Raw genomic sequence first — 72,089 nt, forward strand, 5'->3', positions numbered from 1 at the left:
AAGGAAGGATATGGTGTGAGAAAACATACTTTATGCTGTAGACGAAACGACAATAAGACTTTGTGCCCACTGTCCCTTGTGCCAAGTTACCGTTCAGTAACGCTGTAATTTTTGAACACCGTTCTCCTTTATTAAACTGTGGAAACTATGGTCCTGGCCGGCCCACAGCATCGGCTACATGCAGCCCACACGGGCGTAAAGTCCTCACAGCACAAGTCCACACCCCCAGCCAGGACCCACACTTACATGTAGTGCGCCAGTGTGTAGAAGGAGACGCCCCGTGCCATGCTACAGACCTCATGGACCTGGGCAGCCCATGCCAATCCTAATGGTCACCTCTACACCAAGCCCATCAGTCCATGTCTTGTAGCAGTCTGGTCTGACATGGTGTAGCCCCCAATACTGAGCGTAGAGCCTACGCGCTGGTGTGGCCACTGCCAGCCAGTGCTGGTGACGCATCTTTGGATACACTTTCTATTATTTTGCTGTCTACCCCCCGGGCATACGCTCACACCCATTATATAAAGGAACAAGCTGTTTACACAAGAAAGTGTACGGTGCCAACATCGGCTACAGGGGAGGAGTGGCGTACAAAAGATGGAGCAGCTGACAGCCCATTACACCGAATGCCAGGGGTTCTCAAAATCACAATACAGTCCATGAAAAGTGAGCCTTAAAGGGGAAATGTCATCAGGTTCAAGATTTACCCAGAAAGTAACCTGATGATTCGAGACTAACAATCAGCCGAAGGATAAGTGATCCCGGGGAACACTCCTCCTAATGGAAGCCCTCACCCGACCCCAGAAATTAGATAAGTGATAAATACGGATGATGTTTCATAGATTTCTGAAAACCCATGGCTGTCTCGTTACTGATGACTGTCTCCACAATTCCTTACTTCTTAATTATTGACCATCTCTTCTTCACTTTATCACTGACCATAGGATATGCTGTAATTGCGAGGCTCATACCTAAAAAGAAAAATGGGGCCCTGTGACGCCATTTTTTTGCAGCTAGACCCCGACCTCCAAAGCTTTCTATGAACCCTACAATGGAGAGGGCTACCTGTCTATTGACTTCTATGGGGGCAGCAGCTGGCAGGAATCAGTATTGGGGGGGAACAAATAACGCCACAGTACTAGACACAGCCCCAATTCTGTATCTGGTGTGTCGCTTTATGAGTGGAGCGAATCTGAGGTTGCCTTTTATTTTCAAGACACATTGCACTTTTTGAGGGTAAGTTTTGGTCAATAGGTTTTGAGTTGATTTTATAAAAAAAAAAATGAAATGTAGAAAATATGAAAAATTAGCAGCTAATAAAATTTGACATATTCTGGATAATCATAACCTCGCATTAGTAAATAAATTACTTTCACCATGTCTTTATGTAAGGATATTGTTTTTTTTACCTATTTTGATATTTTCGGAATGTTAGAAGAGTTTTAAGTTTAAAAAGTGACCATCAGGTTAATTGATATATCGATCATCGTTAACCCCCAAGATGGTTTGCACGTTAATGACCGGGCCAATTTTTACAATTCTGACCACTGTCCCTTTATGAGGTCATAACTCTGGAACGCTTCAACGGATCCAGGTGATTCTGAGAATGTTTTCTCGTGACGTATTGTACTTCACGTTTGCGGTAAAATGTCTTCTATATGACTTGCGTTTATTTCTGAAAAAAAAAAAGAAATTTGGAGAAAATTTGAAAAAATTTTGAAATTTTCAAACTTTGAATTCTTATGCCTTAAATCATAGAGATACGTCACATAAAATAGTTAATAAATTTCCCACATGTCAACTTTACATCAGCACTATTTTTTAAACGTTTTTTTTTTGTTAGGAAGTTATAGGGGTTAACAGTTGACCAGCGATTTCTCCTTTTTCCAACAAAATTTTCAAAACCATTTTTTTTAGTAACCACATCACATTTGAAGTCTGTTTGAGGGGTCTATATGACAGAAGATACCCAAAAGTGACACCGTTCTAAAAACTGCACCCCTCAAGGAACTAAAAAATACATTCAAAAAGTTATTTTACCCTTCAGGTGCTTCACAGGAATTTTTGGACCATGTAATAAAAATGAACAATTAACTTTTTTCACGAAACTTTTTACTCTAGATTCCAATTTTTTTTTTATTTTCACAAGGGTAAAAGAACAAAATGGATCCCAAACTTTGTTGTGAAATTTCTCCTGAGCATGCCGATACCTAATATATGTGGGAAAACCACTGTTTGGGCGCACGGCAGTGCTCGGAAGGGAAGGAGCGCTGTTTGACTTTTTGAATGCACATTTTGCTGGAACAATTAGCGGTTGCCATGCCGCCTTTGGAGAGCCCCTGATGTGCCTAAACATTGGAAACCCCCACAAGTGACACCATTTTTGAAACTAGACCCCACAAGGAATGTATTTAGATGTATGGTGAGCATCTTGAACCCCCAGGTACTTCACAAAAATTTATAACATTGAGCCAAAATAAAAAAAAATCTCATTTTTCCCACAAAAATTTTATTTTAGCCCCATATGTATTTTCATAAGGGTAATTTGTAGTGCAATTCTTCTGAGTACACCGATACCGCATCTGTAGGGGAATTACTACTTTTGAGGCTCATTGCAAAGCTCAGAAGGGAAGAGGCGCCATATTGGAGTTCAGGTTTTGCTGGAATAGTTTGAGGGTACCACGTCACATTGGCAGAGCAACCGAGGGGCCAGAACTACAGAAACCCCTATAGGTGAACTCATTTTCCAAACTACACTCCCCAATGAATTCATCTACGGGGGCAGTGATCATATTGACACCACATGTTCCTCACAGAATTTTATACCACTGAGCAGTGTAGAAAGAATAAATTACACTTTTACCACTAAAATGTTGTTTTAGCCCCAAGTTTTTAATTTTTCTAAGGGCCAATAGGACATTTTTTTTTACAACAAACTGAGTGTGCCAATACCCTACATATAACCTGGAAATATTTTTCAGGCACAGTGCAAAGCTCAGAAGGCAAGGAGACAGATTTTACTGTTATGGTTTGCAGGTGCCATAACCCACTGGGAGAGCCCCTGAGGTACCAGAACAGCAGAACCCCCCATAAATGACCCCATTTTACAAACTACACCTCTCAATGAAGTCATCTAGGGGGGCAGTGATCATATTGACACCACAGGTGTGCCACAGAATTTTATATCATCGGGCAATGAAGAAAAAATAACTACATTTTTACCACCAAGATTTTGTTTTAGCCCCAGATTTTACATTTTTATGCAAAAAGTGGGTAAATTTGGCACAAAAATTTGTCCCATAATCTCTCCTGAACGTGGCAATGCCCCATATGTGGCTGTACAGTACTGCTTAGCCATGCGGAGAGACTCGGGAGGAAAGGTGCGTTATTTGCCTATTGGAGCGCAGATTTCCTAGAATAGCTTGCGGACTCCTTATACAGAGCCCCTAAACACTAAAAGAGCAGAATCCCCCCTCATGTGACCATGTTTTGGAAATTATACCCCTTTGAGAATTTATCTACATGTGCAGTGCTGATTTTGACTCCATGGTGTTTTCCAGAAACAAGCAGCAGTGGATGTTGCCGAGTGAAAATTGCAAACTGCCGTTGTAGTGACCAGTACGCTGTAGTGACCAGTACTTTGTAGTGACCAGTACGTTGTAGTGACTGGTACGTTGTAGTGACTGGTACGTTGTAGTGACCAGTACGTTGTAGTGACCAGTACGCTGTAGTGACCAGTACGTTGTAGTGACCAGTACGCTGTAGTGACCAGTACGTTGTAGTGACTGGTACGTTGTAGTGACTGGTACGTTGTAGTGACCAGTACGTTGTAGTGACCAGTACGCTGTAGTGACCAGTACGTTGTAGTGACCAGTACATTGTAGTGACCAGTATATTATGCCCAGGCTCATGCTTCTGGAGACACACCTGTAAGTTGGGCGGGCTCTCATCGCTACAGAAATGCCAAACATGTGGGCGCTAAGTGCGGTTTCGGCACACTAGGGCTCAGAAGGTAGGGGGGGCATTTGGATTTGGGAGCACAGAATTTGATTAGTTTCTTTTTGGAGGCGAGGAGCCATTTTGCTTTTCCAGAACCTTTGTGCTACCAGTAACGTGGAAGCCCCTATATTTCCATTGACGGATGATGGCCCTGAGTGGGGACTTTTTTTTTGTGGATCACAGGTCCTATAGCGTCCACATCTGCCTCATTATAGAGACTCTTCAGTAAAGGGTTCCGTCTGATTCATGTATTTCAGAGATTTACATGGTGTAAGTGCTCAGCGCAGAGTGTAGGATAAATGTGCTCTGAGCCGTACTGTGATCTTTGGAAGGCAGAATGAACAAAACAGCAGCTGAAGAATTGGTTTTATCTTTCACGCCGTTCCTCGTAGGCGACTTTATTCTTTGGGTCGGTGCGATTACAGCTATACCAGATTTATATCGGGTTTTTATGATTGGCAGCCGTCACACACTGAAAGACGCTTTTTACTGCAAAAGATAGTTTTTGCATCACCTTATTCTGAGAGCTATAATTTTTCCATATTCTGGCCCACAGAGTCATGTGAGATCTTGTTTTTTGCGGGACGAGTTGACATTTTTATTGGTAACATTTCCAGGCACGTGACATTTTTGATCGCTTTCTATTCCAATTATTGGGAGACAGAATGAACAAAAAACAGCAATTCGTTTTTTTTTTTTGGGGGGGGGGGGGCATTTATGTCATTTCGCGTGTGGTAAAATTGATAAGGCATTTTCATTCTTTGGGTCTGTACGATTACAGCGATACCACATTTATATCATTTTTTTTTATACTTTGGCGCTTTTACACAATGAAAACTTTTATAGAAAAATAATTTTCTGAGAGCTATAACTTTTTCTATTTTTCTGCTGATGATGCTTTATGGTGGCTCATTTTTTTGTAGGACAAGATGATGTTTTCAGCGGTCCCACGTTTATTTATATACGTCTTTTTGATTGCGTTTTATTACACTTTTTGTTCGGAGGTATGATGATAAAGCGTTGGTTTTTGCCTTGTTTTGTTTTTTTATTTTTTTATGGTGCTCACTAAAAGTTAACTAGTAGGACAGTTTCATAGGTCGGGTCTTTGCGGATGCGACGATACCAAATATGTTTACTTTTATTGTTTATATTTTTTTTCTATACAACTAATTATTTACAATACATTTTGATTTTTTCATTAGAATTTTTTTTTTATTTTAAAAAAATATATTTGCAATTTTTTTTTATTTTTTAACTTTTTCCCACTATGGGACTATCATTTTTTGCAGGCTGATCGCTTGTACAGCATGGGGATGCAGCAGCATGCCTGTGCTATAGAAACTGTCAGCGCTGCACTGACAAGAGTAAGTTGCTGATCATGCTCTGAGCATAACCAAGCAATTTTCCTAGTTCTGGTGACCCAGATGAGGCGGTGATGGGACATCAGGTTACAATGGCTCCTCCTGGACTGATCATTCTCAATTCATGGCTAAAATCAGGATCCAGTGAAGACAGATTTTCCCATTACCGAGACAGAAGACAGTTGGTGCTCGTAATACTCTATGGAAGGAGCAATAGACGGACACAGACATTCCGCTGCAAGATGTCCTGAAACCACGGTTACCGTTCTCCATAGAACTTTATAAGCACCAACTGTCGCCTCCTGTGTCAGTAATGGGAATGGCGGTATTCACTAAAGACAGATTTTACCACAGAATTTTCCCGGAAGGAGACAGAGGCAGACTTCTTTGATAAGATATATGCCAACATTTCTTACGATCACGTGTACAATTGATTTATGAAACAATAAATAGAACGATGGTCACTTTATACAAGCTCCATACAGCGCAGTGTGAACAGTCCCTGAGGCGCCGCCGTCCGTCACTCTGGTTTTTCGTCATTTTCTGACGTCTCGACATAACCCACCGTGGACTTCACTGCTTTCACCATTTTTGTGGCTTTTTTTTTCCACACGTTTTTATGCATTTTTTTTTTCTTTAGAGAAGACAATGGTGAAAAGCAAAAAAAAAAACAAAATGCCTCAACTTCCCTCATTGTGTGAAATCAGGGCACTCCTATATACAGCAGGGATTAAGTGGGGGAAGGGAAGTGACAACTGGCACCACATAGCCAGCTCACAGGAGTGGTTGTCACGGTCCCCTCCTCCCCCACACCGGCGGTGGAGCAGCACTGCGCCCGCCCTCAGGTCAGCACTCGGCTCCAGTCTGCGCTGCCCCAGGCTTTCGGTCCGTCCACGTTGACAGTACGGGCACGTTGCCCTTACTTAACATGGCCGCCGGCCCCGATTTCCACTCGTATTGCACAACACAGAGTAGAACTGAGCTGGGGCGCTGCTATTGGTCGAAAAAGAAACGTGATTCCGGATGTCGCCAAATATGCACCAATAGCAGTGGCTTTAGAGAGGAGACCCGCAGCCACTGGACCACGCCCTCTACCACCAGTGCCCGCGCTGCCTGCTAGACGGACGGGCTCACTGACTGGCAGGAGGAGATGGCGCCCTCGGATGTGATGGGAGCAGCTGAGGAGCTGGCAGACCAGGTAACGACGCCCCGTAGTGATCCCCGCTCCGTCACCCCCGGGCCACTGCTGTGTTATTACCCTGCAGTCACAAGACCCTCCTTATAAGTGACATGGTACAGTCCAGGCTTTCCTACCCTGCAGCATCTGTTGGTATGTTCCGCTTGGAATATGGGATACTTGGAATAAACCATGTGATGCGGGGGGGAGTAATTAATTGGACAAGTCATTAACACTTAATCACCCAGCTGGTGAATGGCTCCTGTGAGGAAATGACCGGCAGTTACAGGCAGTGATGATGCTGATGTATCGCTCTGCAGCCATAATAAGCAGCCTGTGGCTTCCTGAGGGAAAGTTACTGGGCACTATGGGGCTTGTAGTCCTACATGGGCCATACACAGACAGTATCAATCTGACTGCACATTCATCCATTGTGACCCATGACGCATCCATTCACCACACTGTGGGGGCCAAGTCTGCCATGCAGGAGCTGAATCGCCATCATCTGCCATTCTTAAAGGGGTCCTCAGCTAGGACACCCCTTTAATTGTAATTCTCACCTTCCAGTCAGTGGATCCGCTTGTGTCCGCTATCAAGTTGCTCATAGGGTTAAAGGGGTTTCCAGGTTTTGGAAAAAACCTGTCTGATACTGAGTCCCCATCTGCAGCGCTGCAGACAGTCAGTGAGCGCTGCAGACAGTCAGTGAGCGCTGCAGACAGTCAGTGAGCGCAGCAGCTCTAAGTAATTTGTGCCGTCTACTCTATGCAGGCAGAGCTGCTGTGCACAGTGGTTGGCTGCAGCGCTGTCTACATAATGTCAGCACTGCAGATAATAACAAACGTCAGGGGCAGCGATGGAGACTCAGCGATGGACCCGGGGAGGGGGAGTAAACCGCAGGGCAAAAAGGAGGCACCTGGGGACAGGAATTTCACATGTGAAAGCCATTACCACTGCAGCCAATCACTGAGCTTAGCGTCTGGTGCTGTTTACATTAGCTGAGTGGCTGCAGCGGTGATGTGTGCTGTAGTCATGATGTCACCGCTGCAGCCGGTCAGCAGAGACTGGAGGAGGGTGACAAACACGTGATTTATATTATTGGCAACAAGACTGCTGCGGCCAAAAACCGCCATAATTCCCCTCTTATAAAGGCAGAGAATCCCCCCGGGTGTAAACAGGTTTGTGTATGACATCTAGTGATCTACAAATGGCGACATCTTTATTACATCGCTCTGTATGGGAAAAGGAATGTGGCGTCTTCCACACTGAGAAAAAGTATCCAGCTCACCGCATGCGTCCGAACAGCGAGGAAGCCGCGATCACTGCGGCACAGCGTCTTCTACAGCTGTACTACTGGACACGGGGGACATCTTTAGAAGAGTTTTCAGAAGTCTCATTATCATGAGAAGCAGGATTATAGTGACTGATAACTCCTCTACATACAGCTGGTAACGCAGGATCCACCATTCCCTATAGGTGATATCACAGCTCACCTCCTCCTCCTGTACAATGACTAACAACACCTCTATATACAGTAGATAACACAGGATCCACCATTCACAATAGGTGATATCACAGCTCACCTCCTCCTCCTGTACAATGACTGATAACACCTCTATATACAGTAGATATCACAGGATCCACCATTCACAATAGATGATATCACAGCTCACCTCCTCCTCCTGTACAATGACTGATAACACCTCTATATACAGTAGATCACACAGGATCCACCATTCACAATAGGTGATATCACAGCTCACCTCCTCCTCCTGTACAATGACTGATTACACCTCTATATACAGTAGATAACACAGGATCCACCATTCACAATAGGTGATGTCACAGCTCACCTCCTCCTCCTGTACAATGACTGATAACACCTCTATATACAGTAGATAACACAGGATCCACCATTCACAATAGATGATATCACAGCTCACCTCCTCCTCCTGTACAATGACTGATAACACCTCTATATACAGTAGATAACACAGGATCCACCATTCACAATAGATGATATCACAGATCACCTCCTCCTCCTGTACAATGACTGATAACTCCTCTATATACAGTAGATAACACAGGATCCACCATTCATAATAGGTGATATCACAGCTCACCTCCTCCTCCTGTACAATGACTGATAACACCTCTATATACAGTAGATAACACAGGATCCACCATTCACAATAGATGATATCACAGCTCACCTCCTCCTCCTGTACAATGACTGATAACACCTCTATATACAGTAGATCACACAGGATCCACCATTCACAATAGGTGATGTCACACCTCCTCCTCCTGTACAATGACTGATAGCTGCTCTATATACAGTAGATAACACAGGATCCACCATTCACAATAGGTGATGTCACAGCTCACCTCCTCCTCCTGTACAATGACTGATTACACGTATATACAGTAGATAACACAGGATCCACCATTCACAATAGGTGATATCACAGCTCACCTCCTCCTCCTCCTGTACAATGACTGATAACACCGCTATACACAGTAGATAACACAGGATCCACCATTCACAATAGGAGATGTCACAGCTCACCTCCTCCTCCTGTACAATGACTGATAACACCTATATACAGTAGATAACACAGGATCCACCATACACAATAGGTGATGTCACAGCTCACCTCCTCCTCCTGTACAATGACTGATAACACCTCTATATACAGTAGATAACACAGGATCCACCATTCACAATAGGTGATGTCACAGCTCACCTCCTCCTGTAGAATGACCTTTGCTTCTGATCTGACTATTGCCGCTAATGTACATGTACTATTTCCTGAAAGATCAGGAAAAATATAAAAACCCTCAGTGACCTGAAAATTACAAGATTTCCGAGTTTGATTTTTAATAAAACTTGTGATAAGGAAAATACATTGACCCAAGCTTTTATATATAAGTTTAACACAAAAAAAAATCTGATTTCAGAGAACGGGTCATTCTCTGGTAACCCGATGCCTTTCAGGAGTTAAATATATATTTTAAAAAAATCGTGGGTGAGGTCATTGATGACGGACGGGATTAGTCCCTCCTGATACACGGATACATGTCACTGCAGACTAGGGGTGGCGTGTGTCGTCCCTTCTATCAGATCAGTCCCACTCTGCCCCCACCCCTGGCACTTCTGTAGCCCCCTCGTCTGGTGCTGTGCCGGCCTTCTGTGGGGATGAAGCGATCACATGGGACGAGACATAAGAGCCACACAAGCGTCAGGATATGAATATACTGATTTCTGTGGACGTCCCTGCAACAATTCCACTTGTGTGAGCAGTCCCGAAGGGTGAATGCACACCACAGATTTCATGCAGGTTTTTCTTCCAGGAAATCTCATTTTTACATATGGATTTTGTCACAGGTCAATTAATATACAAATAATACTGATCCTATTATACCCCAGAGCTGCACTCACTATTCTGCTGGTGCAGTCACTGTGTACATACATTACATTACTGATCCTGAGTTACCTCCTGTATTATACCCCAGAGCTGCACTCACTATTCTGCTGGTGCAGTCACTGTGTACATACATTACATTACTGATCCTGAGTTATATCCTGTATTATACTCCAGAGCTGCACTCACTATTCTGCTGGTGCAGTCACTGTGTACATACATTACATTACTGATCCTGAGTTACCTCCTGTATTATACTCCAGAGCTGCACTCACTATTCTGCTGGTGCAGTCACTGTGTACATACATTACATTACTGATCCTGAGTTACCTCCTGTATTATACCCCAGAGCTGCACTCACTATTCTGCTGGTGCAGTCACTGTGTACATACATTACATTACTGATCCTGAGTTATATCCTGTATTATACTCCAGAGCTGCACTCACTATTCTGCTGGTGCAGTCACTGTGTGCATACATTACAGGTCTTGGCTGAGATCTGTGGTCGGGTCAGTCCTGCCTGTCCTCTTCTATTTATTTGCCTGGTGCTGCCATGTTTCCTGCAGATGAGGACGTGCCCAGGTATTTTGATATCCAGTAAATTCTGGTTACTCTTGATATTTGCTCATGGTGTCCGCGCTCCCGGGAGCGTCCTGTGTAATGTCAGTCTCAGGTGTAGATGTAAATCTCCTCTCTGCCTGAATGACTGATAACAGGGAACAATAGACTGCATCATGTTCAGTGCTCATGGCTGGGGTCTCTCTGCTGTACTCTTGTGTACTGGGGAACTACAGGGTGATGTGATCAGAACCCCCCCCCCCCGGAATTAGTTGCTGTTCCTGTAGGTAATATACGCTGCGCGGTTGGTATCGCTGTGCGCTGTGCGGTTGGGATTGCTGTGCGCTGCGCGGTTGGGATCGCTATTTGTGGTTGGGATTGCTGTGCGCTGCGCGGTTGGGATTGCTGTGCGCTGCGCGGTTGGGATTGCTGTGCGCTGCGTGGTTGGGATTGCTGTGCGCTGCACGGTTGGGATCGCTATTTGTGGTTGGGATTGCTGTGCGGTTGGGATTGCTGTGCGCTGCGCGGTTGGGATTGCTGTGCGCTGCGCGGTTGGGATTGCTGTGCGCTGCGCGGTTGGGATTGCTGTGCGCTGCGCGGTTGGGATTGCTGTGCGCTGCGCGGTTGGGATTGCTGTGCGCTGTGCGGTTGGGATTGCTGTGCGGTTGGGATTGCTGTGCGCTGCACGGTTGGGATTGCTGTGCGGTTGGGATTGCTGTGCGCTGTGCGGTTGGGATCGCTGCGCGGTTGGGATCGCTGTGCCGCTGAGCTGACACTCCACTTGTCTTCCTGCAGTTCCTGCGGCTCACGAAGCGCTATTTGCCGCACGTGGCTCATCTGTGTCTGATCAGCACCTTCATGGAGGACGGACTGCGCATGTGGCTGCAGTGGAACGAACAGCGCGACTACATCAGCATGTCCTGGGGCTGCGGGATGTTCCTGGCTACTGTGTTTGTTCTCATTAACATGCTGGGACAACTGGGTGAGACCCCGAGCCGGCTCGCTGTGCCCCCTGCACGCCCTCCTCTGGGGTGATAACGCTGTGTGTCTGTGTTTAGCTGGCTGCATCCTGGTGCTGATGAGGAAGCTGGTCCCGTACGCCTGCCTCGGCCTCTTCGTGATCATCGTTCTGCAGGTGAGCGGGCACCCATCATTGGTACCCATGTTATAGCAGCACGGACTGCAGTGTGTGTGATGCATCCATACGAGGGTGGACCCCCATTCTGTGGCATATCACGCTTCTGTTGCCCTATGGTAACATGGCATGATTGCCGCTGGGCATGTTGCAGGTCAGCGTGCCAGTGACTGCTCACGACCATGCGATGGCTCAGTCCCTCCCACTGCAGTAGAACTGTGCTAAGACATAAATAGTCTGTGACCGCGACCACAGTGACACCTAGTGGTGAAGAGGAGGGACTGCAGTCCCACACACCTGGCTGCCATGGAGACCCCTGAGATATGTGTCTGAGAGACGAGTTACGGTATATCCTGTGGGCGGCGGAGTGCGGGTGCGTCACTTACCTGGGGCAGAGATGGCACCAGGACGCACTATAGGAATAAGATGAGCCGGCGGGGGCAGAGCGATGGGGCAATGTCCACTGGGAAACTTCATGTCCTGGCATCATATGGACATATTTGCTCCCGACCTCACATTATACAGACTGTGCCCCCTTCACGGCAGGCATATTCCCTGGTGGCAGCGCCCTCTTCCAGCAGGATCATGCCCCCCCCCCCCCCCCCCCGCACTGTGGACATTGTGAGGACTGGTGGGAGGAACATGATGAAGAGATCGAGGTGTCTACTTGTCTCCTAATCTCTAGATCTTAATCTGATCGATCATCCGTAGGATGTGCTGTAGCATGGTGTCCTGCACATGGAGACTTTAAGGCGGACTTGTCACTTGCTCTAAATATGTGACTTCCCCCTTGGTATGAATGTCGCTGTTCTCCTGAATCCGGCGCTGTTTTTCTTGTCTTCTTGCGCCTCTCCGTTCCTGAGATATGGCCGTCTCTTTCTTGTATGTAAATCTAGTATTGTGTGCTAAGTGGGCGTGGTGTGACTGGAGAACGCCTACTTAGTAACAAGACTAGATTTACATGCAAGAAAAAGACGGCCATATCTCAGGAACGGAGAAGCGCAGGAACAAAAGAAAAATGGCGCCGGATTCAGGAGAACAGCGGCATTCACACCAAGGGGGAAATCATTTATAGCAAGTGACGGGTCATCTCTAGAGCATCTGCTACTACCAATGTCTTGACCACCAGACACTAGGGATTCGGTGTCATCCCTGTCTTCGGGGGTCAGAGAAGGGGACTCTCGCTGTATTAGGGGTGGTCTCCGTGTTCTGGCTGATCAGTGTGTGCACCCCCCAGTCCACGGCTTGTTACAGCTCAGTATGTCGGTGGATGTAAAGACCCGCAGCAGCTAGAAGGACATGGCTGTAAGGAGGAGACCTAGTAAGGAGGAGTCTAAGCAGGGGGAAGATTAGAAAGCTGCCGACTTATAGGGTGAATATTGGTCGGGGCCTTCTGAATGCCGTTTTCTTCTCTTTCAGACCGTTGTGTACAACATCCTGTGGGACGTGAAGTTCCTGATGAGGTCAGTACTCGGCTCCCGTCTGCAGCTCCTACATGTTGTAAATAGATGTGGCTTTGACATTTAAAGGGGATGTTCACTTGCATCCACCTACACTCCTACTACTGATGTATACTGCAAGCAGGATCGCCATCTAGTGCTGGAGCGTAGTTACTGCAGCGGCCCAAAGTGAACAACCCCTTTAAGTTCCCCTGTGTCCTTTCCACATAAGTTATAACATGTCAGCAGTCACCGGTCTGAGAGGAGCTTCATCGTGTCTCTTCTCACCCCCTTACCTTCCCACCAGGAACATGGCTCTGGGTGGAGGTCTCCTGCTGCTCCTGGCCGAGTCCCGTTCGGAAGGCAAGACCATGTTTGCCGGGGTGCCCAGCGTGGGGGACACGTCGCCCCGTCAGTACATGCAGCTGGGAGGCCGCGTGCTGCTCATCCTCATGTTCATGACACTGCTACGCTTCAATGCCAGCGCCTTTACTGTGAGTAATGGGGAGCGTGGGCAGAAGGGGTGCCCGACGTGGGGGGGCGCAGATACTTCACCTGCGGGTGGAGACTGGCGGTGTCTGGGCATCTGCTGGAGCAGTAGGTGCAGCTTATATAGTGGAGGTGGCCATTACTAGTGGCCGCATATAAGGCTGGAGGTGGTGAGGTGGGTCCTGCGTGTGCAATGTTGTGTATACTGGTTGCGGGTGCTGTATATTGGTGGTAGGTGATGGGCAGTGGTGGTGGAGGGACACTGATTACTGTATATACAGTGGGGGGAAAAGTATTTAGTCAGCCACCAATTGTGCAAGTTCTCCCTCTTAAAAAGATGAGGCCTGTAATTGACATCATAGATAGACCACAACTATGAGAGTCACAATGAGAAAACAAATCCAGAAAATCACCTTGTCTGATTTATACAGCAAATTATGGTGGAAAATAAGTATTTGGTCACTAACAAAAGTTCATCTCAATATTTTGTTATATCCTTTGTTGGCAATGACAGAGGTCAAACGTTTTCTGTAAGTCTTCACAAGGTTGGCGCACACTGTTGGTGGTATGTTGGCCCATTCCTCCATGCAGATCTCCTCTAGAGCAGTGATGTTTTGGGCCTGGGAAACACGGACTTTCACCTCCCTCTAAAGGTTTTCTATGGGAGTGGGATCTGGAGACTGGCTAGGCCACTCCTGGACCTTAATATGCTTCTTACGAAGCCACTCCTTCGTTGCCCTGGCGGTATGCTTAAGATCATTATCATGCTGAAAGACCATCCACTTTTCATCTTCAATGCCCTTGCTGATGGAAAGAGGTTTGCACTCAAAATCTCACGATACATGGCCCCATTCATTCTTTCATGTACACGGATCGGTCGTCCTGGTCCCTTTGCAGAGAACCAGCCCCAAAGCATGATGTTGCCACCCCCATGCTTCACAGTAGGTATGGTGTTCTTTGGATGCAACTCAGCATTCTGTCTCCTCCAAACATGACAAATTTTGTTTCTACCAAACAGTTCTGCTTTGGTTTCATCAGACCATATGACATTCTTCCAATAATGTTCAGGATAATCCAAATGCTCTCTAGCAAACTTCAGATGGGCCCGGACATGTACTGGCTTAAGCAGGGGGACACGTCTGGCACTGCAGGATCTGAGTCCCTGGTGGCGTAGTGTGTTACTGATGGTAGCCTTTGTTACGGTGGTCCCAGCTCTATGCAGGTCATTCTCTAGGTCCCCCCGCGTGGTTGTGGGATTTTTTGCTCACCGTTCTTGTAATCATTTTGACCCCACGGGGTGAGATTTTGCGTGGAGCCCCAGATCGAGGGAGATTATCAGTGGTCTTGTATGTCTTCCATTTTCTTATTTTTGCTCCCACAGTTGATTTCATCACACCAAGCTGCTTGCCTATTGCAGATTCAGTCTTCCCAGCCTGGTGCAGGGCTACAATTTTGTTTCTGGTGTCCTTCGACAGCTCTTTGGTCTTCGCCATAGTGGAGTTTGGAGTCAGACTGTTTGAGGGTGTGCACAGGTGTCTTTTATACTGATAACAAGTGCAAACAGGAGCCATTACTACAGGTAATGAGTGGAGGACAGAGGAGCCTCTTAAAGAAGAAGTTACAGGTCTGAAATTGGATTAGGGAAGAACCGCCGTCAAGAGGAGAGTTCCTCCAGTATGTGAAGCAGGGCCTGACACTGGAAAAGGGGTTTTATAAAAAAAGAGGGAAAATCGAAATGTTCAATAAAATGTGGTCTCCGTGGATTGCTATGGGATAGGGGTATTATAGAGGGAGAGTTAAAATAAGGTTCCTAATTAATGGTAATGTTAAATGTGGCTTATATTATTGGCCGAGGGATTAGATAGTATATTGGTCTAATGATGGAAGTGCTAAGCAAGGTGAGCTGCTTTGTTGGGTGGGGTTGAGGGGGGGTGGGATTGAAGGGGAATGTTTGAAGGGTGGGGGGGGAAACTTTGTATTGAAAATGAGAATGTAACATGTCATTTATCTTGTTATTCTTAATTAAAATTTATTTGAATAAAAAAAAGAAGTTACAGGTCTGTGAGAGCCAGAAATCTTGCATGTTTTTAGGTGACCAAATACTTATTTTCCACCATAATATGCAAAATAAATCTTACCAAATCTGACAAGGTGATTTTTTGGATTTGTTTTCTCATTGTGACTCTCATAGTTGTGGTCTACCTATGATGTCAATTACAGGCCTCGCTCATCTTTTTAAGTGGGAGAACTTGCACAATTGGTGGCTGACTAAATACTTTTTTCCCCCACTGTATTGGTGGTAGGTGACGGGCACTGGTGGTGGAGGGGCACTCATTACGGTATATATTGGTGGTAGGTGATGGGCACTGATTTCACTATACACAGTCATGGCCAAAAGTATTGACACCCCTGCAATTCTGTCAGATAATACTCAGTTTCTTCCTGAAAATGATTGCAATCACAAATTCTTTGGTATTATTATCTTCATTTAATTTGTCTTAAATGAAAAAACACAAAAGAGAATGAAGCAAAAAGCAAAACATTGATCATTTCACACAAAACTCCAAAAATGGGCCAGACAAAAGTATTGGCACCCTCAGCCTAATACTCTGTTGCACAACCTTTAGCCAAAATAACTGCGACCAACCGCTTCCGGTAACCATCAATGAGTTTCTTACAATGCTCTGCTGGAATTTTAGACCATTCTTCTTTGGCAAACTGCTCCAGGTCCCTGATATTTGAAGGCTGCCTTCTCCAAACTGCCATTTTTAGATCTCTCCACAGGTGTTCTATGGGATTCAGGTCTGGACTCATTGCTGGCCGAGCACTAAGGTGGAACAGTGTAAGGTCACCAGCATCGTAATAGAACCCAAATAAGGTATATTTAATCCAGAAAAAATGGGACCAAAGAAAGGACCATATTGGACCACTGCACTCAAATCGACAAAAACCAATTGAAAGGAAGCAGCATAAAGTCCAGATAAATATGTAGAACAAACTTTATTAATGATAATTCCAGGTTTAAAAACGACAGGGGGAAATAATCCCCGTGCTGTACTCAGCACGCACCTACATGAACAGGGGACAGGTGCCTACAGTATAAATATATCCACATTGTAACCGAGACAGGTATCACAGAAAAATCAAAGTGACTGTGCAAGTAAATAAAGTTCAAACACCTGCATTAAACACACAGGTCCAGAGGATTGTATAAAAGAGCACATACACAATGAGTAAAACTAATATACATACCAGTCAGTGTAGAAAGAATCCCGGCGTGGACTGGCACCTCACCCCTGTCCCCCCCGACGCGCGTTTCGGCTTTTGCCTTTCTCATAGAAGTCTCCAGTGCTTTCTCTCAAACCATTTTCTAGTGCTTTTTGAAGTGTGTTTTGGTTCATTGTCCTGCTGGAAGACCCATGACCTCTGAGGGAGACCCAGCTTTCTCACACTGGGCCCTACATTATGCTGCAAAATTTGTTGGTAGTCTTCAGACTTCATAATGCCATGCACACGGTCAAGCAGTCCAGTGCCAGAGGCAGCAAAGCAACCCCAAAACATCAGGGAACCTCCGCCATGTTTGACTGTAGGGACCGTGTTCTTTTCTTTGAATGCATCGTTTTTTCTCCTGTAAACTCTATGTTGATGCCTTGGCCCGAAAAGCTCTACTTTTGTCTCATCTGACCAGAGAACATTCTTCCAAAACGTTTTAGGCTTTTTCTAGTAAGTTATGGCAAACTCCAGCCTGGCTTTTTTATGTCTCGGGGTAAGAAGTGGGGTCTTCCTGGGTCTCCTACCATACAGTCTCTTTTCATTCAGATGCCGACGGATAGTACGGGTTGACACTGTTGTAGCCTCGGACTGCAGGGCAGCTTGAACTTGTTTGGATGTTAGTCGAGGTTCTTTATCCAACATCCGCACAATCTTTCGTTGAAATCTCTTGTCAATTTTTCTTCTCCGTCCACGTCTAGGGAGGTTAGCCACAGTGCCATGGGCTTTACACTTCTTGATGACACTGCGCACGGTAGACACAGGAACATTCAGGTCTTTGGAGATGGACTTGTAGCCTTGAGATTGCTCATGCTTCCTCACAATTTGGTTTCTCAAGTCCTCAGACAGTTCTTTGGTCTTCTTTCTTTTCTCCATGCTCAATGTGGTACACACAAGGACACAGGACAGAGGTTGAGTCAACTTTAATCCATGTCAACTGGCTGCAAGTGTGATTTAGTTATTGCCAACACCTGTTAGGTGCCACAGGTAAGTTACAGGTGCTGTTAATTACACTAATTAGAGAAGCATCATGTGATTTTTCGAACAGTGCCAATACTTTTGTCCACCCCTTTTTATGTTTGGTGTGGAATTATATCCAATTTGGCTTTAGGACAATTCTTTTTGTGTTTTTTTTCATTTAAGGCAAATTAAATGAAGATAATAATAACAAAGAATTTGTGTTTGCAATCATTTTCAGGAAGAAACTGAGTATTATCTGACAGAATTGCAGGGATGTCAATACTTTTGGCCATGACTGTATGTGGCGGGTACTGTATAGCGGTAGTAGGTGATGGGCACTGATTACAGTATATATATTGGTGGCGGGTACTGTATAGCGGTGGTAGGTGATGGGCACTGGTGGTGGATGGGGCACTCATTACAGTATATATTGGTGGTAGGTGATGGGCACTGATTTCACTATATACGTGGCGGGTACTGTATAGCGGTGGTAGGTTATGGGCACTGATGGTGGAGGGGCACTCATTACTGTATATATTGGTGGTAGGTGATGGGCACTGATTTCACTATATGTGGCGGGTACTGTATAGCGGTGGTGGGTGCTGGGCACATTCATCACGTGCCGCTCTGTCTAATCCCCGTCTTCCGCTTTTCCTCAGATTTTTCAGGATATCTTCGGCCTGTCCCTCATCATCTTGGTCACGATCGGCTATAAGACTAAGCTGGCAGCCCTGACCCTGGTCCTGTGGCTGCTGATCATCAATGTTCTGCAGAATGCCTTCTGGACCGTCCCCTCCTATCGGCCCATGCACGACTTCCTCAAGTATGACTTCTTCCAAACCCTGTCTGTCATGGGTGGGCTGCTGCTGGTGGTGGCACTGGGCCCTGGCGGAGTCTCGATGGATGAACACAAAAAGAAGTGGTGACTGGCCCTCACATGGACGCCATTATACGATGCCCCCATTATATGATGTAGCTTTCTCTCATCTGATTTGCCAAGGATTGTTCACCTTCAGCCGGGGAGTTTGGTGAATGGAGGAAGCTTAGGATATGGAAGGGGGTGATGCCAGGGATGGGCACCGGGCTTTACCTGTCCTGTCGTATCTTACACCTGTACCATGATCCTTTGCTGGAGCTGCAGTGCCCCCCACAGGCCCGGCCCCCCATTATGCCTCCAGTAACACTACCTGCAGGTGTCGCTGTCTACAGTCGGGCATCTCACGCCATCACTGGAAAATGTATCCGAACGCGGCTCCTATAATAACGAGTCCAAACGACGGAAACAACAAACATTTTATTGTAGAACCGATAAACAAAGAGGAAGCCATTGTGCCAAGTACATAAAAAATACACAAATCTTTTATTAAGACAGATATGTACAGTACATACATTTAAAAAAAGAATTTGGGGGTAAATACAGAAATCCTGCATTCAGGGAGTGTATAATCAATGTAAGTATAGTAATGAGACAATGGGCCACTAACCAGGCTGAGCGAGGTCACAAAACCTTAGTAAAAAATATAAAGGATCAGTATCACAAAGTATAGGTCACAAATGTATTCTAGTAAAGTCAGCCGCACTATAATCCTGAAAGTACACACAGGTTGGAGGCAAAATGCACAGTCTAAGTGGAGCACCGTTTACAGAGCGAAGATATATAGAGAGTTTATATTAAATGAACAGTTGTACAAAAAGTTACCACAAAGTGCGTAAGGTGCAGACAAATTATGGTTATTGCAAACTAAGCTGGGTGTAGGTAAACTACCTTATGGTCAAGTATTTTAATATTTAAGCAGCATATCATAAATTGGGAGCACCACAGCACTGAATATACACACATTATGGAAGCAAAGCATGATTGTAGGTTTAGATAAACAACTAAAGCGAGAGTACACAATCTGACGGTACAGCAATGGTCCCCGACGCGCGTTTGCTTCTTCCTGGAAGAAGAGAGTTCATTTTGATGAATGGAGTGCATGCTCCCTGAATGCAGTATTTCTGTATTTGTATTTACCCCCCTACATTATTTTTTTAAATGAATGTATATTTACAGTACAGACCAAAAATTTGGACACACCTTCTCATTTAAAGAGTTTTCTGTGTTTTCATGACTATGAAAATTGTACATTCACCCTGAAGGCATCAAAACTATGAATTACCACATGTGGCTACTTTGAAGAACCTACAATATAAGACATAATTTCAGTTGTTTCACACTTTTTTGTTAAGTATATAATTCCACGTGTTAATTCATAGTTTTGATGCCTTCAGTGTGAATGTACAATTTTCATAGTCATGAAAATGCAGAAAAATCTTTAAATGAGAAGGTGTGTCCAAACTTTTGGTCTGTACTGTATGTATATATATATATATATATATATATATATATAGTGTCTTGGTAAATATTTGTGTATTTTTTATATACTTGGCACAAAGGCTTCCTCTTTGTTTATAGGTTGTACTTGATGGACGTGCCATCAATCTAGGCCAATATATTGGTTTTAAACATTTTATTGTATCAGAAGATTTGTATCGACGTTTTATAATAAATTACTATTTTCAGAGCGATAAGAGATTTCTCCGTGGCCGACGTCCATAATCTACACACAGTCCCGTAATTACTGATCCTCAATTGCGTCCGTTCCTCTAGTCCCAATCATTCCCATCTGATCAGAAGCCTTACAATGTGGAGGGCTAAACCTACCGTACTGCCATCTACAGCAGGCAGCTCAGTTTAGCGTCAAAAGCAAGAAAATAAACTATGAGCTGTAAAAGCAGCATGACCTGAATCTGGAAAAGAGGAAAATAGCCAAAGGTAACGAGAACTGACCCCGGAAAAGAAAACGAAGAATAGGGTGGGATCTGTGTCCCCCAATGTATTCAACAAGGCATTATACGGTAAATAGCACCGGGGCACACCGCACGGTAGGACATCTTAGAGCGGGTCCAGAGGGCGGCAATAATAAAAGTATATGGAGTACCAACGTGATGGTTCATAGCACAAGCCAGCATGGCCAGCGGGCGAGATAGGAATCTTGCAGCAGTTGATAAAAGTGCAAATCGGACCTCAGGGGCGGCCTTTCCAACCTGGGGACTGAAAGCCGGCTGTCTGAACGCCCATTAGGCCCCGATTGCTCTTGTGGAATGAAGAAGAGGGAGCAGCTGAAAACTTCCACAAGGACGGGAAAAAACACTGGATCAAAGGCTGCCCCCCAAACACTGCCTGGGATCATAAAAGATAAAGTACGTAACCAATAGGAAAATCCTAATAGCCCTGATCAAACCGACGACTCTTGAAAATGGAGAGTTCAGAACCTCGACCTCTACAGCTGGTAAGGGACGCAGCTGAGGTAAGAAGGGGGAGAATCTCAAAGGTCAGAGAAGGAGGTCGGGCCAAGAGGAAGAGGCCACGGAGCAGAAAACACAGGTCAGAATACCAGGCTTCGTAAGGCCACACCTGGGAGCGAAAGGATCACTGGAAACCAATGGGTAAAAGATGCAAGCGTCCAGGGGCCTGGCCAGTACGTGGAGGCCTTGTGGTTGAGAAGGGAATCCTCCACCGATGAGCAAATGGTAGGTCCCCAGAATAATTGATGCTAATGAGCCTCCCATCCTGCCCCCATTCCCGATGAGTAAATTACCACCATTGATTAAGTGGTCTGGATGTGAGCTGGATAACCTTAAGGTAGGAGGGAACCAGATGTGAATAGGTAGAAAAATGGGCTCCAAGTATCAGGAAAACATTCTTCAGGTGAGATTGTTAATGTTATCTGGGGAGGTGCCGTAGGTCAGGGTGAGCAGCACGGACCTGGAGGGGCCGAGCAGGTCTTGACAGACAGCATGTGGATCAGCGAGGATACAGTGATATTCAAAATGGCAGACAGACAAGTGGAGAAGGGGGCACTGGATGTAGCAGAGCCAGGTGCGAGGATGCACACTGTAACAACAGCTGTATAGACAATCCAGAACTAGCAGTAGGCAAATGGTTAATAGCAGGATACAAGTGATGTAATGGCAGCTTGTTCTTGTTTGCAGACATGTGGTTGGACACAAGTAATGGAGGGGACAATCTGGTAATTTGATTGCAGCGTTACTATTATAGCAAATGTATTCAAGCAAACCTGTAGCAACGAAATGGTTAACCACAGGATCACAGGGGAGTATTATCAAACTGGAAACTAGCATGCAGTGCTAGCAACCTTGATTGCAGAGACAAAGGTGTGAACAGGGCTGCGAACTATTACAAAAAGTTGGCAATCTGGAAACTTTGCAGAAATGGGTTTGGACTAGATCTGTGTAAGATGGACTTAGACACAAACCCTGGTAGTGGGATTAAAGCAGAAGATATTTGTGCACCTGGCTGTATTGTGAGGCAAACTCCTGACATGCACATGGCTACTAAGAGCAATGCTATCTCTACTCTGCACATGGCTGCTCCTCCAGGCCTTGGGTGATGATGTCAGAGGTGTTTTCCAGGTTACCCGGTAAGCTGGTGTGGACTAGGACAAGGGGAGCCGACTATAGGAACATTGTTAAGTGGAGTCTGGGGAGATAAAAACTTTCGCCCCAAGCGCTGAAGCTCATTCCAAGAAGATCCTTGTAATGGAAATGGCGAGTGGGAGAGTGACAGAAGGGGGGAAGATCCTTGTAAAGACCCTGGAGTTGTTGCAAGGATGAGTAGGGATAAGCACAAATCTGAACTAACAAGAAAAAGTCAGTGCTTAACCACTTAATGACCGCCGATATGTCTTTTAACTGACCTGAGGTATAAGAGAATAGCCTCCGCATACAGGTGACAATCCAGCAGCTGTCAGCTGTACACTATAGTTGACAACTTGCTTCATCAGTGTCACGAATCGCTGCTCCGTGGTGTCACTTATTCGTCACGTGCCTGCTCTCACACGTGACTTTGGGTTGTACCTGCAAGGGTTAATCTATCTCCCCACTCTCCGTCCAGCATTCAACCTCTGTCCTATGCTGTAAGGGGAGCATAAATCACACACCGACCCAGGCCACACACCCGCTCATACGCGCTGCCACCACTCATCGAATACACGGGCGATGAGTCCCAGAAATAACTAATAAAAATATGTTTATCACTCATAAGGCTCACACACCTCTAGGCTATGGATTCTTTAGAACATTCAAGGTTCAACTTATTAAAGGTTTATACTTTAATAGAAAAAGGTTCAATGCTTACAATAAGAAAAAGGTATAAAAATATGATAATAAAAGACATACAACTTATGCAAAACAGTATCAAATAAACAGGAGAAAACTTACAGAAATCATCTAACTTGTAGTCTGCTTTCTGCTCCCTGAGGGGGGGGGGGGTGAATGTAGTTGTGGAACACACCAGCTTTTCAGGCTGCCCTCATCATGTGAACACAATTCTCTGTCTGCAGCCTAAATTTATAACTTTGGTCTGAGGTCAGGTTTCTAGACCAGCCTCCCAGGTTAATATCATAATTGCGGTCTGTTTGATTGGGCACGGCCGCTCTACCAATGAATATACTTTTCCTCTGGGACACGTGTGAAATGGTTCCCAGGGATACCTTTCCTCAGGCCACAATTTAGCATCTCCCCTCCAAGACCTCAGAGGTGTCAAGTGTTCCTTTTGTTCTTTGGCCTTAGCCAGACCCCCTGGTGATATCTGGAGACAGAATTCTTAAGGTACCTTCCCACTCAGTGACGCTGCAGCAATACCGACAACGATGTCGATCGCTGCAGCGTCGCTGTTTGGTCGCTGGAGAGCTGTCATCAGCAGATGATGAGAACGGCTTGGAAGAGAGAGAAGGCTGGCTGAGTCCTTGGAGGGGCAGAGGGAGACTCTGCCCTGACCCGGGCATCGTCCACACACACAAACCAACTCTCCGCCGGGCACCAGGCACCCCTTATCCCACGGAAGAATTGAGGGGAGTAAAAATCTGATACTGAGGAGGTGCTGGAGTAGGAGGGATCATGCAGATGGGTCATGCAGGTCCATCACGATAGGAGGAATATGTATTCATCATCGAGAGAAGAGAATTCCGCGAAAAAACTTGGAGAATGGATGACTGAGCGCCCGCGGTCCTGTGGAGAAAATCACTTATCCATGGTCCCGACAGCCCTAGTGAGAGGCTGCAGCCATCGGTCATGGTGTAGACTGGGCCATAGGAACCGCGCCGGCCAAAGTGGCAACGGAAATGGATGAAAAGCGCAATCCACATTACCCTATGGGGTCACAAGGGACATCGCACCAGATGGAGACATGGTGGTGGCCCCATTAGAGGAGGGGGATGCGCCCGATACCGGCCGATCCCTGAACCCACAGGTGGGAAACACCTGTCACCGTCCATGTTGCTAGATGTCCTCCTCAGAGGTGCTGCTCCTCCTCCCCTAGACCTGTGTGAATGTTATGGCCCTGTTGGTGCCATAATACACTCCGCTCTCGCTGTTGTTCCTCTGTCTACTGGGTCACATGACGGCGATTCTGACTCTTCGGATTCCTCTGTGTTCTGGCGATGACCCGGAGGTTGCTTTCACAGCTATGGAGCCTCGATCTGACGCTAATTAAAGGGATTGTCCATAACCCTGAGCAGATTGTGCAGAAAAACCTATTTCTCTTATCTGTATGGAGATCACGGGATATAGAAGAACTACTACTCCTATCAGGGTGAGAATATAGTCACCTGACCTCCTCCATCCTTGCACCCATCCCCCTTCAGTTACAGAGAAAATGCTATGGCAGCGCCCTCTAGTGGTCAGAAGTAAAACTACCTCTCGAGATCAGGTCCAAACTGCCTGAAAACTCTTGTGTGTGTATATATATATATATATATATATATATATATATATATATATATATATATATATATATATTTATATATATATATATATATATATATATATATATATATATATCTTTCCTGTATGAAAACTCTTGTAGAAGTCAGTGAGTAGCAGCAGCAGCAGCAGCAGCAGCGTCACCTCCCGCGTATTGTTCCTCCTCTGTGTAAGAAACGTATTGGACCATTACGATAGATAGAATGAACCATGACCCTTAAGAGCCACCGTTGGGTCACATGACTTTCCACGTGGTACAGGACGCATCCCCCGCTCTAGTGTTTTGCGTTCCATAGCGGCCGCCATTTTGTCGTAGACCGCAGCTATGGACAGTCACATATCCGGCTCCTGAGTGGACACAGATTATCACAGTCTTTCCTCTGGCGCTTATTTGTCGCATTATTATTTTATAACCACAACATAGACTGGAAGGAAGGAGCGGATAAAAGCTCTCAGCTCAGGAGGGTCCGGGCTCACACTGCGCGACCATGGTGAGTTACAGCTTATGGTGGAACCACAAGTCCCAGCTATGAGGAATGGCTGCACCACAGCTGTTAGCTGCGATGTTGAGTGTTGTCGTCCAGCAGTGCATAGAGCAGGAACGCTTCCTGGGTCTTGTACCGCAGTTATTAAAAAGTACGTAATTTCTGGGACTTGTAGTGCTACAAGTGACGTAGGCTGTTATCAATTGCTGAGAATTGTAGTCCTACAGCTGATGGAAGGAGTTGTTCTGCTGCAGGCACACATGATGGCTTGCTGGGGCTTGTAGTTCCACAGTAAAGTGTGGGCTCCTGTACATCAGATCTTATATCAGGTTCTGGGGTTTGTAACTGAGGATCGGGCGCTGATTGCTGGGATTTTTAGTGCCACATAGAAAGCACAGGGGTTCAGGCCATGAGGAATTGCATATAGCTGGGACTTGTAGTTCTTCAGACAAGCCATATGTGTGTACTGAGAGACTGGGAGCAGGAGGGGGTGATTTGCTGTGTCACGGCAGGTAATAATAATCACGGAAATGTTTTTTGTTTTTCTGTAGGGCGAGAGAAAAGGAACCAACAAGTATTATCCTCCCGACTTTGACCCGGCCAAGGTGAGTGCGGCTGCTGTGTGCCAAGGTGTCACCCCATTGCTTAAAGGGTTAATACCCCATCTTCATGAATGGATCCACTAAATACAAGCAATCTTGCGGTTAGCTATTTATTACAATTTTGAGCCGTTCTTGAGATGTTCCCACTTATTTACAGCTCGTTGCCTTGGAGACCGACCACCACTGTGAGACAGCAGAACATGCGCAGTACGTACAAGCCCTTTTCTGTTGAGCTTGTAAGTGCTGCATTGAAAATGCGCAGGATCGCTGGAGTGAGCTGTTACCTCCTGATCCCGACCAGCTTCAGTGCAGCGCTTACAAGCTAGGCAGCAACAGTGGTCGGTCTCCTCGGCAACGATCTGTAAACAAAAGGGTTAATATCTCATGAATGAGTATTAAATGTCAAAAGTGCTTGTGCTTACTAGAACTTTCCGACAATATCCACCATTAGCAGCTTCCTAATTGTATTATCTGAGGTGACACCTGTTCTTCTCTTCCTCAGCATGGCTCCCTCAACCGCTACAGGAACAGCCACCCGCTGCGGGAGCGGGCTAGGAAGCTGTCACAGGGCATCCTCATCATCAGGTGAGGGACTAGTGGCCAATGCCAGCCTCCCACCACAGTAAATAATAATGGCCGTTACCTGCTGTGACCCCTGCAGGGCCGGGCAGGTACTACACATAGCAGTGTGGTGAGGAGAAAATACATGGATGAGGCCTTGTATTCTTGGGTTCAGCATGGTTCCTATTGATCAGCAATGTCTGGTTTCTCCTGCCATCACTTGTGGTGGTGAGGACGCTGTACATGTTGTGCTTTGTCAGTCGTCTCCATTCACAAACTTCTCTCCACAGATTTGAGATGCCATATAACATCTGGTGCGACGGCTGCAAGAATCATATAGGAATGGGTACGAGCCTCCATCTGTCTTGTAATGTCCTCCAGTATAACGCCTCCTCCTCCCCATCCTGACTGTCCCAGCACAGCAGCACCTCAGTCCGGCCCAGGGATACACGGCCATTCTTGGGGATACAGAGTATCCAGTGATTGTATTATTCCTCATTGCTCCATATAAAGGCCACAACAGCCTGTAATATTGGTGGACCTGCACCTTCTCCATGGGGCATATTCACATCTGTTTCCCCTGTGGTAGCGCTGCAGAGACATGAAGCCCCATGATCGGTTTATAACAATGGGGGATTGTACCCCATAAAGTCATTATTTATTTTAAATCTGGGGCACAGACATAACAACCCCGTGTGGTGTTTTTTTTTTAATCTTCCTCGGTTTTTAAATTCATTCCTGATGGTTTATTTGTATATTTCAGGTGTCCGTTATAACGCGGAGAAGAAGAAGGTCGGCAATTATTACACAACTCCCATATACAGGTAATAAGCTTCATTATACCAGGTTTGTGCGCCCCCCCCCCCCCCCAGAACTGGACGGACCCTCTAGTGTAGAAATAATTCATGTGTTATGGAATTGCATTGCGAGCGCTGCTGTTAGGTAAAGGCGGGCAGAGCTGCTTGTTCACAGAATATAGGCTGTTCTGTTATGGGGGTCTATAGTCTGTGCTGTATAGGCACAATATAGGGGTCACTCCACCTTCCTTTCCTGACTTTGGGTGGGTTGTAGGGGAGCGATCTTACACCAGCAGGTGGGAAAATGCAGATTAAGGTAATTAGTGCTGGATAATAATCGGTGACTACCTTTACCCGCCCTCCTAGGTTCAGGATGAAGTGTCACTTATGTGTGAATTACATTGAGATGCAGACGGACCCTGCGTCATGTGACTACGTGATAGTGAGCGGAGCGCAGAGGAAGGAGGAGCGCTGGGACATGGCGGAGAATGAGCAAGTCCTCACAACCGGTCAGTATCTTTGCTCCAACATCTGCTGGGTGATGATGAGTGGGGGGCTCTGGCGGGTGTTGGGGTGTATTCACATATAGTCATCCGCAGAACATGAGGCGAAGCAGAAGCTGGAGACGGATTCTATGTATCGCCTCGAGCATGGAGTCAAGGATAAAGAGAAGCTTCAGAGGGCGGCACCATCACTGTCCGAGCTGCAGGAGGCTCAGAGCGCATGGAGGGACGACTTCGCCCTCAACAGCCTCTTGCGCAGCAAGTTTAGGGTGAGTTACAGCTGTGTACACACAGGACTGCATGGGTGGGATTGGGGCCGGCAGAGGTGGGTAAGGTCCACTCCTTATTCCTGGGGCAGTCACCAGGACAAGGTGCTGACCCATAATGTCTGGCACCCTGGCTCTGCTCATGTCTTTACCGCATACTCGCACAGTCAGCGGGCCGGTCGCCCAGCAAGGCATATCATCGCAGGCAGCAGGGCTCTGCGTAATTTGGCCTCTTGTCATCTCATACCAGGAGGAGAAGAAGCAGATCCAGGAGGAGGAGGAGCGGGATCAGGCGCTGCTGAAGAAGACGTCTCTGGACCTGAAGCTTCTCCCGGAGGCTGAGGAAGATAAGAAAATGGCGTCTCTGCTCAAGTATCGCAGCCTGGAGTGTAAGAAAGGGAAAGGAGAGCAGGGGTTAATGTGAGGGGCTGACACCTATAGAGGGTCTACTTACTGCTCCAAGGGGCTGTCCGTGGCGCCCGCTGGAGGGAGACTGGCAGAGCAGAGGGTTGTGCCTTTTGCCTGTTAGGACAGAGCTGTGGCTCTGACTTTCCCAGAGCCCTGAGAGGTAATCTCCTCAGTCCGACACTGACACATCCACTGCTTCTAGTACGACTGGGCCAGTCTGGATCGGTCAGAATGTGACCCCATTGCAGGTGACATTTGACGACCATATTGCTTGTCTCCTGGATGTTTCCAGGCCATCGCTACTGTCCCCATTTATCATTTCTTGTATTACAGCGTACGACCAGAAGCAGCAGAAGAAGCGCTCGGAGATCAGCAGTCGCTCCTGGTTCTCCCCCGCAAGCGACAGGAAGCTCCAGACAACGGAGAACTCAATCAAAAAGTTAATGATCCGACCCAAAGCCAAAGCCCCACCGAGCAGTGGGGCGTCCGCCATAACGCTCGGGGTAGTACGGCGAACGTCAAAAGATGGAAGTCAGACTGATGACAGGAGACAGACAACGGAGGAGGCACCAGCCATCCACAGCAACGGGGGCCAGGGGGACAAAGTAGCGCAGACTGTTAATAATAATAATACCACCCCTGTAGCTGAGAACGGCGCCCCCAGGTCCCGCACCACCTCATCCTGTCTGGTTGCTGACTATTCGGACTCTGGATCAGAGTTGGAGGTGTAGCCGGTAGCGCGACAATGGGGGGGGGGGGGGGGGGGTTACATGTAATAAATCTGCCATATTCTGTGTAAATATAATGTACAGTCATCCAGCACATGTCTCCTTGTTGTATATGGTCAATATTCTCAGCGAGGTAGGTTTAGAGTAGGAGGTCGTATAAGAGAGATGCCGTAAAGTGGCTACGAGGTACACATAAATATGGCCATTTTTATGCGCTAAAAGCTCTCATTTTTCATATTTCTAGTGCAGTAATGCAGTTCAAATTTCGTGTTTTCAAGTTTGCATGTTTTGGCGCTGCAGTGTGCTGCCCTATTTACTTGACTATATACGAGTTGGCGACTCTGGGTTCAGCACCTGTTCACACTCAGTCTATGTTTGGATGTGCAGGTCAGGTTTTTGAAATGTATCCTTGTTGTATATGGACACCACAAGCACAGCCTTAACCTGCAGCCCATATTGTCATTATTGCTGACCAGTAATTAGTCTATTGTTCACTGTTATCAGCCTTGTCTGACTGTAGCGTTCATCGATGTGAATCATGAAAGACCATTGTCCAGTTTCTACCCCAGAGTAAGTTATTTGACCCTGTCCGCATGGCCGCTGACCGAACCTTTCCTAGCAGTCGAGGTTTTTATATTCTATTCCTGTTGGGCCTCGTGCACACGACTGGTTCTCCGTGGTTTTCTCACAGTTCTCGTTCTATGATATTCTATGAGGCTGTGCATGCAATTTTTTTTCTCGGACCGAGGAATCTACGGATAAAATCAGGGATGTGTATGATCTGGATCGACAATGCAAGTCTACAGGTGGGAGAAAAAAAAATCAGATGATGTCCGAGTGCGGTCTGATTTAATGGAGAAACTTAGAATTTCTCTGTTTTTCTACCTTCTCTCCCGGTGCTGCTATGACGTCTGCACGGATAGGAGTATGTGGAGAAAGACGGGAACGTTCAGGGTGGGGTTCTGGCTGCCGGAGAGGTCGCGGTGTGACCCTGGGGTCCCATCTGAGCAGCCATGTGTGGTGTACAGAGCGTGGGCCGCTCCACTGAGGGAAATCACGACATCCCGCAGTGTTCTCAGTACAGGGGGCTGTGGATAAGACCACCTGACACCACAGGGGCCACAATCTTCAGCCTACGGGGCCCGTGTACCTGGAGGTCATATTAGGCCCGGCCAGGTTTACCGTAATTCTGTTCCACTCAATGACCGTGGAGACCGGAGGTGCAAATGTATCTGTAGACGCCCCTGTCATGGTCTTGTATCGGGGCGATAGATGGGGGCCCCTACTCACACCCTCCCTATTATGGGTCTCTGCACTGGAGCACATGCACCCACAGCTGACTGTCTCCAGCTAGCTACAGGAAAGACTGAAGTGAGCAGAACCTTTATAGGACATAGTCGTGCACTGAGCGCAGGGCTGCGTGAGGGGGACATTGGCCCTGGAAACTCGCCCACAACAAACATGTCCGCTCACTGTACGTGCCCCAAACAAAGATGGCGCCGGAGTGACGTCCGCCCCCACCTCAGGTGCTTTCCGCTTCTATAACCCGGAAGTAGTTGGCTGAGGACCGGAAGACGAGGAGCTGCAGTGAGCCGGTGAGAAATCCTGACTGAAGTGTCTGTGCTCCCGGTGTATGAACTACCACCCCCAATATCTCCCCGGACTCCTGCTCAGAATGCCCTCCAGCCCCTCTATACCCCCATGTGTGACCCTTCATCTCTGTCGTATTTCTATGTATCTCCCCACAGCTCCTTCTTACCCAGAATCTTCCTTGTAGGACCCCATTATTGTCCTGCCCCCCTTGGTATGATGTACCTTCCCCCTGAATGAGCCCCAATTACTACACTGTGAGACCCCAATACACCGGAGACCCCCAATAACTGCCCTGTGAGACCCTTAATACACTTTATGAGACCCCAAAACACGTGAGACCCCCAAAACCTGCCCAGTGAGACTCTTAATACAGTTTGTGAGACCCCCAATAACTGCCCAGTGAGACCCTTAATACTTTGTGAGACCCCCCAAAACTGCCCAGTGAGAGCCTTAATACACTTTGTGAGACCCCAATACGCTTCTTGTGAGACCCTAATAACTGTCAGGAGCAGACAGTAGTGGGGGCTGCAGCATCAGCCGGTGTTGGGGCTTACACGGGCCGTGGGGTCTCGGTCGGCCCCTTCTCCTTGTATCCGCCGTTCCGGGCTCGGTGTTTGCGGCCGGAGCTGCAGTTTCGATCAGAACTATATTGGGTTTCATACAACTTTCTTTCCAATCTTTCTGATTATAAGCCGCGATTCTGCCATTTCCTTGTTTTCCCGTTTTGATACCGATTATGTTAATTCTTTGTTATATACATTGTGGGATAATGGGGGTGATGTGACCTCTTCTTTTTTTATTTTAGTTTTTACGTTTTTTAATGTATTCCCTAAAGGCATATTGTAAAATTACTGATTACTGAAGTGACCCCTCTCCCCATTTCCAACCTCTTAAATGCCAGTTACAATTGACAGCAGTGTCTAACCAACACTAGACTCTGACGCTTGCTGTATAACACACCGGTACGGAGCTGGCTCAGTCCTTGACCCCGCTGCATATATGCAGTGCATAGGGCGGATGTCACAAGGTGAAGCCTGGCTAGGGTGGGCACACAGCTTCCGAGGTCTGTGGCACTTGTCCTTGTTCACCAGTGTCCTGGAGGGGATCCCAGAGGATGGAACCTGATCCTGAGATAATGGCGTATAGTAGTAGCCATCAGGGTATAAGATGGGGATGTGTCCGTGTGACCGGCTTATAAATAGGACCACCGCTGGTCTTTGTCTTCACGTCTATGTTTATGCAGCCGCTTGAGAATTTCTATCTGACTGACCCCTCTCCCCCTTGTATGACTTTCGGTCTCCCCCTATACATATCAGGTCATCAGCCGCCATTTACCCTGTATGTGTGATCACTGCCCTCTCCATATACTTCACTGTTCAGAACTGTCTTTCAGGTATTCCTCTCGCCCTCCTCCGGCCATGACGTCTCTAGTAAGTGTCCGCTTGGCGTTCAGGGTGCTTTGATTTATTTTCTATGTGGTGACCTCTTGTTTCATGTTCTGTTACAGGGGGGCAGCAGTCAGTCTGTCGGCGGCCAGTCTGTCACTGAATATGTCGTTCGCGTTCCTAGGTGAGTTTTGAAGATTTATGGGGTATGTAGAATGTAAGCCCGCAAGGGCAGGGTCCTCGCCCCTCTGTACCAGTCTGTCACTGTTAGTTTTCTTTACTGTAATAGATATTTGCATTTTGATGTAACCCCTTCTCATGTACAGCACCATGGAATTAATGGTGCTATATAAATAATTATAATAATATTAAACAGTCTGATACTCAGTGAGGACCCCTTCTGATAAATTATCCCTGGAAATTATATCATAATCTCTGCAGTGCTCATCTTCTCCACTAGGTGGCAGCAGCATTGTAGTAATATAATTGCCCAGGATGGGTCTGTAACATATATGATGCCGGCTGCAATCTGCCCCAGGTCACAGCATTAGATGCGTTTGTGCTATAATATTTTTGGATTTTCCCATTTAAACTATTGGTGAAAAGATGCTATTATATGGCAGCAGTGCTGAAAAGAACAAAACACAGTGCTCCTGGGCTTTTGTTGGATCCAATTAGGCATAATGGGACATCCAACTATCCTGGCCACATCATTCTGACAATTGGCGAGGAGAAAAGTACGACTTATCCGCTCAGTCATCGAGGGGATGGCCTAAGGGTATGTTCACACTGCACGTTTTGCCATCATTAGGCTTTCAAAAAATGGCAAGCGTTTAAAAGAAGCCTCACATTAATTTTCCTGATGTTTTCTGTGTTAAAGATGCTCTGTCCTTTACAATAGAAGCCAGTGGGAAAGTTAAAAAGACTCCGGGAAGACTGCCAGGTGTCTGAGTGTTTGTGAATGTTTTTGCTTTAAAAAAAAAAAACCAAAAAAACGCTAGTGTTTTCTTCCTTGTTTAAAGAAACGGGGGGAAAAAAAACCTTCCAGAAAGCAAAAAAAGAGTCAGTGTGAACATTCCCCTAGCGGTGTCGTGAGATATAATGAAGCGGATGTGGCTGAGATGCGGTGAGCACAGGTGGCAGCCGTCTCCTGGGCGCCTCATCGATATTCAGATGTACGCTATTATGTATTTATTATGCATAATCTGATATTTTGTGTTTTCTGCTGCAGGAACCCCAGTAAAAGATATAATCTTATGGGATTTAATGCAGCAGATAAAGTGGATTTCTCTACATGGAACCAGGTACTAAAGAAAATGTAATGACGCTTCCTAACCAGTCTGATGGGTGCCCACATTTTTCACACCCCTAGCTGGATAGGGATGATGTCTGGATCACAAACCCTACCGCAGCTCTAATTGTACATGCAGGTTAAGGGTTTTCATCCAGAAACCCCTCTGTGATCACGCTACAGCCTTCGGGATCACAGTCTCAGGATTGCTTACTATGTCTAGCATCCAACTGAAACGGACATTGGGAGAAGTGGAGAGTCCTGGAGTCTCAGGATTACTTATGATGTCTGTCAGCCAACTGAAACCGACATTGGTAGAAGCGGAGAATCGGAGTCTCAGGATTGATTATGATGTCTATCATCCAACTCAAACGGACCTTGGGAGAAGCGGAGAGTCCTGTAGTCTGAGGATTGCTTATGATGTTTGTCATCCAACTGAAACCGACATTGGGAGAAGCGGAGAGTCTCAGGATTGCTTATGATGCCTATCATCCAACTCAAACAGACCTTGGGAGAAGTCCTGTAGTCTGAGGATTGCTTATGATGTTTGTCATCCAACTTAAACGGACCTTGGGAGAAGCGGAGAGTCCTGGAGTCTCAGGATTACTTGCTATGTCTTGCATCCAATTACAATGGTGGCAGTCAGAGCTCATCCATGTTGGCTGTGGGATGTTTAGAAGACAGAGCATCCCTTACAATGTTTCCTTTTCAGCTTGATTCCAGGCACAGTGTACACCCCCAGACTCTGGTTCTGTAGAAATAGCATGGTCACGACTCTGGGGGCCACCCATCAGTGGGTGAGAAGGGCACGCAGCTATCATGTACAATGATTATTTACAGATGGTACATGTGTTCCACTTATGGGCAAGTGGTTTACTGTAGGATCTGACTTATCGGGTACTTCTCGGAGCGGACAGCTGTTCGGCAGACCCTCTCTGATTTGTACAATATGGTGGGGAATCCTTTTCTTAGCCGTACTCCCGGCGGTGGCGCCAGCCTCACACAGGGGGGGCATCCCACTGATTAAAATGAATACTTTTCTGCCAGGCTCGTATGGAGCGTGACCTGAGCGCCAAGAAGATGTATCAGGAAGAGGAGATGCCAGACTCCGGGGCGGGGAGCGAATACAATCGCAAGCAGAAAGAGGAGTCCCGGCGGAGGAAGTACGGCATTATTCTGAAGGAGTTTAAGATAGAAGACCAACCCTGGCTGCTAAGGGTTAACGGCAAAGCTGGGCGCAAGTGAGTGGCATGAACCTGATCCCGGGATTGGAGCTTAAAGGCAGGAGCCATGTTTATATCTGAATGTCTTCTGTAACAGGTTCAAGGGTGTGAAGAAGGGCGGCGTGACGGAGAACGCGTCCTACTTCATCTTCACCCAGTGTCCAGATGGAGCGTTCGAAGCATTTCCAGTTTCCAACTGGTACAACTTCACTCCACTGGCCAAGCACCGCACCCTGACCGCCGAGGAGGCTGAGCAAGAATGGGACAGGTGAGAGGCAGCGAGGCCGGGCACATCGTCTATTGTCTGCTGTTATCGGGCAGGAGGGAGGGTGGCTATAGTGTTATTTATCAGTAAACCCACCCAGGACCCCCATGTGATGTCACACGCTCCCTCCGCTGGGGCAGGTACATCTTTATGTACCGCAGGTTTCCATTGATTTGTTTGCAGGCGGAACAAAATCCTCAACCACTTCAGCATCATGCAGCAACGGCGGCTGAAGGACCTGGACGATGATGACGAGGAAGGCGGCAGCAAACTGGACAAGCTGTTAAAGAGTAAGAAAAAAAAGAAAAAAAGCGACCTGAAGATTCACGACCTCGAGGACGACCTGGAGCTGAGTACCAGCGACAGTGAGGAGAGCGGAGAAGACGGTGAGAGGCTGGGATAGATGGATCGGTGGGATGGGGGGTCCGTCCTGTGCCAGGGTCTCATCAGATGCTGATGAGGAGCAGGATTTCTATGAAGTCGTTTGAGATCTGGATCCCGCTATTGTTTCACTTATACAATATATGAGCAGACAAAACGTTCGCCTGTCAGCAATTGTTTTTGAATGGCGGCCTTTACTGTCTACAACTCCTCTAGACTGGTAATGTACACAATGGGCTTTGGGGACCCCTATTCTTTGGAACTTTGGAGGGCTTTTAGCATCTAGACCTATTTACCATCTATTTTGTGGATAGGATTAATATAGCGGGTGAAATAAGTAATAAACACGTCATTAATTTTCTAAGTAAATCTATTTCTCCCTAGATGTCGGTATCAACCCATCCAATCCACACATGCAAAGAAATCACCATAGATGTCCATAAATGAGGTTATGTGTAATAATGAGGAATGTCCCAGGCAAAAAGTATTGAATACGCTTACTGAAATGTATTTAATACTTTGTACAAAAGCCTTTATTGGTGATGAAGCTTCAAAACAACTCCTGTATGGAGAAACTAGTCACAGGCATTGCTCAGGTGTAATTTTTGTCCCATTTTTCCACACAAACGCTCTTCACATCCTGAAGGTCCCGTGGGTTCTTTCTATGAACTCTGAGCTTTAGTTCCTTCCATACATTTTGTGTTGGATTCAGGTCCGGTGATCGTCTCGGCCATTCTAGCAGCTTTATTTTCTCTCCTTGGCTTTGTGTTTGGGATCATTGTCTTGCTGAAATCTCCACCCTTGTTTCATGTTTAGTTTAGAAGTTCTTCTGTAACCAGTGCCATCAGTGTGTTTTCCGACAATAAGGTTGCAAATGTCTTGAGACAGCTCACCCATCATGAGATGTTTCTTGTGTGACACCTTTTTATAGGCCACCAGTTTAAGCTGCTGGTATTTGTCACTAAGTGGCAGGATTGCTCCCAATCACTGATAGATGTCATCTGGTGTCAGGACTTTTCAGGGCTTTTTTCACCTCTTTCTCCATGTGTTGAATACTTTTTCCTTGTGTCATTTTCTCTTTATTACACATAACTTAATTTATGGACATCTATAGTTTGCTTTCTTTGCCTGTGTGGATTGGATTGGATAGTACCAACATCTGGGGAGAATTTCATGTCATTAGCACCTTCAGAAATAGATTTATTTAGAAAATTGGTGATGTTCTCAATACTTATTTCACCCGCTGTATCTTGTTTATGGAAGAACCCCTTTAACAGAGGAAAGGACCTCTTCTTTATCTCACAGAAGCCCTGCCAACAGTCATGGAGGTCCCTGAGCCGGCTCTACCAGAGCCATAACTGGTCTCCGCTCTGCTTCTGTAGAGAGTGCACGTTTGGCTCCCAATACCCGACCCTGCGAGGTGACCAGATTGAGTTGGTATACTGCAGTATGTAGTATAGGCCATCAAATGATCGCAGGCTCAAGTCCACGAGGGAAATATTTAAACCAACCCCTGTCCCATCTTTTCCCAATGTAAGCTTTTAACCATTCCTGTCTTGTTTCAATTTAAGGAGAGAAACGGCCTAAAGCCCCAAAGAAAGCTGCTGCGAGCAAGAAGAAGAAGAAGTCTCGCTCTGACGACGAGGCCATCGAGGACAGCGACGATGGAGATTACGAGGGGCAGGAGGTGGACTATATGTCTGATGAGAGCAGGTAACAGAGCGCCGTGCAGGAGATGCTGCCCGACCTGATGGTGGCACCACCGCTCAGCTCCTCGTATCCTCTCCTTGCAGCTCAGAAGATGAAGTTCCTGGGAAACCAGTTACCGTGAAGGAGGACGAGCATCCTAAAGGTGACCACAGACTGTCCATCGTCTCCTGTGGAGCATTACAGGGGATGTCGGGCTTACTGCCCAAACAGTAACAGAACGTTACTCATCTGTCCCCATATTCTGGGGTCACACCAAGCAGAGCAATTATAATCCAGTAGCCAATGGTGCTGGCGAGGTGCACATTATGCCTTCTACCGGCCACACTGGGCTGCTTGCTGATCTTTGATGGCGCATATCTCTAGGATTTATGTTGTATCTTGTAGGCATTGATGAAGGAAGTGAGAGCAGCGAGGAAAGTGAAGAGGAGAAGGTAGAAGAAGAGGAGGAGGAAGAGAAGAAAGCACCTACACCCCAGGAGCGGAAGAAGAAGAGAGGTGAGGCCAAAGTCCTGGCTTGGACAGTCGGTCTCATTAGGTCTTCCTCTGTAATGGATGGGGCTCCATGTTTCCCCCGGTGCCAATAGTTGGTTCTGATGGGAGTTACGACAGTCCTCCTCAATTATAAATGCCACCCAGGCTGATAACCACAGGATACAAACGCCATTGCTCTGGTTTTCTCTTCCCGTAGACAGCAGTGATGAGTCGGAGACGTCTGAGGACAGTGACATAGATGGAGAGGCCTCCTCTGCTCTCTTCATGCAGGTAACGGGGGATTTAAGCGTCTGCTCGGGCTGGTAATACAACCGCTCTGCTGATTATCTTTTTTTTTTTATTCAAATACATTTTTATTAAGAATAACAAGATAAATGACATGTTACATTCTTATTTTCAATACAAAGCTTTTTTCCCCCGTTCAAACATTCCCCTTCAATCCCACCACCCCCCAACCCCACCCAACAAAGCAGCTCACCTTGGTTAGCACTTCCATCATTAGACCAATATACTATCTAATCCCTCGGCCAATAATATAAGCCACATTTAACATTACCATTAATTAGGAACCTTAATTAACTCTCCCTCTATAATACCCCTATCCCATAGCAATCCACGGAGACCACATTTTATTGAACATTTCGATTTTCCCTCTTTTTTTATAAATCCCTTTTTCTAGTGTCAGGCCCTGCTTCACATACTGGAGGAACTCTCCTCTTGACGGCGGTTCTTCCCTAATCCAATTTCGAGCTATTACCTTCCTAGCCATGCATAACAATCTGGCAATAGCTATCTTCAGGTTGTTATCCACTCCAATCTCATCCACACATCCCAACAAGCACACTATAGGATCCCTTGGCACCTTACATCCATACGCACCTTCCATACGACTCAAAACTACCACCCAAAAAGCAGCCAGTCTCGGACACGTCCACATCATATGGAGTATATCAGCATCTGCAGTTTTACACCTCGGGCATTCAGAATCATCACGCAAACCAGCCTTATATAGCACCATCGGTGACTTATAAACCCTGTGTATCACATAGAGCTGTGACAGTCTATACGGTTCGCTCAGTGACAATCGTGGGACCCATTCTAGCACCGACTCCCAAGTCTCATTCTCCATTGGACCCAGATCCCTTTCCCACTTAGCTCTCGCCATTATTGGAAACCCCAATAGGAAAGTGTGCAACAGATCTTTATACAAAGTAGATATGACTCCCCCAGTAGTCCCTTCATTACACACATACTCCAGTACTATATCCCTCTGAATTCCAATACCTCCGTTTCTACTCTGAGCTCCAAAAGCATGCCTCATCCGCAAATACTGAAATTCTCCCACAGTCCCAAGACCAAATTCCGCCTGTAATTGGGAAAATGATTTCAATTCACCTCGCTCAATTATTTGATACACGTATTGAATCCCTTTGACTTGCCATTCTGTCAGTACCCCCAGTGCCTCAAACTCCTGTAAGTTGCTGTTATGCCATAGCGGTGAGAATCTAGTCAAATCCGTGACCCCCCGTATATGTCTCAGCCTACCCCACAGCCTGCGTATCAACAACACAGTCGGGTATAATTTCCCCAGAGCCCCCAGGGATCCATCCTCCAAACATTGTACTACTGGCCTTCTTTTTGTCACCACTTCCATCAGCCGCTGTACCGCCCCAGATGACCCTTCATGCGCCCAGCCTTTTAAATGCTGACTGTGGGCTGCAAGAAAATATATTTCAGGGTTAGGCAATGCCAATCCCCCATCTTCCTTGGGTCGCTGAAGTGTCTCCAGTTTGATACGCGGATGCTGTCTCCCCCATATCAAATTCCTGAACAGAGAGTTAATCTGTCTAAATCTCCCGCGTGGTATCCAAACTGGCGCATTATGAAGAATATACAGTATTTTTGGCATCAAAATCATTTTAATAAGATTCACCCTACCTACCACAGATAAATGCAGTTTAAGCCAAGCATCCGCTTTCGCTTTAAGAACACCTAAGATTGGAGTCAGATTTCTATGTATATAGTCAGTAACAGGCATAGATACCCATATTCCAAGGTACTTAAATTGGCTAGTCACCTCCAGTCGCCCATCCTCCAGTGACTCCCCACCATCATCATCCACCTTAAACAAAACAGACTTACTCCAGTTTATCCTAAGTCCCGACACCGATCCGAAACGCTCAATAATCCCAATGGCTCCCTCCAAGGACATACCTGGGTCAGCCAGAAATAGCAGAATGTCATCCGCATACAACGCCACCCTTTCTTCAATCATCCCATATTTAAACCCAGTCACCTCATCAGACCGTCGAAGCTTAGCAGCCAGCGGTTCCACAGCCAGAGCAAACAAAAGAGGAGAGAGCGGACACCCCTGCCTCGTCCCTCTAGCCAGTTGTATGGTCCGTGATAACTCCCCATTTACCCTAACCCTGGCCATCGGCATCGAGTACATCAGGCGAATCCAGGATATGAACTGCGGTCCAAACCCCATACTCCGGAGCACCTGCCAGAGATACCCCCCACTCCACACTATCGAATGCCTTATGGGCGTCTAAAGATGTAATAACTCTCTGGCCACAGTTGTCGGATCTGAGTTGCAAATTCATATACAGCCTTCGTAAGTTGATCGCAGTGGACCGATCAGGCATAAAGCCGGACTGGTCTGAGTGCACCAGGCCAGAAATAACACTTGTCAACCTCATCGCCAACACCTTAGCCAGAAGTTTAACGTCTGTAGTAAGCAAGGAGATTGGCCGATATGAATCCGGCTGTGTCGGGTCCTTCCCCTCCTTAGGAATCACCACTATTATGGCCTCCCGCATAGATGCCGGTAGACGACCGCCACTCCTAGCCTCCTCCAGAAGTACCCTTAATTTAGGGATCAGCACTTCCCCAAAGTTTTTATAAATTTCAGCAGGAAATCCATCTACGCCAGGTGCCTTCCCATTAGCCATAGATTGCAGTGCCCGACCCAACTCCTCCTCCGTGATGGGAGCCTCCAAATCTTCTCTATGTCACTCAGCCTTGGGAGCTCCAACTCCTCAAGGAACGCCACCGTGTCCTCCACCAACCCATCTACCTGAGAGGAATATAGGTCCGCATAAAAATCCGCAAAAATGTCCAAAATCTCTGAAGTCTCAGAGACAGCCACACCGCTCCCCGATACCAAAGAATGAACAAAGGAAGTGTTTCTCTGGGCAGAAGCCACCATCGATAGCAAATGACCCACAGATTCGCCCTCCTGGTAAAAAGCCAGATTCATGAATTCCCTCTTCCTTTCAGCCTTACCGAGCAATACCTCCTCCAACTGACTCTGAGCTGCCTTTAGCCTCCTCCCAGCTTCCGGAGTACCCGCTATTACCATCTCATCCTCGGCTATCCTCAGCCCTTCAACCGCCAACCTCTCTGTCTCTCTTGATTTCCTCTTACACCTGCTAATATCCCTTAACAGCAGTCCCCTCAAGTACGCTTTCATGGCTTCCCACACAGTAAGAACATCTACACTTCCCTCGTTAATCTCAAAAAATTCCCCCAACTCCTTCTTTATCTTTTCCAAGTCCATACTGTGTAGCCAATTAGGGTGAATCTTCCACTCCTTCCTGCTCCCGATCCGTGTCCCCACTGGCCGAAATTCCACCTCAACTGGACTATGGTCTGAAAGAGCCCTAGGTAAATATCTCACCTCCCCTACCATCGTGTCCAGTAAACAGTTACCCAGCGCCAAGTCAATCCTAGACAAAGTACCATGAGCTGGCGAGTAGCATGAGTACGTCCTTTCCCCAATATGTCTAACTCTCCATAAATCAATCATACCTACTTCCCGGACATAGGTCCCAAACGTAGTGATATGTCCCCCTGTTCTATTCTGGGGATTTTTGTTTTTGCTCTGCTGATTATCTAACGGACCTTTGAGCTGTATTTATTTCCTTGTAGAAAAAGAAGACTCCTCCAAAGAATAAGGATAAGAAAGGTGGCTCCAACAACAGCTCCCGCGCCAACAGCCGGCCTGGCACTCCATCCCCTGATTCGGGGAACACGTCTAACACACTTAGGGCTGCAGCCAGTAAGCTGGAGCAAGGTGCGTAGCGGTGGTCAGATGATGGGCGCTCTGTCTATACATCCACTATCGCTAACATTAGTTGTTGTTTTTTTCCTCCAGGTAAACGTGGCGCTGCCAGTCACACTCCAGCGGCAAAGCGTCTAAAGATGGATTCTGGACCTCAGAACACGTCTGGAAAATCAACCCCACAGCCCCAGTCTGGAAAGTCCACACCCAGCAGTGGGTAAGTGGCTCTATATGTCGGTTAGATTCATAGAGGAGTCTGCCGTCCAGGACTCCCCTCTGATTAGAAAGTGTCCATGTGTTATAGCTGCCCTTGGGAGGGATTGCATCGGTGAAGGGGTCAGGTGGCTATAAATGCAGACTTCCTTCTTAAGCTTCTGGTAAATGGAGACTTTGAGATCTTCCAGACACCAGTGTACCTCCCTCTGGGTGTCATAAGGTCCTATGAAAAATGCTACATAAGGGCTTGTTCACGCTCACGTATTATAAGCAGCATTTTTCCTGCAGCAGAAAAATGCAAATGCTGCAAATATTAAATGCGTGCACAAACCCCCAATCCACCTTCCTCTTTCTGCTCACAGAGACATTCAGTTGACGGAAGAAGCGGTTAGAAGGTATCTGACCCGCAAACCCATGACGACCAAGGACTTGCTGAAAAAATTCCAAACCAAGAAGACCGGTCTTAGCAGCGAGCAGACGGTGAACGTGCTTGCCCAGATTCTGAAGAGACTCAACCCCGACCGCAAGACAATTCATGAAAAAATGCACTTCTACCTGAAGGAATGACCGCGGGGCTCCAGTACTAACAGCACAAATACGAGAGGACGGGCACACGTGGCCCCTTGGACTCCATCGTTATAAGTGACCCTGGTAGCGGTCGAAACGCAGAGGACGTGCGAGCGGCTTGGATGGGGAATGTGTGATGTAATATGTTTCCATCCGATTTATATTAAGTGATTAAGTATCTGTGGTTATTGTTTTTTATTACTTTGTGGAATGACTAGTATTAAAATGAGATTTTTATGTATTTCCTGTGTTGTGTGTGTTGTTGGCTGATCGCAGCGTGGTCCTCGGCGCCAGCATCTCCGTCATCCTTGATAGATGTGCAGTGTGGGCAGTGCCCGGATGGGACTGGCCGCTGCGCTGTCTGAATACTTCACATATCTGAACAATAGCCCAATTCCTTCTGTCTCTGGATTTCATCGGTCAGAGCCTTAAAACATCGTATTGCTTCTAACTCCAGATTAAGAGTTTGCAGAGGATCCCCCCTTTAAGGGTTCACAGGTACGAGGCAAAGTGATGCTTGTTTAATAGCTGAACTGTTGGGGCAGGTTATAATTAATGCACAATAATTCCCAATCAAGGAGGCGAAATATGCAACAACAATAATCCCAATTAACGATTTGCTCCTCGGGCTTTTATTTCGGTCTCAGACTTGGTCTTCACTAATGATAAAGGATATTGTACATGATGGGGTCTTCACATGAACCATTTTTTTTCCCTCTGGATTCTCTGTATATACATTGCCTTGACAAAGTATTCATACCCAGTAACATTTTCCACATTTTTTTTTCATGTTACACCCAGAAGTAGAGATGGGAAGACACCTGGATGTTCAGGTACCAGAACAGGACCCGAACCCCATTCACTTGAATGGAGGACCCAAACATCCAGTGTTTTCCTCGCTGTCATGCAAACACCGCTTCTGATCAGCAGTAAAATTATCGCCGCCGGTCAGACAGCAGTAGTTCCCACGCTGTCAAGTATAAAGTTTACCTCCTGTCACTAGTGTCAGCAGATGGGGCTACTGCTCCCATCAGCCGACACCTGTTGCCACTAGTAATAGTGAGAGCAGAAGCGGCTGATGGGAGTACGGTATTCATCAGCCGGCACAAAAGCTGTAAATAAATAATTTTAACAAAAAACCTGTGTGGGTTCCCCTGTATTTTTGATAACCAGCCAGGCAAAACTCACAGCTGGGGGCTGCAACCCTTAGCTGTCAGCTTCAGCAAGGCTGGTTATCAAGAATAGAGGGGTCCCCATGTCATATTTTTTAATTGTTTAAATAAATTATAAAAAAAAAACCGTGGGGTCCCCCCATTTTTGATAACCAGCCAAGCTAAAGCAAACAGCTGGGGGCTGGTATTCTCAGGCTGTTAAGGGGGCCATGGATATTGACCCTCCCCCCCCAACCTAAAAATAGCAGCTGCCCAGAAAAGTTGCATCAATTAGATGCGCCAATTCTGGCACTTTGCCCGGCTATTCCCACTTTCCCTGTGGAGGTGGCAAGTGGGGTTCATATTTGTGGGGATGATGGCACCTTTGTATTGTCAGGTGACATCAAGCCCACAGCCTTGTAATGTAGAGGCGTCTATAAGACACCTATCCATTACTAATCCTATAGTCTTATAATCGTAGTCTGTCTCCAGAAGGATAACAGCAAAGACGACGGCAGAAATATGCCAGAAAAATAACCCCCTGCTATAGATGCTTCGTCATCATTATTATTATTATTATTACTATGCTTTGTTATTGCTATCGATCTGACAATCGATCTGCTTCATCCGCTTCATCCTCAGGTATGTCCGCTGGCTGCACCCCCAATCCCATCACCCAACTTTCCTGATCTTCCTCACCCTGCTATTCCTGCTATGTCCGCTGACTACTATTTTTTTTTTTCTTCCTGCATGTTTTCTCATTTTAATTCCTTGATGCCAGTACACAGTTGGCTTTATCTTTTCATTTGAATCTATTTCCCCTTGCATTTTCCCTTCTGACTTCTAATTAATCCCCTCCTGTGTCTGTGACCAGTCTTCCTGCTGCTCCTCCCTCCTGATCACACCAGGCCTATTTCATGTGCACATAGCTTGTTATAAATTCAGAGCCGCAGGTCTGTCTGGACCGTGGTCTGTCTCTAGAAGGATAACAGCAAAGATGACTGCAAAAATATGCCAGAAGTGAACAGAAGGTAAGACTAACCACTGTTAATAAATTTACTAAATTTCTTTCCCTTTCCACCACACTCATCATGCTGACATACACTCTAACAGTTTTGGCTACATTACTCCTCAGCCTCCTTCGCTATCCCTAAACCCCAGCATCCTCTAACCAAGTAATAATCACTCCTTCCCTCCTGCCTCCCCACCTGACCTCCTCTGCTGACCTGCTCCTCAACCTCAGATCTCTCCTAATAAAACAGAAAACAAGCCGCCCACTCTCCTTCTCCCACCTGCTCTGTGTCTCTCTGCTTCTCCTCGCTGCTGGTGACATATCTCCCAATCCTGGGCCCCCACAGCTCATACCTCCCATTACTACCCCTCCTATCGCTCCCAACCCAATATAAACACCCAAAATCTTGCCCACCTCAAATTCATGCCCTTGACACCCACCCCCCTGCACCCTCTCTCTGAATCACTATGGAATGCCCGCTCCATCTGCAATAAACTCCACGTGATTCACGACCTCTTTACCTATCGTAATCTTTTCTTTCTGGGCATCACTGAAACATGGCTGACACCCTCTGACACAGCCTCCCCTGCTGCACTATGTTACAGTGGCCTCCACTTCATCCACACTCCTCGCCCTGGCAATAAACATGGTGGAGGAGTGGGCCTTCTCCTTTCTTCCAACTGTACCTTTAACCCAATATCACCTGTACCCTCCCTTATCCACCCCTCTTTTGAAGTCCACACTGTCCGCATCTACTCTCCCTCCAAGCTCCAAGTGGCCGTCATATACCGACCTCCGGGCCCGGCCACTGCCTTTATTGACCAATTCTCCACCTGGCTCCTTCACTTTCTGTCTGCTGACATTCCCACCATCATCATGGGTGACTTCAACATCCCCATTGACAACCACCAGTCAGCAGCCTCCAAACTCCTGTCCCTTACTTCATCCTTTGGACTTACTCAGTGGTCCTCCTCAGCCACCCACACAAACGGACATATTAGACCTGGTCTTCACCCATTTCTGCTCCCTATCTAACTTCTCCACCTCCCCTCTTCCTCTATCTGACCACCATCTACTCACTTTCTCATCCCTGTCCTCCTCACCTGTCACCCATGTCCAGCAACATGCGCACCCACGCAGGAACCTCGCACACCTAGACACCCACACGCTCAGACTCTATCCTACCACTGTCCTCTATATCCTTACTCCACGACACAGACACTGCCACTGCTTTCTACAATGCCACTCTCACATCAGCTATTGACATGGTCGCCCCTGTCATGCATTGCAGAGTGCGACGAACCAATAGACAACCCTGGAACAATAACATCACTAAAAAGCTTCGGTAAGTATCCAGAATTGCAGAATGGCATTGGAAGAAAACGCATTCGCAAGATGATTTCACTGCACTCAAACAAACAACACTGGCATTCAAATCAGCTCTCACATCTGCTAAACAGACCTACTTCACAACCCTTGTATCTTCCTTATCCCACAACCCCAAACGGTTGTTCAACACTTAACTCCCTCCTCCGCCCACCACTGCCCCCTCCGAGTTCCCTAATCATTGCTGAGGACTTTGCCACGCACTTCAAAAATAAGATCAACCAAACGAGGCAAGTCTTTGTTGTCAAACCACCACAACCCCTGTCTATGCCAGACCAATGCCCTAACTCCATTACCTCCTTGTCCAAAATCACTGAAGGACAGCTTGCTCATCTTCTCTCAAAATCACACCTCACCACTTGTGCACTTGACCCCATCCCACCTTCTCCCCAACCTCACCACCACACTAATCCCATCCCTAACCCATCTCTTCAACCTATCACTAACTTCTGGTACCTTCCCCTCTGCTTTCAAACATGCTACAATCACACCTATCCTCAAAAAGCCTTCCGTTGACCCAAGCGCTATGTCCAGCTATTGCCCCATATCTTTGCTCCCATTTGCTTCCAAACTCCTTGAGCAGCACGTCCATGCTTAACTTTCCTCTCACTTTGCATCTAACTCTCTCTTCGATAACCTACAATCTGGCTTCCGTCCCCATCATTCCACTGAGACTGCCCTGACCAATATTAATAACTACTTACTTACAGCCAAAGCTAACAGACAATTCTCTATACTCCTCCTTCTAGACCTGTCCTCTGCCTTCGACACAGTTGACCACTGTCTCCTACTACAGATCCTCTCTTCCTTTGGGGTCAAAGACCTCGCCGTATCTTGGATCTGCTCATACCTTGCCAACCGCACATTTAGTGATTCCTACTCCCATACTACCTCTTCATCTCGCCCCCTCTCTGCTGGTGTCCCTTAAGGCTCTGTCCTTGGGCCCTTACTCTTCTCAATCTATACCCTTGGCCTGGGACAACTCATAAGGTCCTATGGCTTCCAGTACCATCTATATGCTGATGACACTCAGATCTACCTCTCTGGCCCAGATGTCACCTCTCTGCTCTCCAGAATCCCGGAGTGTCTATCTGCCATATTCTCCTCCTTCTCTCGCTTCCTCAAGCTCAATGTGGACAAATCTGAACTAATAGTCAATTTTGGAGATGGAATCGCACCAGGACGCTAAATTTCACTATAAGCCCCTTTTCATATTATTCCCGATAATTCATTTCACATTCGGTTTCCCAAAAGCAACTGGATTCTGGTGCTCAGCTCAAATAGCCGTGACAATCCTATTTTCCATATCATAAAAGATAAAAGACAGCGGCACTCACCAGTTTTTTGCTGAATGAACGTCTTTAATGTGCCTTCAGTCCATAACACGGATTATTTTAGACACATACCAGGTTATAGCGAGGGTGCGGGGAGTGAAGGAGGTATGTATCATAACACATAACCTGGTATGTGTCTAAAATAATCCGTGTTATGGACTGAAGGCACATTAAAGACGTTCATTCAGCAAACTGGTGAGTGCCGCTGTCTTTTATGATATGGAAAATCTGAACTCGTCATCTTTCCTCCATCTCGCATATCTTCCTTACCTGATCTATCTATCAAAATAAATGAAATCACACTTTCCCCTGTCCCCAAAATCCGCTGCCTCGGAGAAACCCTTGACTCTGCCCTGTCCTTCATACCACACATCCAAGCTCTCGCCACCTCCCGTCGCCTCCAGCTCAAAAATATTTCCAGAATCCGTCCTTTCCTCAACCCTTAGGCTGTGTGCACACGTTGCGGTTTTTTCACGGTTTTTCCCGATAAAAATGCTATAAAACTGCAAAAAAAACGTACAATAAGCATCCCATCATTTAGAATGAATTCTGCATGTTTTGTGCACATGATGCATTTTTCTTGCGGATTTCTTGCAGAAAATGTCCGGAATTCTCAGGAATTTTCTGCGAGAAATCCTGAACGTGTGCACATAGCCTTACTCTACCAAGATGCTCGTGCATGCCCTCATAATCTCCCGCCTCGACTACTACAACATCCTCCTCTGTGGCCTACCTTCTAACACTCTTGCACCCATCCAGTCCATCCTTAACTCTACTACCCGATTAATCTCTCCTCGCTACACTCCTGCTTCCCCTCTTTACAAATCCCTTCACTGGCTCCCAATTTTCCAGCGTATCCAGTTTAAACTACTAACACTGATCTACAAAGCCATCCACAACCTGTCTCCTCCATATGTTTCCGAACTAGTCTCTCAATATCTTCCCTCACGTAATCTCCGGTCCTCCCAAGACCTCCTTCTCTCCTCCACACAATCGCCTCCAAGACTTCTCCCGAATATCCCCCATCCTCTGGATTTCTGTGCCCCAACACGCCCGGTTATCCACCACATTTGGATCCTTCAAAAGAAACCTGAAAACCCATCTCTTCAAAGAAGCTTACAGCCTGTAATGACCACACGGCCACCTCAAAACCATCGGAGCTACTGCAACCCTTCGACCTACTGTCTCCTTCCCCATAATCCTGTAGAATGTAAGCCCACAAGGGCAGGGTCCTCACCCCTCTGTATCAGTCCGTCATTGTTAGTTTGTTTACTGTAAGTGATATCTGTATTTTGATGTAACTCCGTCTCATCATGTACAGCACCATGGAATTAATGGTGCTATATAAATAAATAATAATATAGTTATATGGTAAATAAAAGACACAGCCAGAATAAAGTCATGTATTTTAAATAAAACAAACCACAGTTATACTCGCCTAACACCTAATTCCACTGAATCCCTCGTCTCCTGTAAGAAAACAAAAAAAAACACAACCCTATCCCTCACCTGTCCATCGTTTTATGTCTGGGGGATAAACAGTTTTCAACTTGGACGGTGCCAAGATGTGACTGTCCAGGCTGAGAACCACTGGTGAATGAGCTGCTGCCAGGGCAGCCTCAGTGACTAGCGGTGACGTCATTGAGGTCACTGAGACTGTGTTCCCAGCTGGGCTGAACTGAGGTGACCTCATTGAGATCCCTGCTAGCACCATGAGAAAGTCTCATGGTGCAAAGGCGAGTTTACCGCAGTGAATTTCTCCCAGTGAACTCGCCTCTGCACCGTGAGACTTAAATAATTAAAAAATACGGCTTGGGGACTACTCTTTTCTTGATAACCAGCCTTGCTGAAGCTGACAGCTAAGGGTTGCAGCCTCCAGCTGTGAGTTTTGCCTGGCTGGTTATCAAAAAATACAGGGGAACACACACCTTTTTTTTTTTTTTCCCATCATTTATTTACAGCGAAGGCTGATGAAAACTCCCATTAGCCGCTCCCACTTTCACTGTTATTAGCGGCAGTAGGTGTCGGCTGATGGGAGCAGTAGTCCCATCAGCTGATACCAGTGACTGGAGGTAAACTTGATACCGCCAATCACAACTGTGGGCTTTTGACAGCGTGGGAACTGCCACTGGGATTTTTGTCTATTCATCAAGGCAAAACTGCTCCATCTCCTTCAAGATGGATGCTTTCCTCTGAACAGCAATCTTTAAGTCTGACACCAAATTCTCAATTAGATTGAACACACAAAACCCACAAGAGAAAAAATGAGCAAAAACCCTCCTGTAAATAAGTAAAAAGCAAAGACTGCATCTAAATAATACAAAGTTTTTAGTAATACTGTTTTTGATAAAAAATAGCATAAACCCATCCCACCACGACAGGGTGACTCTGATCGGGACGGTCCTACACAGTCTAATATTAAAAACCTTACCATGAGTCAATGTTGGCCTCTGTGTGAATAAGGGCAGACAACAGGACTGGGCCCAACCAGTCTGGGGGAGCTTTATATACAATCTCCAGCTCAGAAAAGGGTGGCCGCACCCTGGCTTGCACAGAATGCAATAATATAAAGAAAAAAAAACACTAAAATTGAGCTTGACTTAAGTTGGTACACATGCAGCACATAAATGCATGTTCACATTGGCCATAAAACCCACAAGAGAAAAAATGAGCAAAAACCCTGTTGTAAATCAATAATAAGGTGGGGTGTGGCCACCCTTTTCTGAGCTAGAGATTGTATATAAAGCTCCACCAAACTGGTGTTCTACTGGTTGGGCCCGGTCCTTTTGCAGCTATCACTGCAAACCTCCACCAGTCAGGCCTTTATGGCAGAGTGGCCAGACGGAAGCCTCTCCTCAGTGCAAGACATATGAAAGCCCCCTTAGTTTGCTAAAAAAACATATGAAGGACTCCCAGACTATGAGAAATAAGATTCTCTGGTCTGATGAGATGAAGATAGACCTTTTTGGTGATAATTCTAAGCAGCATGTGTGGAGAAAACCAGGCATTGCTCATCACCTGCGCAATACAATCCCAACAGTGAAACATGGTGGAGGCAGCATCATGCTATGGGGGTGTTTTTCAGCGCCAGGGACAGGACGACTGGTTGTCATTGAAGGAAACATGAATGCGGCCAAGTACAGAGATATCCTGGATGAAACCCTCTTCCAGAGTACTCTGGACCTCAGACTTGGCCGAAGGTTCATCTTCCAACAAGACAAAGACCATAATCACACAGCTAAAATAACAAAGGAGTGGCTTCTGAACAACTCTGACCATTCTTGACTTGCCCAGCCAGAGCCCTGACCTAAACCCAGCTGAGCATCTCTGGAGACACCTGAAAATGGCCGTCCACCAACATTCACCATCCAACCTGATGGAACTGGAGAGGATCTGCAAGGAAGAATGGCAGAGGATCCCCAAATCCAGAGGTGAAAAACGCGTTGCTTCATTCCCAAGAAGACTCATGGCTGTAAGAGCTCCAAAGGTGCTTCTCCTCAATACTGAGCAAAGGGTCTGAATTCTTATGACCACGTAATATTTCAGGTTTTTTTTCATTGAATTTGCAAAAACTTCTACACTTCTGTTCTGTCAAGCTGGGGTGCAGAGTGTACATAAATGAGAAAAAACATGAACTTTTATGAATTTATCAAATGGCTGCAATGAAACAAAGAGTGAACAATTTAAAGGGGTCTGAATACTTTCCGTACCCACAGTATGCCTATATTTTTCTCACTTCGCCAACTTAGACTATTGTTTAGTCCTGATGCATCACACACAAATTGGATTACAAACATAGTTAAATACAGGATATAATGTAACAAAATAGGTAAAAAGCCAAGGGAGTAAATACTTTTGCAAGCTACTGTAACTACAGCGGATCTGCAGAGGTGTGTTTGAGAGCATTAAAGGTCAAACAGCATCATGAAAACCAAGGAACCCACCAGACAGGTCAGGGATAAAGTTGTGAATTAGAGTAAAGCAAGGTTAGGGTATAAAAAAATAGCCGAAGTTCTGAACATCTCAAAGGTTCAATCCATCATCCAACCATGGAAGGAGTATGGCACAACTGCAAACCTTCCAAAACATGGTCGTCCTCCTAAACTGACATACCAAGCAAGGAGCACACTAACTAGAGAAGCAGCCAAGAGGCCCATGGTCACTGCGGAGGAGCTGCAGAGATCCACAGCTCGTGTGGGAGAATTTGTCCACAGGAAAGCTAATAATTGTGTACTCCACAAATCTGGCTTTTAATGGAAGAGAAGAAATACTTTTTTTTTTAAAGCAAGCCATAAGAAGTCTTGTTTGCAATCTGAAAAAAAGCCATGTAGGGGACACAGCGAGCATGTGGGAGAATGTGCTCTTGACAAAAGAGACCAAAGTAGAACTTTTTGGGCTAAATGCAAAACGCTATGTGTGGCTGAAAACTAACACTGCACATCACCCTGAAAACACCATCCCTACCGTCAAGCATGGTGGTGGCAGCATCCTGCTATGGGGAGGCTTTTCTTCCGCTGGAACGAGGAAGGTGGTCAGAGTTGATGGGCAGATGATTGGAGTTAAATGCAAAGCAATCCTGGAGGAAAACCGGTTAGGATGCACTGGGGCATAGGTTCACCTACAAATTATTGACTCGGGGGGCTGAATATAAATGCAGGTCACCAGTCTCAGATTTATATTTAAAATATTTATAAACCCATGTATCATTTCCTCTACACGTCACAAATACTTGCTACTTTGAGTTAGTATCACAAAAAATCCTAATTAAATACATTTAAGTTTGTGAATGCAATGTGAAAAAATGTGAAAAGTTCACAGGGTATGAATACTTTTTAAAGGCACTGTAAATCCGATTTCATTTCGCATGGATCTGTCGTAAACGCTGCCTCCTGCTTCTGTCCATTAGTTTTTAGTTGTTTGATGTGCTTTTTTTAAAAATTTCCACTGCATGTTTACTACAAGGTTTCGAGCCTGACACTTTGGTGTCTTCCTCTGAGGGCCAATACCTCAACAGGGGAATAACTTACTAATTACTGGGACTCCTAAGAAATGAGCTCTACAGTGGTTTCTTGAATGGGACTGCAAGAGAAAGCTGAGTACAGAGCTCCGCTACTTCCAACATTGCCATATACAATGAATGGAGCATCTGCACCTCTCTTCCACTCTTGGGATAGTTGGAGGTTTCTGCAGCCGGACCTAGAGGGGTCAGTAAGTTCCAACCTTTCAATTGTGGGAGGACAATTCTAGTTCCACAGGTATATACCAAAAAAAGGTATTACTTAATAATTTTCAGATCACCCATAGAATTTAGACATCTGGGCGGTCCACACTTAACTCTGCACTGACATTATAAAATGTCAGTGCAGAGTAGAGCTATGTTTGCACAAGATACCGCTGGGGATTGGATTCAGCTGTCTGGCACAGCCAGACTCCCCATAGACAACACATGTGGTTTATTACCATCTGTGCCTTCTAATCGCTAATACACCAGCCCTGGTTACAGGGGAAATCGGCAATAAAATGAGTATATAAATATGGTAAAGTGCCCCACCACCCAAAGTCTTTTATGATCTTATGGAGGTCACAATGTATTAAATAAATGAGGAAAAAAAAGAGCTGTTTCTAGCCCGGCCCCCATCGAAAAAAAAGTCTAATGTCTAAGAAAAAGGGAGAGCAATGTAAAATGATTTTTAGCTGTCATTTGTGGGTGCAAAAAAAAAAAAACATAAGAAAAAGTGTCTACTTTTCATATTTTCTGTCAATAGCCAAAAAAAGAATTATATATACAGTACAGACCAAAAGTTTGGAAACACCTTCTCATTTAAAGATTTTTCTGTATTTTCATGACTATCAAAATTGTACATTCACACTGAAGGCATCAAAACTATGAATTAACACATGTGGAATTATATACTTAACAAAAAAGTGTGAAACAACTGAAATTATGTCATATTCTAGGTTCTTCAAAGTAGCCACCTTTTGCTTTTATTACTGCTTTGTACACTCTTGGCATTGTCTTGATGAGCTTCAAGAGGTAGTCACCGGGAATGGTTTTCACTTCACAGGTGTGTCCTGTCAGGTGTAATAAGTGGGATTTCTTGCCTTATAAATGGGTTTGGGACCATCAGTTGTGTTGTGCAGAAGTCTGGTGGATACACAGCTGATAGTCCTACTGAATACACTGTTAGAATTTGTATTCTGGCAAGAAAAAAGCAGCTAAGTAAAGAAAAACGAGTGGCCATCATTACTTTAAGAAATGAAGGTCAGTCAGTCCGAAAAATTGGGAAAACTTTGAAAGTGTCCCCAAGTGCAGTGGCAAAAACCATCAAGTTCTACAAAGAAACTGGCTCACATGAGGACCGCCCCAGGAAAGGAAGACTAAGAGTCACCTCTGCTTCTGAGGATAAGTTTATCTGAGTCACCAGCCTCAGAAATCGCAGGTTAACAGCAGCTCAGATTAGAGACCAGGTCAATGCCACACAGAGTTCTAGCAGCATACACATCTCTACAACAACTGTTAAGAGGAGACTTTGTGCAGCAGGCCTTCATGGTAAAATAGCTGCTAGGAAACCACTGCTAAGGACAGGCAACAAGCAGAAGAGACTGGTTTGGGCTAAAGAACACAAGGAATGGACATTAGACCAGTGGAAATCGGTGCTTTGGTCTGATGAGTCCAAATTTGAGATCTTTGGTCCCAACCACCGTGTCTTTGTGTGACGCAGAAAAGGTGAACGGATGGATTCTACATGCCTGGTTCCCACTGTGAAGCATGGAGGAGGAGGTGTGATGGTGTGGAGGTGCTTTGCTGGTGACATTGTGGAAGATTTATTCAAAATTGAAGGCATACTGAACCAGCATGGCTACCACAGCATCTTGCAGCAGCATGCTATTCCATCCGGTTAGCGTTTAGTTGGACCATCATTTATTTTTTCAACAGGACAATGACCCCAAACACACCTCCAGGCTGTGTAAGGGCTATTTCACCAAGAAGGAGAGTGATGGGGTGCTACGCCAGATGACCTGACCTCCACAGTCACCAGACCTGAACCCAATCGAGATGGTTTGGGGTGAGCTGGACCGTAGAGTGAAGGCAAAAGGGCCAACGAGTGCTAAGCATCTCTGGGAACTCCTTCAAGATTGTTTTAAGACCATTCCCGGTGACTACCTCTTGAAGCTCATCAAGAGAATGCCAAGAGTGTGCAAAGCAGTGATCAAAGCAAAAGGTGGCTACTTTGAAGAACCTAGAATATAAGACATATTTTCAGTTGTTTCACACTATTTTTGTTAAGTATATAATTCCACATGTGTTAATTCATAGTTTTGATGCCTTCAGTGTGAACTCACAATTTTCATAGACATATAAATACAGAAAAATCTTTAAATGAGAAGGTGTGTCCAAACTTTTAGTCTGTACTGTATGTAAAAATTGTTAAAAAATGGCATGGTCCGAACTGGTTAGACCATTCCTGCAGAAGTACATTAACTTCACCGGTAGGTTTTCCCATTTGCTATTTGCTTTGAGACTTCTCAGTATATCCCTACAGTGCAATTCTCACTTTTTTAGCTGCAGAGTCCTCCACATGATTTCCTCCCCGTCTCTCTTCCAGTACACAGGATCTGTTTACTATTCCTTCGTGACTGTTTTTCGGGTTCTTCATTCTTTCCTATTGTCGATCTCCATTCTGACCATTCTTCCATGACCCGCTACATCCATTCGTCTCTCCGTGTCCCAGGTGCATCTCTGGCTCTGAGCAGATATTAATTCCTTTGTCTGTCTCTCGACACCACAAGAAGATTTATTGCTTCTTCTGGAATTACAAGATTGCTGCATTTCTATGAAATTTGTCTTTTTGTAATGTCCTGGACTACAGTAAACTTCTCAATTGCAGTCTTCAGCCAAAACTTCCCATATTTTATATGTTCTCTGCTGATAGTACCATCGTTCGCTATCCTTTCCATAAAAGGGTAATATAAATTTCCATATTTTCTTACCCTTTTAGGTAGGTGTTCTGATCCATAAAGAGGAGGAAGCAATACTATATCAGGTAATGTTCTCCTGGCATGTGTGTAGGCAAAAAGTCTGGTCTAGCCGATTGTAACCCACCAGTTAAAATGAAAACTGCATTTTCAACAAATTTTGCATAAATCAATTGTACTGGCGAATATGAAAAACACTTTCTAATATATCTTATCAGAGAGACTGGCTTCCTTCTTCATTTATAAGACATGTATTCCTTTCCCTAATGTCATCTACAAAAGTTCACCTCAACCATGCTTGCATAAGATGGACTCGCAGCTCACTGTGGTATCAGGTTTCGCGGCTCATTATACTCGGAAAGGTGAGCAGGGAGGCGAAGTGCTGAGCTTACTAACAAGTCTTTTACCTCACTGCAGAGCTGGATTTACATCTACACTGATCAGCCCTGCTGTATAATGTCCTCCATTCTGATTCTTCTGTCTTTGTGTGCGTTAAAGAAGCAGGAATCGCTCTCTGTGTGTGCTGAGCACACAAGACATCATAGCAGCTTGTCTCTGCTCAGCAGCTCAGAGCCAACTGTAAAAAAAGAAAGAGAGCCTGAAGAGGAGAAAACTGGTGACAATGTAGGACACAAGTCATATAATGACCAGATATAGGGTTAGTCTTCTAGTAAGTACATACACAGGACAGCTTATTCTGGAAAGTTATTAGAAAATATATAAACCTTTCATACTAGATAAGGCACAAATGGGGAAACGTAGATAATCAAATGAGCCACTTAGCCCGTACCCACTGATAATGTGCTGGCACAGGGAGCAGTGTCCTGTATCAAGCCAAGGCCAAAAGTGGACTGTCTGGGAGCAGATATCTGAATATCGGGGCACCTGTGATAATAGGAGCATATTGGTAAGTTGTATAACTTACTATATAAAGCAGGGGTGTCAAACTGCATTCCTCGAGGGCCTCAGACCATGCGTGTTTTCAAGATTTCCTTTGCATTACACAAGGTGCTGGAATCATTCTGTGCAGGTGATTAAATTATCACCTGTGCAATACAAGGAAATTCTGAAAACATGACCTGTTTGCGGCCCCCGAGGAATGCAGTTTGACACCCCTGATATAAAGCACAATGCGTGGGAGAAAACCAAACAAGTCAGCACTAAACCACAGACATCTGTAAGACATCCAACACCACACAATCTGCAGGTACTTCAGACTGAGGAACTATATGGAGAAAAATATTGGGATGTCTCCAGGAGCTTTGCTGACCTCCCTGTTATGACCTGGTGGTTAGGAGCACCCGGAATGACCTGATAGTTAAACCTCATACAGGACGAGCTCTGGGATGTGGGAGCTCTGCTGACCGCAAGCCCTAATCCTATCACACACACTAGAAATAGCCGTGGAGCGCTCCTGACCAGACCTAGGCGCCTCGTCACAGCCTAAGAGCTATCTAGCCCTAGAGATAGAAAATAAAGCCTACCTTGCCTCAGAGAAATTCCCCAAAGGTAAAGGAAGCCCCCCACATATATTGACTGAGTAAAGATGAAAGTCACAAACGTAGAAATGAAACAGGTTTCAGCAAAGGGAGGCCAGACTTACTAAATAGACAGAGGATAGGAAAGGTAACTTTGCGATCAGCACAAAAACCTACAAAAGACCACGCAGAGTGTGCAAAAAAGACCTCCACACCGACTCACGGTGCGGAGGGGCCACTCTGCATCCCAGAGCTTCCAGCTAGCAAGACAAAATCAAGATAACCAGCCGGACAAGAAAACAGTGAACAAATAATGACTATCAGGAACTTGGCTTCTGCAGGAGAAGGCAGGTCACCAGAGAGATCCAGGAGCGAACTGAACTAATGCAAAAAACATTGACAGCTGGCATGGAGTAACGATCTGAGAGGAGTTAAATAGAGCAGCCAACCTAAGGATAAACCACGTCACCTGTGTAAGGAACCTCAGAAGCAGCAGCTTCACTCATAGCCATCAGAGGGAGCCCATAGACAGAACTCGCCGAAGTACCATTCACGACCACAGGAGAGAGTTCGACAACAGAATTCACAACAGTACCCCCCCCCCCTTGAGGAGGGGTCACCAAACCCTCACCAGAGCCCCCAGGCCGATCAGGATGAGCCAAATGAAAGGCAAGAACAAGATCGGCAGCATGAACATCAGAGGCAAAAACCCAGGAATTATCTTCCTGACCATAACCCTTCCACTTGACCAGGTACTGGAGTTTCCGTCTCGAAACACGAGAATCCAAAATCTTCTCCACCACATACTCCAACTCCCCCTCGACCAACACCGGGGCAGGAGGATCAACGGAGGGAACCATAGGCGCCACATATCTCCGCAACAACGACCTATGGAACACATTATGGATGGCAAAAGAAGCTGGAAGGTCCAAACGAAATGACACAGGATTAAGAACTTCGGAAAGCTTATATGGCCCAATGAAACGAGGCTTAAACTTAGGAGAGGAAACCTTCATAGGAACGTGACGAGATGACAACCAAACCAAATCCCCAACACGAAGTCGGAGACCAACACAACGCCGGCGGTTAGCGAAACGTTGAGCCTTCTCCTGGGACAATGTCAAATTGTCCACCACATGAGTCCAAATCTGCTGCAACCTGTCCACCATAGCATCCACACCAGGACAGTCCGAAGGCTCAACCTGCCCTGAAGAGAAACGAGGATGGAAACCAGAATTACAGAAAAAAGGTGAAACTAAAGTAGCCGAACTGGCCCGATTATTAAGGGCGAACTCAGCCAAAGGCAAGAAGGACACCCAATCATCCTGATCAGCAGAAACAAAGCATCTCAGATATGTCTCCAAAGTCTGATTAGTTCGTTCGGTTTGGCCATTAGTCTGAGGATGGAAAGCCGAAGAAAAAGACAAATCAATGCCCATCTTAGCGCAAAAGGACCGCCAAAACCTCGAAACTGGGAACCTCTGTCCGAGACGATGTTCTCTGGAATGCCATGCAAACGAACCACATGCTGGAAAAACAATGGCACCAAATCAGAGGAGGAAGGCAATTTAGATAAGGGTACCAAATGGACCATCTTAGAGAAGCGATCACAAACCACCCAAATGACCAACATCTTTTGAGAAACAGGGAGATCAGAAATAAAATCCATGGAAATATGCGTCCAGGGCCTCTTCGGGATCGGCAAGGGCAAAAGCAACCCACTGGCACGAGAACAGCAGGGCTTACCCGAGCACAAGTCCCACAGGACTGCACAAAAGAACGCACATCCCGTGACAAAGAAGGCCACCAAAAGGATCTAGCCACCAAATCTCTGGTACCAAAGATTCCAGGATGACCAGCCAACACTGAACAATGAATCTCAGAGATAACTCTACTAGTCCATCTATCAGGGACAAACAGTTTCTCCGTAGGACAACGGTCAGGTCTATCAGCCTGAAACTTTTGCAGCACACGCCGCAAATCAGGGGAAATGGCAGACAAAATTACCCCTTCTTTAAGAATACCCGCCGGCTCCGGAACACCCAGAGAGTCAGGCACAAAACTCCTTGACAGGGCGTCAGCCTTCACATTCTTAGATCCCGGAAGGTATGAAACCACAAAATCAAAACGGGAGAAAAAGAGCGACCATCGAGCCTGTCTAGGATTCAACCGTTTGGCAGACTCGAGATAAGCCAAATTCTTGTGATCCATCAAGACCACCACGCGATGTTTTGCTCCTTCAAGCCAATGTCGCCACTCCTCGAATGCCCACTTCATGGCCAACAACTCCCGATTGCCCACATCATAATTGCGCTCAGCAGGCGATAATTTCCTAGAAAAGAAGGCACAGGGTTTCATCACCGAGCCATCAGAACTTCTTTGCGACAAAACAGCCCCTGCTCCAATTTCAGAAGCATCAACCTCAACCTGAAAAGGGAGCGAAACATCTGGCTGGCACAACACAGGGGCAGAAGCAAAACGACGCTTCAACTCCTGAAAAGCCTCTACAGCCGCAGAGGACCAATTGACCACATCAGCACCTTTCTTGGTCAAATCAGTCAACGGTTTAGCAATACTGGAAAAATTAGCGATGAAGAGACGATAAAAATTAGCAAAGCCCAGGAACTTCTGCAAGCTCTTCACAGATGTCGGCTGAGTCCAATCATAAATGGCCTGAACTTTAACGGGGTCCATCTCGATAGTAGAAGGGGAAAAAATGAAACCCAAAAATGAAACCTTCTGAACTCCAAAGAGACACTTTGACCCCTTCACAAACAAGGAATTCGCACGAAGGACCTGGAACACCATTCTGACCTGCTTCACATGAGACTCCCAATCATCCGAAAAGACCAAAATGTCATCCAAATATACAATCATGAATCTATCCAGGTACTCTCGGAAGATGTCATGCATAAAGGACTGAAACACAGATGGAGCATTAGAAAGCCCGAATGGCATAACCAGGTACTCAAAATGGCCCTCGGGCGTATTAAATGCCGTTTTCCATTCATCACCCTGTTTAATTCGCACAAGATTATACGTACCGCGAAGATCTATCTTGGTGAACCAACTAGCCCCCTTAATCCGAGCAAATAAATCAGACAGCAGCGGCAAAGGATACTGAAATTTGACTGTGATCTTATTAAGAAGGCGGTAATCAATACAAGGTCTCAAAGAACCATCCTTCTTGGCCACAAAAAAGAACCCTGCTCCCAATGGTGACGACGGACGAATATGACCCTTCTCCAAGGACTCCTTTATATAACTCCGCATAGCGGCGTGCTCTGGCACAGATAAATTAAACAGACGGCCCTTAGGAAACTTACTACCAGGAATCAAATCAATAGCACAGTCGCAATCCCTATGAGGAGGTAGGGCACCAGATTTGGGTTCTTCAAATACATCCCGGTAATCTGACAAAAACTCAGGGACTTCAGAAGGAGTGGAAGGCGAAATTGACAGCAATGGAACATCACCATGTACCCCCTGACAACCCCAGCTGGACACAGACATAGATTTCCAATCCAACACTGGATTATGGACCTGTAGCCATGGCAACCCCAAAACGACCACATCATGCAGATTATGCAACACCAAAAAGCGAATATCCTCCTGACGTGCAGGAGCCATGCACATGGTCAATTGAGTCCAGTACTGAGGCTTATTCTTGGCCAAAGGCGTAGCATCAATTCCTCTCAATGGAATAGGATACTGCAAGGGCTCCAAGAAAAAAACCACAGCGCCTGGCAAACTCCAAGTCCATCAAATTCAGGGCAGCGCCCGAATCCACAAATGCCATTACAGAATAGGACGACAGAGAGCAAATCAGAGTAACGGACAAAAGAAATTTAGACTGTACCGTACCAATGGTGGCAGACCTAGCGAACCGCTTAGTGCGCTTAGGACAATCGGAGATAGCATGAGTGGATTCACCACAGTAAAAACACAGACCATTACGACGTCTGTGTTCTTGCCGTTCAGCTCTGGTCAAAGTCCTATCACACTGCATAGGCTCAGGCCTATGCTCAGAGAATACCGCCAGATGGTGCACAGCTTTGCGCTCACGCATGTGCCGATCGATTTGAATGGCCAAAGACATAGACTCATTCAGACCAGCAGGCGTGGGAAATCCCACCATGACATCCTTAAGGGCTTCAGAAAGACCCTTTCTGAAAATTGCCGCCAGGGCACATTCATTCCACTGAGTAAGCACAGACCACTTTCTAAACTTCTGACAGTACACCTCCGCTTCATCCTGACCCTGACACAAAGCCAGCAAGATTTTCTCTGCCTGATCCACTGAATTCGGTTCATCATAAAGCAATCCAAACGCCAGAAAAAACGCATCAACATCACGCAATGCAGGATCTCCTGGCGCAAGGGAAAATGCCCAGTCTTGAGGGTCACCACGCAACAAAGAAATAATGATTTTTACTTGTTGAACGGGGTCACCAGAGGAGCGGGGTTTCAAAGCTAGAAACAGTTTACAATTATTTCTGAAATTCAAGAACCTAGATCTATCCCCAGAAAACAAGTCAGGAACAGGAATTCTAGGCTCTAACATAGGATTCTGAACCACAAAATCTTGAATGTTTTGTACCCTTGCAGTGAGATGATCCACACAAGAGGACAGACCTTGAATGTCCATATCTACACCTGTGTCCTGAACCACCCAAAGGTCTAGGGGAAAAGAAAGACAAAACACAGTGCAAAGAAAAAAAAATGGTCTCAGAAGTTCTTATTCTCTATTGAGATGCATTAATACTTTGGGCCAGCTGTACTGTTATGACCTGGTGGTTAGGAGCACCCGGAATGACCTAGTTAAACCTCATACAGGACGAGCTCTGGGATGTGGGAGCTCTGCTGACCGCAAGCCCTAATCCTATCACACACACTAGAAATAGCCGTGGAGCGCTCCTGACCAGACCTAGGCGCCTCGTCACAGCCTAAGAGCTATCTAGCCCTAGAGATAGAAAATAAAGCCTACCTTGCCTCAGAGAAATTCCCCAAAGGTAAAGAAAGCCCCCCACATATATTGACTGTGAGTAAAGATGAAAGTCACAAACGTAGAAATGAAACAGGTTTCAGCAAAGAGAGGCCAGACTTACTAAATAGACAGAGGATAGGAAAGGTAACTTTGCGATCAGCACAAAAACCTACAAAAGACCACGCAGAGTGTGCAAAAAAGACCTCCGCACCGACTCACGGTGCGGAGAGGCCACTCTGCATCCCAGAGCTTCCAGCTAGCAAGACAAAATCAAGATAACCAGCCGGACAAGAAAACAGTGAACAAATAATGACTATCAGGAACTTAGCTTCTGCAGGAGAAGGCAGGTCACCAGAGAGATCCAGGAGCGAACTGAACTAATGCAAAAAACATTGACAGCTGGCATGGAGTAACGATCTGAGAGGAGTTAAATAGAGCAGCCAACCTAAGGATAAACCACGTCACCTGTGTAAGGAACCTCAGAAGCAGCAGCTTCACTCATAGCCATCAGAGGGAGCCCATAGACAGAACTCGCCGAAGTACCATTCACGACCACAGGAGAGAGTTCGACAACAGAATTCACAACACCTCCCATCCTACATTCATAGACATTAGTACTGAGTCGGCCCCTTAGAAGGTATAACGGTTCCATGGCTTCTGGGAAGGACTTCTACAAGATTTTGGAGGCATCTGTGGGAATTTTTGACCCTTTATCCAGGGTAGCATTTGTGAGGTCAGACCCTGATATTGGAGGAGAGGCACAATCTCCATTCTATTAGTTAGATGGCAATGAGGTCCGGGCTTTGTGTGGCCGGTCATGTTCTTCCATCATGTCTGTATGGACCTTGTGCACTGGAATAGAAAAGGGCCTTTTCCAAACTAAGCCCACAAAGTTAGAAGTGACAATTGTCCACAATGTCTTGTGCATTAAAATTTCCTTTCCCAAGGCAGACCCCAGCAAGCCCATGGTGTTATCTCTCCTCCACCAAACTGTCCAGCAGCACAATGCAATCAGGGGGTAACGTTCTCCTGGAATCACCAAACCAAGACTTATCCATCAGATGCCAGATAGAGAAGTGTGATCCGTCACTGCACAGAACACGTTTCTTCCAGAGTCCAATGGTGGCATCTTTACACCACTGCATCCAACGCTCGGCATTGTGCTTGGTGATGTATGGCTACATGCAGCTGCTCGGCCATGAAGCTCCCACCAGGGGGCACGGTGTTTGTGCTAGTGCAAATATCAGAAGAGGTCTTGACTCTGCAGTTATGAGATCAGCAGAGTGTTGGTGACTTTTCTGCCCTCTGCTCCTCAGCACTCGTCCACCCAGCTCTGTAACGTTACGGGGTCTCCACTCCATGGCCGAGTTGCTGTGGTTCCTTTCAATTCTCAATATCACTCATAGGTGATGGGGGAAGATTTATAAGGGTAGAAATGTCATGGATGGGTCTCAGTACTTCGGTGGCTCCTATTATAGGACAGCATTGGTACCAATGAGCACTGCATCACTGGCCGTTCTGCTACATGTTAGTAAAGGCAGACATCATGATATGGAACAAGTTACACCATTCACCAGCTATGCACATTTACCAGGGAAACCCCCTGTCTTCACTTTGTCTCCCACTAGGTCATCATACTAATCATGTCACCATTTGGGTCAAGGGATCTTCCTTCATCCTTTCTACTGATCAGGCTTAGGATGATGTTAGGAGCACGTAGGAAGATTACTCTCGAGCTTATACCAGCACTTTAAATTCTACTTCACACGTATTGGTGATTTCGGAACTGGGAAAACCAGTACTGGTGAGATACGTGGTCCTTGTCCGTGTGTTATCCGTATGTACGTATGTGACATCCCTGTAACCGTGTGCTGTCAGGGTGACAAATATGGAATAAAATGCAGCATAGAAATTAAAGAATGTTATGTATTAAAGATGTTCAAAAATAGAGAGAATGATGATAAACTAGATAGACAGCAGGGGAAGTGCTGGAGAAGAGATATGTTTCACTGAGGCTATTAGCTTCAGTGATTTGAAAAACAGAAGTTTGCTACAGCACATGTGATGAGAGGGGTTATGCAGCCATTTTAAGGGCTGGGTCTTTGTGGACAACTATAGAGCGGGTAGGAGGTTGTTGACCTTATCTCCACCCCAGTGTGTGGTCTTGGGTATTAATAGCCATCCTTTGGAGTCATTCAGTGGTCAGTGGGGCTGGAGAGAGGAACTCCAGCGCTTTGTGTCCTGCTAAGGAAAAGAAGAACCAGTGTATGGTTGTTCCCCTGAGCGAGGGGGATCTACGCAACAACACGGACTGTGCTGTATGTTATGTTTTTTTTCCTTAGGCCAGAAAGGCCGTGATTATTTTTGCTAACTCTGCACAGGCTTATGCAGCTTCTTTAAATAAACCAGTGATAGATTTTTAAAAAACAGCGTTCCGGTGTCTATTTCTGTGTGCAGCCGATGGAGCCAATTTACCACAGTTGTTGCTAGAAGTGGGGGGAATTTCCCCAAGAAGCGAAGTCAGACAACATAGAGGAGCTTATTAAATATCTGGTCTAGATGTGGAAGCTTTTTTGACTGTGTTTGAAAGGGAGGCAGAGCGGGAGAGGCTGCCGCCAGAGCAGTGGTCAGAGGTGCTAGCCCCCTATTTAACCGACGTGCCCCAAAAGGCTTATTAGGACCTGGCACTACAGGATGCATAGGAATATGCCAAATTAAAAGCTGAGATTTTCGCATACTGAGGAGTGACTATGTCGGTCAGAGCACAAAGGGTCCACCACTGGGTGTATTGTGGTGACAAACCCCCCTTGCTCCCAAATGTTCAACTTACTGCATCTTGTACAGAAGAGGTTGTAGCCGGAGTCCTCCACTCCAGCCCAGGAGGTCGAGCGGGTTGCCATTAACAGAGTTATTCACTCCCTTTTCAGGCCAGTACAGACCTGGGTTGCCCAGTGAGATCCCCCGAAATGAGGAAGACCTGGTTGGTCTCGTGGAAAGGTACCAAGTGGTTGAAAGGTTCCTAACAAAGCCAGGCAGTGTTGCATCCCCATACTGGGGTACCCAGAAGGAGCCCGAATCTCAAAAAGGGGGTAGTAGAGCCACAACTGAGGGAAGTCTGAGGTCCCAAGGGGTGGCTGAGGAGTTGGCAAAGGCTGTTGGAAAAGACTCGCTCTGTTGGCGGTGTCACGGTCCTGGACTTATAGCCACCATTGTCCTATGTCCTCCGAACAAATGGACTGCAGCATAGGGAGGTGCTGTTCATACTATGCATATCTCGCCTGCAGTGTAGACTATCAGCCCAGTGAGGAGCTGCAGGCATGTCCCCTGACATTCAAAGGAGGTACTCGTGTCAGGACTCTTGGACTCAGGGAGTTTGGTGACCCTGGTAAGGGCTACACTTCCCCATCAGTTGATCCCAGGAAAACACGTGGGCATCAGTTGTATTCACGGGGACGTCAAGGACTACCCCATTGCCAGAGTGCCTATAAAACAAACTGTGGGTCTGAGTCCCATGAGGTCGGAGTGGTTAAAGACCTGCTACACCCACTGATAATAGGGCGGGACTTTCGCTTGTTATGGGACTTATTCAACCATGGTGAATGCCCATCACAGTCGGAGGTGGATGAGTTCCCCTTGTGTGTCCTTACAGGTGACAAGGACGAACCAGTGACCCAGGAGACAGATTCCTGAGATGGAGGTTTAAGGGGGGGGATTTTGGGACTGCTCAAATGCGGATTGTTACTTTAAAAGGGGAATTTGACAATGTGACTGATAAATGGTCCAAATGAAAATAAGCAGCAGTGTGATTAAGTGTGATAAATGGGGTCGCTCAAGAGGTGGGGGCTGACACCAGGTTTCCACATTTTGCGGTAAATGAGGAGCTGCTTTATTGAGTCACTAAAATGAGAGGAAGTAACATAGCAGTTGTTGGTACCAGGTCCCTATAGGTTTTAGATACAAGACCTGGCCCATTCTCATGTTTTGGTTGGGCATCTGGGAGTAGACAAAACTGAAGAGCGTGTCCTTCAGAGGTTCTTCAATAGAAAGCAGAAGGTGGTTATAAATGGTATATTCTCTAACTGGGTCGCTGTGACCAGTTGGGACCGCAGGGGTCGGTGTTGGGACATAATCTCTTCAACATATTTATTAGCAATCTGCTAGAAGGTTTACACAGTAAAATATCGATATTTGCAGATGATACAAAACTATGTAAAGCAGTCAATACAAGAGAAGATAGTATTCTGCTACAGATGGATCTGGATAAGTTGGAAACTTGGGCCGAGAGGTGGCAGATGAGGTTTAACAATGATAAATGTAAGGTTATACACATGGGAAGAAGGAATCAATATCACCATTAAATAAAGATTATTATTATTATTACACACTGAATGGGAAACCTCTGGGTAAATCTGACATGGAGAAGGACTTAGGGATCCTAGTTAATGGTAAACTTAACTGGAGCAGCCAGTACCAGGCAGTGGCTGCCAAGGCAAACAGGATCATGGGGTGCATTACAAGAGGTCTGGATACACATGATGAGAACATTATACTGCCTCTGTACAAATCTCTGGTTAGACCGCACATGGAGTACTGTGTAGAGTTTTGGGCACCAGTGCTCAGGAAGGTTATAATGGAACTAGAGCGAGTACAAAGGAGGGCAAAACAATTAATAAAGGGGATGGGGGAACTACAATACCCAGAGAGATTAGCAAAATTAGGATTATTTAGTCTAGAAAAGAGATGACTAAGGGGCGATCTAATAACCATGTATAAGTATATAAGGGGATAATATAAATATCTTTCTGAGGATCTGTTTATACCAAGGAAGGTGACGGTCACAAGGGAGCATTCTCTGCATCTGGAGGAGAGGTTTTTCCACCAACATAGACGATTCTTTACTGCTAGGGCAGTGAGAATCTGGAATTCCTTGCCTGAGGAGGCGGTGATGGCAAACTCAGTCGAGGGATTCAAGAGAGGCCTGGATGTCTTCCTGGAGCATAACAATATTAACAATATTGCATCTTACAGTTATTAGGATCTTTAGAAGGACGTAGATCTGGGGATTTATTCTGACGGAATATAGGCTGAACTGGATGGACAAATGTCTTTTTCAGCTTTGCTACCGTTGTTACGATGATGACCATGAAGGTGATGCCGATTGTGAGGGAGTGCCTCCTTCAAGCGCAAGAGGTCCAGGCAATGATCTACAGTCAGTCAGCGAGACAGAGTTTAGCCCTGGAGACAGGGTGTTGGTATTAATCCCCACGGTGGACAGTAAGTTCCTGGCTAAGAAGCAAGAGCAATATGAGGTGGTTGAAAAGTTAAGTGATGTCAACTACAAGGTCCACCAACCAAGATAAGAAAGCCGTACCAATTGCACCACATTAACTTGCTTAAACCATGGCAAGACAGGGAACCAGTGGAAGCTACGTGTCTGGGGACCATTCCTTAAGCCGGGGTCAAGGATGTCACAATGGCTGAGACACTCTCACTAGCCCAGAAGCAACACTGCCGAGTGCTGCTTCAGTAGAACTGGGACCCGTTTTCGGAGCTGCCAGGATGTACGCAGGTTATGGAGCATGTAATCCTGACGGAACTGCATCTGAGGGTGAACCAAAAGCAGTGTCGGATTCCCAAATCCCGCGGCAAGGTGATGTCCAAGGAGGTGAGGAGAATGTTGAGCCTGGGTGTCATCAAGGAGTCAAAGAGCAGCTGGTCCAACCCCAATGTCCTGGTACCTAAGCCTGATGGCGAATGGTGTTTTTGTAATGACTACTAATGAGGTGACCAAGTTCGACGCATATCCGATGTCCCAGAGTATAAGTTAACACCATATAGAGAGTACACGTGATCTGTGGGACATATAAATAACGTCTCTTAGGAGGGAAGGGGGTTGTCACGTGGGAGTCACCTCCTGTCTTCACCATCATTTTCCATGGACGTCAGGCAAGTCACACAAGGAAGGAACAGCTGGTAGCCATGATTCTACTCCATGAAAGAAAGAGGACTTCTACTACATCTCAGAAACGATGAGTAACAAGCGCTAATATTTACAAATGGACAATCTGTTCGTAACTATTTAATCTATTTTTATGTTTTGCTGCAATGTGATTTTTCTGTGGACAATTCAATAAACCACTACATTTTTTATGAAAATATCATGACATTTTTTCATTAAAAGTAACGCACCTGGTAAATAGTCTTGATTAAATAAATGTGCAAAATAAGCATATTTAACAGGTCGCATATCCGATGTCCCAGTTCGATTAGCTCATTTTGAGGCTAGGGTTAGCCAGATATATCACCAACCTGGACCTAATGAAAGGATACTGACAAACTCTTCTGTCCCAAAGTGCCAAGGAGAAGATGGCCTTCTCTACATCTGATGAGTGCTTTCAATACACCAGGATGCCATTCGGTGTTCAGGGAGCCCCAGCGACCTTCCAGAAGGCCATGGATCCTAGCCCCTCACAAAAAGTACGCCCCAGCTTATCTGGGTGATATCATGATCTTCAGCCAGGATTGGTGAACTCACCTGCAGAAGGTCCAGGCGACACTGGATGCACTGAGGAAGGTAAGGTTTACCATAAACCCAAAGAAGTGTGCCATGGCGAAAGAAGAGGCAAAATACTTGGGCTACATTGTAGGAAGGTGTGAAAATAAAGCTGACCGTAAATAAGGTGGAGGCAATCCAAAATTGGCGACAACCGGTCTCCAAGAAACAAGTTCAGTCATTTCTTGGAATTGTGGGACACTATCGTCGATTTATCCAGAATTTCGCCATGATAGCTGCTCCCATGACTGATCTTCTTAAGGGCACGAAGACGTCAATGGCCAAAAGGTCCACTGAAGCAGAGATGTCGTTCCAGGAGTTGAAGCTCGCCCTATGTGAACAGCCAGACTTAGTCGCCCCTGACTTCACTAAGGAGTTTGTGGTCCAGACAGATGCTTCAGAGGTCGGTTTGAGAGCAGTGTTGTCCCAGGAAATAGATGGGGACAAACATCCAGTCCTATACCGGAGTAGGGAACTCTCCTGCTGTGAAAAGAACTATGCCATCATGGGGAGAGAGTGCTTGGCCATCAAATGGGCAATTGACACTCTGTGGTACTACCTGTTAGGCCAGAAATTCAGGCTAGTGTCAGTTCCCGGGCCCCTGATATGAATGAGGGAAAAGAAGGGAAAGAATGCACTGGTGACTATGTGGTTTCCAGCGCTCCGGTACTTTAGTTTTCATGTGGAGAACAGGCCCGGAAACTAAATGGTAACACGGATGCTCTGTCCAGACTTCCCTGTTTAGTGAGTGAAGGGGAGATATGTGACAGCCGCTGGCAAAGTGCTGGAGGGGAGATATGTTTCACTGAGAATATTAGCCTGTCGTCAGACAGGTGAGGAATATGGTGTTTTAATATTATCAATTTTACAGTAATAAATTGGAAAAGAGGGTGGGGATGGTTTATTTCAAATAAAGATTTATTCTGTCTGTGTCTTTATGACTATGGTGTTAGCAACGGGGGTGTTTCCATTACTAAACCATAGGCTTGATGTCAGCGAACATAAAGTAGCTGAGCTCAACCCCAATCCTATTACCCCACTTGCCAACACAGGGCAAGTGGGAAGAGCGAGACTAAGCACCATATTTGGCACATCTTATGGATGTGCCTTTTTTGGGGCGGCTGACAGCTTTTGTTCTTAGCCTAGGAGGGTGGGGGGCAATATTCATGGCCTCTTCTCAGGCTATTAATATCAGCCCACAGCTGTCTGTTTAGCCTTTGCTGGTTAGAAATTATAAAGAGACCCTACGTCATTTATTTTCTGGGGTCTCCCGTAAACTAACCAGTAAAGGCTAACCAACGAGCTGTCATCTGTTACTATACGAACCTTTTGGAAATTGGCTTCTTTCTCATATTACTAACATCAGCCCACAACCGTACACTTTCCCTTGGCTGGTTATGAAAATTCTGGCCCATGCCATTTAAAAAAATATATATTCATTTAATGCACGATGTACACAGAGGGTGCTGAATACACCTTCCATCACTGTCACCCGGTCGTGCTGATCTCAGGGAGACCAAGCGACAATGATGACAGCTGTCCTGAGCCACCGCACCTAGGAACAGCACGAAATGTACCAATTTTCCCAGGCATTGGTATGTGTCACGCTGATGGCACACACTCGTATGTCATCCATGTGTCATCACTGTGTACGTGTTTGGCACGCATTTGTCTATGGTGTGTATAAAAAACTGACATGTCTGGGGGAGGGGATTTCACAAGGACACACGGTCTGTGTGAAAAACCTGACATGTGTGCACCACAATTAAACAAAATGAGTGTGCGTGTGTCTATATTTGCAGTCCTTAAAAAACGGACTGCGTACGGACACAAAAAAACGTATGTGTGAAGGGGGCCCTAAACCTTATTGTCGTCATTGCCAAATTGTTTTCATACTTCCCCCTTAGATACAAAGACCATAAATATGGTCATGAAAAGGAAACACCAAATGGTTCATAAAACATCCTAATAAACATTGTGTCATCCAATACTAATAAAAATCTGAGACAATTCACACCTTACATTGTTGGTGATTCTTCACCGAATTCTTAGAAGCAGCTGTACAGATGTAGAGATAAAGGGAGGTAAAGGTTTGACTTACCAAACATTTTGACAAGTTTAATACAAAGCTTTGTGTCTTTTCTTTGTAGTCTCCGTGTTTCCCCACAGACAGACGCTATGGATGCTGCATTCTGATTTACGGGAATTCCTCATACATGCCAAGCATGCCTGGCAATTTTTTAAGCAGGTTTCACTGGTTAGACTGGAATGTGTTGGGAGAGATGGAAATTAGCTTTCCAGATGCTGCTAAAAATAGTGATGGACCAGAGAATTAAGTACTGTCACCCCAAGGGGGATGCCGATTGACGTGCAGATGGAGCAAGAACCACATGATAAACACACACCTGGCTATAATATTAATGCTATCGCCCATACAATATCTTGGTACCAAGTGATAACCCACATGATTGCACAAAACTAAGAGATTCCTAATTTTCAGACCCCTGTGGATGCCTTTAGGGGCTGGATAGTTGGTATAATTGCACTCAATGATATTAATCTAATAGAATTTCCACCCTTTAATTGCTAAAAATGTGAATTAATAGTCATGTATCTCAAGGATAACAACAACCAAACCAGGCGCGGGTAGATTATGCAATCTCTCTCACTTTCATCTGTCCCCAACTAACGTAAAATTCGGTAGTTTGCAAAGAAGTAGGACATTGATGGAATAAAGGAATTACATCATGATCAGACTACATAGGGTTTGTTTGTTGTCTATTACCATGGAGAAACATAATAGGAAGTGAAACTGAATAGGAAGTGTTCATACATAACAGTAGGGAGTAATATGCATTGCTAGGTACATGCAAATGGACAAGATTGGGGCTTTTTCTGGGGAAAAACAGACCTTCTTTATTGTGCCACATCATGTTGTGATGGTCGATTAAAAAAAAAGCAGAAATTAGAGCCTGGATGCCGGGCTTAAAAAAATATATCACAATTTATACTTTATATATGGTGGATCTATGAAGCCTTTGGTTCTGATGAGAAGGTCTGAACAGAATGGAAAGGTGGCGTTGGTGTAGCAGGGAGGATGCGTTAGCAACACAGCGGTACCAAAGACGCAACCATAATGTTTGCAGAGAAGATGAACTGATGGAGTGAAGCTAAGGAGCGAAAATGGAGTATTGGCAACATGGATGTAACAGAGTTAAGCAGCAGATTTAGTGTATTGGAGACTTAGATGTCACAAAGCTGAGCCATTGAGGTGGAGTGGTGGAGACTTGGATGTCACAAAGTTGAGCCATAGAGTGGGAATGGTGAAGACATGGATGTCACAAAGCTTAGCCACAGAATTGGAATGGTGGAGACGTGGATGCCACAGAGCTGAGCCACAGAGTTGGAGTGGTGGAGACTTGGATGTCACAAAGCTGAGCCACAGAGTTGGAGTGGTGGAAACTGACATAGCATATTGGAGATGAATTACTGGGCAGGAACTACACCTAGAGATGAGCGGATCTGTGAAAGTTTGAGTTCTGGTATCCAACTGAACATTATGTCCAAAGTTTGATTCGGGTACCAGAACTTTACCCGAACATGAACCTGAACCCCACTGAAATGAACGAGTAGCCGAATTTTGGAGCTGGAAATCTCTCTCTCTTCCCAAACGTCCCTTGGAATTCCGAACATTAAAATGAACTTCCAGGAGAAGTTCGTGTTTGGAGTTCAGCACCGGACACTTGGTACGCACTCCGAACTTAGAAATGAGCGACCCCGAACTTCACACTACAGCTACCTGAATACTAAGGCTGACTCAAGATGCTGGAAACAGTTTTATGATGTCATCGGAAGGCATCAGGTTGCTGCAGAAATCCAACATGAGAAAAGGAATGAAATCGGCTGAGAGAGGAAGGCAATGAAGCACTTGGCAATGAAAGCAGGGTGGCAGAAAACCAGTATCTGCCTTTTCGGTCACTTCACAGAAGAGTCTGAAAGAGAAGAGAGAGAAGTTTGGCATGGAAGTGCTTAAGCTA

General features: G+C 46.0%; 3 protein-coding genes across 3 annotated transcripts; all 3 read left to right on the top strand.

The window, feature by feature from the left end:
• The first annotated feature begins 6,419 nt into the window (after window positions 1-6,419).
• LOC138677258 (surfeit locus protein 4-like) lies at window positions 6,420-23,101 on the top strand. The gene is made up of 6 exons (XM_069767270.1): window positions 6,420-6,558; window positions 11,313-11,499; window positions 11,576-11,652; window positions 13,072-13,115; window positions 13,399-13,585; window positions 18,470-23,101. Exons 1-6 carry the CDS (start codon window positions 6,511-6,513, stop codon window positions 18,734-18,736), a joined length of 810 nt encoding a protein of 269 aa, XP_069623371.1. The 5' UTR covers window positions 6,420-6,510; the 3' UTR covers window positions 18,737-23,101.
• A 1,889-nt stretch (window positions 23,102-24,990) lies between these two features.
• On the top strand, window positions 24,991-29,075 carry YJU2B (YJU2 splicing factor homolog B). Its single transcript, XM_069767271.1, has 9 exons — window positions 24,991-25,126; window positions 25,672-25,725; window positions 26,225-26,307; window positions 26,574-26,629; window positions 27,047-27,107; window positions 27,447-27,589; window positions 27,680-27,852; window positions 28,100-28,238; window positions 28,591-29,075. The coding sequence occupies exons 1-9, from the start codon at window positions 25,124-25,126 to the stop codon at window positions 28,986-28,988; spliced, it is 1,110 nt and encodes a 369-aa protein (XP_069623372.1). The 5' UTR covers window positions 24,991-25,123; the 3' UTR covers window positions 28,989-29,075.
• Window positions 29,076-30,539: 1,464 nt separating this feature from the next.
• Window positions 30,540-42,415, top strand: GTF2F1 (general transcription factor IIF subunit 1). Its single transcript, XM_069767272.1, has 14 exons — window positions 30,540-30,580; window positions 31,972-32,008; window positions 32,086-32,147; window positions 33,195-33,267; window positions 34,302-34,495; window positions 34,575-34,745; window positions 34,926-35,128; window positions 36,695-36,836; window positions 36,917-36,975; window positions 37,218-37,328; window positions 37,522-37,595; window positions 41,259-41,403; window positions 41,485-41,608; window positions 41,970-42,415. Exons 2-14 carry the CDS (start codon window positions 31,997-31,999, stop codon window positions 42,172-42,174), a joined length of 1,575 nt encoding a protein of 524 aa, XP_069623373.1. The 5' UTR covers window positions 30,540-30,580; window positions 31,972-31,996; the 3' UTR covers window positions 42,175-42,415.
• Window positions 42,416-72,089: the final 29,674 nt, after the last annotated feature.

Source organism: Ranitomeya imitator, chromosome 4 (genome assembly GCF_032444005.1).
Source record: "Ranitomeya imitator isolate aRanImi1 chromosome 4, aRanImi1.pri, whole genome shotgun sequence".
NCBI classification, from domain to species: Eukaryota; Metazoa; Chordata; class Amphibia; order Anura; family Dendrobatidae; genus Ranitomeya; species Ranitomeya imitator.

Bases quoted from the DNA above. Each gene is read 5' to 3' on its own strand.
- GTF2F1 (XM_069767272.1), top strand. The intron at 34,496-34,574 runs GTGAGTGGCATG...CTTCTGTAACAG, and splicing joins AACGGCAAAGCTGGGCGCAA to GTTCAAGGGTGTGAAGAAGG. The intron at 36,837-36,916 runs GTAACAGAGCGC...CTCTCCTTGCAG, and splicing joins TATATGTCTGATGAGAGCAG to CTCAGAAGATGAAGTTCCTG.
- YJU2B (XM_069767271.1), top strand. The intron at 26,308-26,573 runs GTGAGGGACTAG...TTCTCTCCACAG, and splicing joins CAGGGCATCCTCATCATCAG to ATTTGAGATGCCATATAACA. The intron at 26,630-27,046 runs GTACGAGCCTCC...TGTATATTTCAG, and splicing joins CAAGAATCATATAGGAATGG to GTGTCCGTTATAACGCGGAG.
- LOC138677258 (XM_069767270.1), top strand. From the start codon at position 6,511: ATGGCGCCCTCGGATGTGATGGGAGCAGCTGAGGAGCTGGCAGACCAG. The intron at 13,116-13,398 runs GTCAGTACTCGG...CCTTCCCACCAG, and splicing joins GACGTGAAGTTCCTGATGAG to GAACATGGCTCTGGGTGGAG. The intron at 13,586-18,469 runs GTGAGTAATGGG...GCTTTTCCTCAG, and splicing joins TCAATGCCAGCGCCTTTACT to ATTTTTCAGGATATCTTCGG.